This window comes from Ranitomeya imitator, chromosome 3, assembly GCF_032444005.1.
Source record: "Ranitomeya imitator isolate aRanImi1 chromosome 3, aRanImi1.pri, whole genome shotgun sequence".
Classification (NCBI taxonomy): domain Eukaryota; kingdom Metazoa; phylum Chordata; class Amphibia; order Anura; family Dendrobatidae; genus Ranitomeya; species Ranitomeya imitator.
In genome coordinates this window covers 42238226-42310314 of record NC_091284.1, presented here as the reverse complement: position 1 = coordinate 42310314, position 72089 = coordinate 42238226, and the positions used below count along the sequence as shown (strand labels likewise).

The following is a 72089-nucleotide window of genomic DNA, read 5'->3' as shown; positions in this document are numbered from 1 at the left end:
CGCCTCCAGCCCCTGGAGACTACGCTGACAGACAGAGCAAACCTTCTTACCACAGCTCGCATTGATGTGCCATCCTGGATGAGCTGCACTACCTGAGCCACTTGTGTGGGTTGTGGAGTCCGTCTCATGCTACCACAAGTGTGAAAGCACAACCAACATTCAAAAGTGACCAAAACATCAACCAGAAAGCATTGGGACTGAGATGTGGTCTGTGGTCCCCACCTGCAGAACCACTCCTTTATTGAGGGTGTCTTGATAATTGCCAATAATTCCCATCTGTTGTCTATTCCATTTGCACAACAGCATGTGAAATTGATTGTCAGTGTTGTTTCCTAATTGGACAGTTTGATTTCACATAAGTTTCATTTAATTGGAGTTAGATTCTGTTGCTTAAGTGTTCCCTTTATTTTTTGAAGCAGTGTATATTTTTTCCCATTGGTCACTTTTTTTTCTTCATTTTATTATATGCATATTTTATAAATATGTCTAAATCCTGACTTTTAAAACTGATGTGAATGTGGCAAACAATTTCTAAAATTTGGCTCAAATAATTAAAAACTAAGATGCTAATGTAGAGTAAATTGAACTCAAATCAGATTCATAAATATTAGTAGATGTGTACCTTAAGTTTATTCACTGGCTTTTTCTCAGGGGAAAACAGTAACTGATTTGTAGAAGGACATACGTCCTCCATTCCCCTTTTCTCTTCCATGGATGTGTATCTGGATGCCTGGGCATCCTGAGGTCATGGCAAAGTAAATTCTGTGGAAATGCTGCCTTGCCGGAAATTCGTGTGCTACTAAGGGGATCTGCTAACTCTTCTGGGAATTTTATAGGACTTTCCTTTTCCCAAAAGTCTTTATGACAGTCCAGGAGAGTCGTGAAGTTAGGTTTATATATGTATAATTTTGCTTTATAGATATCTAAACACTACCAGAACTTAGTCAAGGTCACACATTATTTATCTTAGGATGTTACCTCAACAGTGGGCTGAAACTAATATCTGCGCACCAACAGATAAACTGTATGAGCAAGACTGTTATACGGCTGCATAAACAGTTGGAGAAAAGTGAATCGGGCTTTCCTATGTCGATAATATCCTATTTTTAATACAGCTATAAAAGTTATTAGGGCTTTGAAGATTACCAATAACTTGCTGACTATGATTCTCGTGAACTAACTAGTCAACTCAACACGGTTTACAAGAACTAATTTTGCTACTGATGAGTATTGTTACTTATAGACTTGGAAAATTTATGGTGCACATCAAAATCCTCCTGAGAATATTTAATACAGCAAAGTGGAGAATTATGGGATGCATGTGACAGAAAGTACAAACAGGTTAGGCACAGATATCTGCTCACACATAACTCATCAAATATGAAGTTCAGAAAGCAAAGTTCCACCCTCTCCTGGTGAGAGCTGGTTCACCCTGCATACAGGAAACAGGTAAACATTCGAGAGGGTCTCATATACATACAGCCCCGATCCAGCAAATGGCATCACTATTCCGTAACCTGCTGCCACATTTTGTTTTTGGTATGTGTACCTACCTACCATTTCTTGTTATGTTCTTGTTTGACAGGGTTCAATAATTTGAGTTGAAAAGAATAGCAAAAGTTAATTAGTTTCATGCAAAATGAATGGTAAAATAAAAAGTAACAATGGCAATGTTTTGTAAAAAAAAAAAAAAAAAAATACCATGGCTAAGAATGTGAATGCCGCTAGAGGCAGAAGAAAAACCACCAATGATACCAGTTGTCCAGGAAGAAGTATTACCAAATAAAATCTACAATTCACCTTTTTCAGCACTAACAAACATATTAGTGGGGAGAAAACGGAGGACGATATTGAATATTTGGGACATAACGCGTCTCAGGTAGAGCAGGAAGATGTTACCTCTGACAGCAACACTGTCAGTTTGAGTCAGTGTTCTGCACAGAACAATCTGCCTGATCAAAAATGGCAAAGAGGGATTAAGTTTTAATGTACAAAAAAAAACCATGAAATATCTGCGCTTGCTCGTTAATAAAGTGGTTATCATTTTAGACCGGACAACCCTTTCAAATTAGCTGTTGGTTACTACCAGGTTACCCTCTGTTTCTATGGTGTGTCACATTTGTGTTTGTGTTAAAGAGCTTGAAAGGAGTTGGCTACAGTCCTAGAAGACTTCAGAGCGCTTCACACATCTTTTGCTGCAATATGATTTGGGGCAAATTAATTCACTGCAAATCAAATATGTAGGGAAAATTCATCGAACCTGGCAATTTGAACTTCACAGTATTTGGTCATCTCTATAACTAAATAATGCTACCATACAGTAATTAAATAACACCAACATACCATGACTGAATAAAACTATTATATAGTAAATGAGTAATTCTACTATGTAGTAATAAATAACATCGCAATGCCGTGACCGAATAACACCACTATAATGTCAGTAAACATTAGCACCATACCATTAATGGAAAATGTCATACAACTGCTCAATAATAATACCTGAAAGCAGCTAAATAGCATCAGCATACATATCTGAAGAACAGCACAAAACAGTAACTTAATAAAACTACCATATTATTGGACAATACCAACAAACAATAACTGAATAATACTACCTACAGTAACTAAATAACATCACCATACCATGACTAAATAATATCACTGTACAGGATATGAATAATATCACCATACTGTAACTTAATAATACTGCCATACAGTAATTAGACAATACCACCAAACAGAACATAAGTAAGCTAAGTAACACTACCATACAGTATGTAAATAATATCACCATACCCAGCCTGAATATTAGCACTGTACAGTATAAGAATTATACCTCCATGCCTTTATGGGACAATATTGCCATACAATAACTACAAGTATTACACCACAGAACCAAAAACACATGGGCTACTTGCACATTGAACAAGTCTGTAGCCCATGTGTTTTTGGTTCTATAATTGTTCTCTTGTTTCTACAAGACTGGGGAGTCCATCACTCCTCTGTGGGTCATTTGCATTGTAGCTGTTCCATCCTGCATGTCCACATGGATATTCCCTCTCTGAAACCTGCTTATACAGGTACTATACAGATGATCAGGTTTTAAATACATCAGATAGGGATTATATACATTAGATAGGACTGCTCTATAAGGGTATACCTTGACGATTGGTGGAGCAGCTTAGTATACATTTTTTTGCAAAAAAACGTATCAACTAAATACCCTGTTTTTTTCCATCTGTTGACAAGCACTTGCTTGTTACTGTGATTTTTTTTACAACAGAGTATTTTTGACCTCACTGTGCTCTTTTGTGTCTTCAAGTATTACACCACAGTAGCTAAATAACACCACCATACCGTCGGGTATAACACAACTACCGTGAATCAGCACAAGAACCTTTAAAAAATAAAATCACCAGGATTCTAAGAGCAAAAAACTAAAATTTTTATATCCTTCAAGGCCGAAAATGGTCCGGTTCTTAAGTAGTTACTATTTTTGTAGAATCTAAGCACACGTAAGAGTTTTTTTTAATTTATTATCGATCCAGCTCTGATATTTCCCACGGGAAGTGTTTTATGCATAGAGACGAAGCTTAATTGACTATAAAAACTGAAAAAAACAAGATTATTACCATATTTATACAATATTCCCGATGTATGGCACGTTAACGTAGCTATGAAGAGAACGCGCGGACTTTTTTGTTGTGTTTACTATGTATTTATTACCCATTTACTATAATTTCCATTTTACTCTGGGGCTCTATGTACACGGGGTCTGGATGCACTCCGAGCTGCCATTTAACCATTATGGGCAGGTTGTAAGGCGACTCCTCAGTTTTATATTCTGTTTTATTCCCTTAGACTGTAAAATAATAATACACACATTAAAGGTGGGCAGAGTCAGATTTTGATCTTGTGATCTTGTCTGTGTGATCTCAGGATGATTGACGGCGTTTAAAGCAAGACATTTACAGACAAATGGTGAAATGCTGAAAAAATGGGATTCTTTCATTGTAAAGCAAAAAAAAGGGAAGAAGCCAGCACTGATTATGGTCAGAACGCAATAACTGAAGTGCAATTGCACATAAATTCTAACTGTATTTCAAATATGAGACATTTAGCAAACAATTGATCAATTCTTTGAGCTACCCCGCCACTTCACGGCATTCTCATAATGGGGCAGTCCTAATCTACGTATTTTATTTACGTTGTGCCATTATGGCCTCCTGAATGTATATAAAAAAAAAAAATTAATTATGCACCTGTGTCTCAGCCTGTCTCACTCTTTATCTGTGGTTCTGGATGGGCAGTGTGGAGGTTGGATCTGAAATGTCTGTCTAGACCTGGTCAACCTTTATCCTCGCTTGCCTACTCTGGCGCAATGGGGGTGACTCAGTAATGCTCCAGGTACAGCTTGCATTTAATGTGGTCTTGCTTTTAGTTCATTTAGGAGGCCTTTATGGCACAGCGAATATAAAAAACGTAGTGTAGGACCGCCCCAATATGAGAATGTCGTGAAGAGGCGGGGTGGCTCAAAGAATTGATCAATTGTTTGCTAAATGTCTCATTTTGAAAATACAGTTAGAAATTAATATGTGCATTTGCACTTTATGTATTGCGTCTTAACCTTAGGCTGCGCTGGCTTCTCCCCTCTTTTATTTTTTCATTGTACTTTTTTCGGTTTTGTTTTTTACAGTGCCCTTTGTGTAGTAAAAAGGTCCTGGCAGTATGATTCATTACAGTTATAGTAAAATCAAACATGGATATAAATATATTTTTTTAAGTAGTGAAAACAAAATCCAAAATTTGTAAAAAAAAAAAAAAAAACCCCGAAAAAGTAATTTGAATTGTGTCGCCATTTTCTGATATCCGTAACTTTTTCTCTATTTTTCCAGCGATAAAGCTGTGTGAGAGTTTGATTTTTTTATTCAGTGATGAGCTGATGATTTATCACATCCGTGTTATCACATCCATGTCATCCCGGTGGGTTCAGATCCCTGGCACCAGTCTTATTGTGTCCATGTAATCCTAGTGCATTCAAACTCTTGGCTTTAGCTAAATTTAAGTCCATGTGGTCCTTGGCTCCAGCCATATTACATCCATATAGTTTTGCTGGATTCAAACCCTTGAGCTAAGCCATAATGTATCTATGTGGTTCTCATAGAATCATAGAATGTTAGAGTTGGAAGGGACCTTCAGGGTCATCGTGTCCAACCCGCTGCTCAATGCAGGATTCACTAAATCATCTCAGACAGATGTCTGTCCAGTGTCTGGTGGAATCAAACTCTTAGTGCCGGCCATATTACGTCTGTCTGGTCCTGGTGAATTCAACCCCTTGGCTCAATATTTCAGCCATGTCCTCCTAGTGTGACCAAATGCTTGGCTCCTGACATATTGCGTTAATATAGTCCTGCTGAATCCAAACCTTTGGCTCCAGCCATGTTGGATCCTTGCTGTTCTGGTGGATGGATGTAAGTCTTTGGCTACAGCCATATTTTGTTCATGTGGACTTGGTGTAAATGAAATCCTTGGCACCAGCTGGATTTCATCCATGTTGTCCTTGTTAGTTGGTGGGTTAAAACCCTTGGTTTAAGCTATTTTTCAAAGCTTGGGGAAACTAGCAAGGCACGTCTAAATAATAGGAGTTGTGCCAACAAACCAATTTATGCCGGCCAAGGTTGAATTTATAAACCAAGCTTTGGAACAGGTTACGTCCATAACAGTGTCAAACAGTATATATGATGTAATTTAATGATTTTCTTCATATTTTCATACTGCTTTCCAATGGTATTACCAAAATATCACAAGTGAGTAGCACCGAAGGAAGTACTCTTGTTAAAAAGTTGAGCACATTTGCAGGAAATCTGTGCAGTGTCACCAAGACGTTCTGCTAAAAGTTTTGGAGGGCCACCTAGGTTCGAATGACTTTCAATTACTTTACAGAATTTACACAGGAAAGTACTACTGAAGCAAGTAATTTTCCAATAGTTTATTATACCGCGTAATTTCTGGCTGTCATCTATTGTTCATAGAAGACTATTGTGAATCATCGATGAGTGATTGAAGGTGTAGTAAAAGTTTTACTCTACGGAAAGTTCAAATGATTCAATCTCGAATTTACCATGAAAAATCTATTATGTGCTTTTCAATAATGAGATTATAAATGAATCATGAGCCCGTAAAAATAATAAGAGGTTCTATAGCAACCCAAGCTGTTTACTCTGAGTAGTGGACGGTCCACTATCGGTGATTTGGGATATGAAGAGGGCCGTAGTTGGCGTTCGTGCTGCTCTAGGCACTTTAAGTGGTCATGCTCCCTACTAGTAATAACAATCTGAGAGAAGAGGACCAATTTGTTCTCAGGTGTCATCCTAGTAGCTTTTGCTTTTTTCTCTCCTGTTCTTTTTTACTGAAGAGGTGCTCGCTTTCAAGCCAATAAAAAACTCTTTGGATGGTCATGTTTTTATTCAAGTCTATCACTAAGTAACAGATAAGTTAGACACAAATGCAAAATGGAAGAAAATTAGAAGCCTTCCAACTTGCATCCATTTCTCACGGGTCCCCATAAAATGGCCAAGTCTGAGAATAGGATCTGCTCTGATTCACAGGGATCTCACTCTCAGATCTACTATTTTAAAAGATGCGTGAATACATTCATTCTACACTATGGGACAGAATGCTGCTGAAGGGAAAAAAAATTGGACAGCACTCACTCCGATGTGTGAATGAGGCCTAAGACTAAGTTTCCACAAGTAGTATTTGATGGTTTTTTGATCTTTTGGATTTTCTGCACCAATTAGCTAAATTATGTTATTTGCACTGTTTTTACCTGTGTTTTTATCATGTTTTTTGTGTACTCTGTCTCTTTTTGGTACATCATGTTTTAAATAATATTTTGTTTTGGATTAATCCTGTAACTTAGCTTTAGTATAACTCCATTAAAAAAGTATTTTGTGGATTACATACATCTTTGTTGTATTTCCACTGTGGAAATACACTAAAAACATATCTATGTTTTTTATCTGTTGATTTTTCTGATCTCTTTCAAGTCTATGGTTAAAATCTGCAGATAAAATACCAGATAAATTGACATGTTGCAGATTTCAAAGTAGTACCGTAGGTCAGTTTCTACAATGTAAAAAACACACTGGGCATGAGATTTCCATAAATCTCATAGACACCAAATACTCACCATGGGAATTGGGAACTTAGCCTAATATGTATGGGGCCCCATGACAAATGATTGCTGGGGGAGATAAGGATCTGGCATTTCCAATATCGGACAGCCAATTGGCTGAACTATTGTTCAGCGGACAGTTTTCTAAATTGTTGTATGGCTGACATACTGTATATGGCCTTGTTCATAAGGCTGTATTTTTAGTCTTTGTGTTGAATTATCAACACACTGACCAGATAATGATCTATTGTCAAGTCTGATTGCTACAGGATCAGAACCACCATCAGTACATGAATACAGCACCAGAACCACCATCAGTACATGAATACAGAGCCAGAACCACCATCAGTACATGAATGCAGCACCAGAACCACCATCAGTACATGAATACATAACAAAATTTAGTAGAGCGATCAATTGCAGTTTTGGGTCAGCCCCATATACATTTATACTGCATGAACCTACAACTCCCAGTATGTACTTAACAATGGAAGTTGATATTCCCAGCCATCATCACACTGGGGGCCTTAAAGGAACCACAGCACTGATTAGATGCAGGAAATTAGCACTCCGAAAAATTTATAAGGAACCTGCCAGTAGGATTTACCTTTATTAACTAATTACAGTGCTGCATTTGACATTAAAGGCTAATTTTTAGCAACCCCAATGTTAAGGGCGTCATATTGTCTGGCAGGGATGGACTACTCCATACTCAGTGCACGCCAACCCGACTAGTCAAGTTAATTAGGATATGCAGCAAAGCACAATTAAAATGCTGATTTTGCGATTGTGCTAACAACTTTCCCTTAACATTGGTGTTTGCTAGAAATCAGTTTTTACTGTAATTACTAATGCAGCAATGTAATTTAGTAATAAGGGTAAATCCTGCTGTCAGGCTCCCTTTAAAGAGTAACTTAACTTTTGATTATTTTTTTAGATGTTTTAGACTCTTTATTTTGAGTAGATCAGTGGAGATCCTGAGAACCTCCCACCAATTGCTCAAGAGACCTCTTAGGAGTGTGCAGCTCAGGAGACAGGAGACGATGACTGTCTACTGCATCCGCTCTTGGCTGTTTGTGCATTCCTGTCTACTGATCTGTGCACTTTTAATACGTCTCCAAACCTGGATCCGCACCATTCTGCTCAGAATTAAAGAGCCAAAAAACATACAAAAAAAATCTCCCAAAAGTGTAGTTACTCTGTAAAGTGCAAAAAAAATAGAAAAGAAAATGCTAGAACTGCTACCACACCCAAATCCAGGGAAGACATGATCAAACAAAAGGTTTTCGTCCCCGATTGTGAGCTATGTCGGTGCTCAGCTTCTGGATATCTTATTTCAAAATCGGTAAGTAGTAGATAAGCAGAAGAGAGAGCTGGAAAAAGCGTGAACTGACGTAAAACAGGTGTTGCTCTTTGTTCTGATGTCTCTGTCATCCCATGACCAAATAACGCTACCCTTTTACAGGAATGCCAGTGGTGAGTGCCGCTATCTACTACTTATCAATTACTCTGTAAAGTGCATTTACTTTGTAGCCGATAATCAGAAAATAAATATCTGCATTTCTTAACGGACTGTCAATCAATAACTTTTAAACTTGCTTAAATATCATTGTTCTCGGCAGCAAATCATTATGTGTAAACATGTGCTGCCGAGAACAATGCTATTCTATGCACACTGGATGATGATATTAAGGACTGTTCCGTGCACATGAAAGTGCGGTCAGCCGGTCTAAACAGGCTATTAAACAACTGTCGATCTGCTTCATTTATCCAGTGGGCAGTTATTTAGATGCTGCGATTAACCAGTGTAAATGCACCCAGATTCAGGTACCTTTATAGGTGACATCTTCTCTGATTGAAATTGCCCTCATCCTTCCCTAATTCATCTGGTCCTGATGCCAGGGTAAGTTTTCACATCCACAGCTCGTCTCCGCAGACTTAGGTTTTCTGTAGCACCTTCCGATACAGTGCCCTTAAAAGTAACAGTGTCAATATAATGCCGCCTGAATAAAAAATGACACCCATGCTGTTCTATAAATAAAGCCTATGCTGTGCCCCTGAAGAAATAATTGCCCTTCACTGTTCTCCCTGCCCAAAAGTGTCACTCTCATGATACATGGCTTTCTGGCCAATAAAATATTGCTTCCACACTGTCCCACTTTTATATACTTTAACTACCACAGCATCTCTCATTCATGAACTTTGGCCACCACAACAATCAAACCTTCCCACTTTATTATATACCTTCCCCAACACACTGTACTTGTGTTATGAACTATAGCCTCCAAACTTGTCCCCATCTTCCGTGCCCCTCCAAACAATGTCCCCTCTCCATACTGTGCCCACTAATCAAACTGTACTCCCTCCATATTGTTCTCTCACATTGTCCTTAAAGGGAACCTGAAATGTCTACATTTATTAAATAAGTTCTTGAATACACCTATATGAGTGCCAAGTATTTCTACATATAAAAACTGTTGGAGGAAAATAGCGCAATAGGGTTTTATCCGAGATTAAGCAGTCAATTAGTTAATCAGGAAATACAACATAAGATTGTTATGTGGTATTTCCTGAAGGAGTTATTTGAAACTCAGAAACGCGTTGATTAAAGATCACTTTTAATAATACCTTTGGACTACATGATTCAGCAGCGCAGAATTTGACCACGTTCTCCTACAAAGTACTTCTACATTGCAGTTGACGGATTTGGTTATCTTACTTGTGCACCACCAGAATTTCCAAGAAGTGCCGTGTTTTCCTACTTACTTCAGTCAAAATGCAGTCTGATCTGTACACTGGAAGCACTTTCAATTAGAGAGAAGCAAATTTTCCAAAATTCTAATTTGTCAGATTAATTCACAATCGGTTTGTAAATTATATTCCCATTAAATAAATTTGGTTCAAATTGAATCTGGCACAAATTGGTCTTCGGATTTGTCTCCTATCGAGCACACCTGCAACGTCATTGATCAGCAATCACGCAGAAGCTGCCAGCAGTGGATCTTGATGAGTTGCCCAAGTGCATTCAGCACCGCAGAACATTCTTCATAGGACTATTAATAAAATCAGTGATAACAGCTGAGGCTGTAAATGTAAGGATATCTGCATGTGGCTCTCACACTCAATACTGAATAAACTGAGATGTTTTGACCTATTTTTTCACCATTTGCAGACCAATAATATGTCTCCATCCTGTGATTTCCATAATTCCACAACTTTTACTTGTTGGTGTTACAATTCCAATTTTATGGAATATATTCCAGCTTATTTATAATTGAGCAATATGGCGTTGACTGGAGTGGCCAAGAACTTGGATTTAAAGACAATTGCAGGTGTGGTGAGAAGTTTGTGACTTTCTCTCTTAACCTTTGGTTAAAAAAAAAATGTTAGACTCACCTTTCCTCGGCCTTCCTCATATCCCTCCATCCACTGCTGGTCCTCCAAATGGCTCCGCTTTTGTCTTTCCTCGGTTTCTTTTTCCGGAGCTTCCATAAATGTCATTATTCACGAGGCCTCACAAAGTCATGTAGAGCGTGGAGGAAGTTACAATAATGATGTGCCTCAACATGTCACATCCCACCTGAGACCTGGTGAAGAACAGCAGCGTCGGAGGCACGTAAAGGAAAAGACTGGACATAGAAGACAGATGAGCTATCCGGAGGACCACTGGCAGCAAGAGAGGAATGGCGAGGGAAGAGGAAAGGCGAGAGAAACATTTTTAGAACCTCCTCCTGCCCTTCAGAATCAAGCAAAATGGCGTCTGGCTGGCATTTGTGCAAGATGGAGTAGTGAGAAAATGCTGCAAATCTAAAATGTTGGGGAAACCTATACCAAATTTGATTTGCTCATCTCAGTTGAATTGGAAATTGTTCACATGAATAGGCTGTTACCCAATGTTGTGCTTTGTAGACGTTGTTATAGCTAAGCTTTGTAATATCATTATTATTAATATTAATAATAAGAATAATAACAATATAATAGTAAGGTGTGGATATCAAAATGACAAAAACCTCGTTGGAATCGCCAGTGGTGCTTAGTATGATACAATAGAGGTCATCACTGTTTGGATCTGCTGTATGTTGGAAATACCAGCCGTGATGTCAGTGTGAACTTAGCCCGAACTCTTTGTTGGGTTATTACTGTGCTCTGATACATATGGTGGCACTGGTGCCATAGGATTTGAAAAATGGCAAAAAGGAAGAAACAAACCTTTGTATAAGGGCACATTAGAGATCAGAGTTGGCATTGTGTAATGTGGCATGGATGAAATCAAACAATACCCAGCAGAACAAATGATAATATGTAATCGTTACATAGAGGACAATGGCGGAGCGGTAAGTGGGTCATTCACACGCACTAATTATTAAGAAATGAATAGGCCGGACAGCCAGTGAAATCAGGTCATTCCGGCGGCATTGTGAATGATAGTTACCTATTGTCAGTATTATCTGACTTCTATTACAGTCACACAGGAACATGTTAGGTCTGTTGTCTATGGCACCTGGTGATGTTAATTACCCCCTGTCAGAAGGATTATATTATATGGCTCTGTGTTTTGCCTAGAAATAATGGAAATGCACAATTTAATACAGAGAGACTGGTTAATGCTTATTATAGGAGGCACCAAATTTATGTTTTGTTTTTAATTGTCAAATACGGAGAAATAATTATGGGTCTGAAGCTGTTCAGGTAGCGCAGACAAAACAATGGAAAATTCTCAACGATAGGCGGTGTAGCTGCAGCGGATACGCAAAACCTGATGCCTTAGGGAGCCCCAAAAGCCCTCAAAGTGCAGCTATGGAAATTCCCCCCATAGCCATGCTCCTGTTCTGAGGTCATGCCCAATGTATGACCCTTCCACGCCCCCTGCAAGCAAGAAACTTTCCCATTCAAGAGGATTTGGTGGTCCTCCGAGGTCTCACCTTTCCCGTGAGTCTTCATGACATTCCAGGAGCATTGATAAGAATGGACGTAGTGTATATCAGAAAGGGATCCTCTGACCAGCCAGTGCTATTTCATGCCACCATACAATGGGCAGAGGATAAAGATGAGGTTCAAAAAGGTTCTTCCATCTTGTCTGACGAGACAATTATAAATTGAACACAGCTCGTGACTTTACCCTTTACAAAACATTGCGAACTGTTCCCACTCATGAAGTAAAATGTCAATATTCTACGTACAAGCAGCTTCTTTCCAGATATTTTAAGGAGTCACTTTTCTTTTCAGTCCATCTTAAAGCAACATAGTTCTTAAAAATGTTTACCGGTAGTCTACACAAAATCTTACGTTTTTTATAGTTCCTGTGCCACTTTTGTAAAATTGAGACCAACTGTGATTGCTAAACAAGTTTTATCAGAAATGTAAAGAGGTACGGTAGTTCATTACTGTAGTTTACAGAACTTCTATAATATTGTGTCCTACACTTTCAGCTAGAAGTAGAATGAAAACTGATACACAGATTTTGTATATATGGAAAAATACTTGTAAAATCACTGTATTTGTATCACAATTTTACAAGGCCTACAAAGAGTTCTCTTAAGGGCTTTACAATAAAACATTTGCCTCAACGCGTTTCACCACCAGTTACGGTAGGACCCATTTTACCCCAACTTCTTCTTTTCACCATTTAAAAAAAAAACATAGGGCCCAATACATCACATTGTTCACTCCAGGCTTATTTAGGAGATGGGCTGGAATAAGATACCCCTGATTCCTATTGAGACGTACCCAATGAATCAGGAGTGCCGGACGAGTGTGGCGTAGCGAATGTCTCAGCTCCTAACTCTGTACGACCCAGCTCTGCCCACTTTATTGGAGATGGGTAAAAATGACATTCGAACACCAAAAGTTGCATCGTTTTAACGCAGCCGCGAGTTGCACAAATATGATGCAACTTTTCAAATCTTTTTACGCCAGAAATACTTGAATAAAAACTTTGGTGAATCAGGTCCATGATGTTTTTCTTTCATTTTTCGAGAGTGGAATATTTTGCAATAATTACAGTATGTGGTATTGTTTCTTGTGATTGCCAAAGTTTGCCAAAAAGGTAGCAAAAACTCTTTAAGGACTCATTCAGACATCTGCTTTTTTCACGTACGAGAAAACGGTCTTCTTTTCATCAAGGTTGTTGTTTAGTATTTCATCAGATTTTCATCAGTGCCATCCGAGTTTGGTTCGCATTTTATTAGTTTTTCTTGAATGAGAACAAAAAAAGTTTCTTTGTCATCCAAATGCTGTCCTGTTCTATATGGACCCATAGGCATTGCCATTTTCTATCTGACACTCGGAACAAAATCGGAAAAGTGTCCATGATTGCATGCAGACCACTTGGCCTGCCCCAAAAATTGGACATGTGGACATCTATGAAAACGTGGATAGCACTTATACGTGAAAGCTGGAGGTCTGAATGAGCACTTAGAGGGGAGATGCAGGTTTGAAAGAGGAAGTTTGCGATTTTACCCTTTTACATTTGTTCATTTTTTTTTTGTGTTGTATGGATGTGAAAGTTATGTCTGTTGTTTGCTGCTTTGTGATGTTTATTCAGTAAATGTATTTCAAATTTGCTGTTTTATTCTCTTTTTAGACACTGGTATTTTTAGAAATATTGGTTTTAACAACAAAATTATACTTTTTAGAGAATATTTACATTTGATGTTACTTTCAATCTGATATGTTTTTATGTCTGTACTTTTCTATTGGTAAATTCTGCATGTGAACGGTAAGGCCTCTCTCTCATCTGTGCAGAAATTGGATGAGTGCAATTGGATAAAAAATCGGATTGCACTTGCATCAATGTTATTCAATGAGTCAGTGCTGATCTGCGATTTCTTTCACAGGTGGAATCTGGATGAGAAAAAAATCGGACGAGACTCAACAATACAAGTCAATGGGTGCAAGAAAAAAAAGTTTCATTAGCTAAGTACAGTAAATCACAGCCAGAACCCTCAGAATAGATAGATAGGTAGATAGATATAGTAGATAGATAGTTGATGGATATATAAAATAAATTGATATAGTTTATATATGTAATTTCATAAGCCCCCTATAAATAATAAACTAGCACCCTTTAGTGTCTTTCATGTGGCACAAAACAGAGTTTAACCTTATTAAACCTATTAAATAAATAATTTTAAAAAAAATGACGTGGGGGCCCCCTATTTTTAATAACCAGCTAAGGGAAAGCAGACAGCTGTGAGCTCATATATTCAGGCTGGGAAGGCAAGATAACTATGGAGCTTCCCAGCCTATAAATATCAGCTCACAGCTGTCTGCTTTGCCTTTGCTGGTTATAAAAAATGAGGGGAGCCTAAAAAAATGACTTGGTGTCCCCCATTTTTGATAACCAGCAAAGGCAAAGCAGACAGCTGTGAGCTGATATTAATAGACTAGGAATGTTCATTGTTTTCTTGCCCTTCCCAACCCTAAAAATACCAGCCCGCAGCATACCCAGAATTGACGTATCCTTTTCAGTGTAATGGTTTATGGTGTTGATGTCAGTTTTGTAATGTCAGCTGGCATCAAGCCCAGGGGTTAGGAATGTTGAGGCTTCAATCAGACACCCCCATTATTAACCTAGTAATTTAAAAGAAAAAACACACGCAGAAAAAATAATTTATTTTAAAATACAATCCCCCACACCTTATTCACCAATTTAATAGAAAAACAAAAAAATAAAAACCAATGAAGATCAGAAGTAGTCCTGGGAATTTGAAGTAGTCCAGAAATGCGAACCAGAAAGACATAAAAAGAGAGAATTAAATAAATAAAAACAAGAAACATTCCGTCATTCACCGATTTATTATTAATAAAAAATTCCAGCAGCTCCGACGTAATCCATTGAGATCCCACAACATCTAGCGATTCCATACAGCAGCCTATGGAGCATTGTTCTGAGAATAACGCTTCATAGGTCACACCTGGTCATGTCTCACGTTTGATGACGTCAGTAACTCAGTAACGTCATCGTGCGTGAGAAATGACTGGAAGTAACCTATGCTTGCAGTACGGAATCAGAACTGCTGGCTCCCTCGGGACCCTGCAGCTCTGAACAGCGGTGACATCTGTAACCGCTCATCGGAGTTGCTGAGTCTCATCTGATAGAGGGCTCTCCTGGTAGCTCTGATTTAGTACTACAAAAACAACTCCCGGTCTTGTCTCATGCACGATGAAATTACTGAGTTACTGACATCATCGAGCATGAGACATGACTGGGGGTGACCCATGAAGTGTCATTCTCAGAACAGAGAATTGAGAAATAAAAAATATATATAAAAATACAGAAAACACCTATAGAGAGGTGCCTTAAGCGCCCCTAAAAATCTGAAACAATGAACCACCCCAACCAAAATTTTAATTGTGCATTTGTGGATTTAAAGAACAGTCAGGGGAATAAATTACAGTCAGTCCTCAACTTATGACCATCCAAATGATGTATACGACCCTTAGTTACGAACCTCGGATGTTTAAAAAAACTTCAAACCTAGGTTGGATCTTACTACGCATCATAAGGTCATGTTATCATCACACAGTGAAGCACAGTGAGCTCTGGCCTGGACATGGCCACAAGTCCTGGCCTATAGTAGTGGGAGCTACAGTGTGGCTGATGATGGAAAGAAGAGGACCAGACAACGAGCAGTACGGCAGCCGGTGAAGTAAATATTGGTTGGAAAAATAAATAAAAGTAATGCACACCTTTCCGACTGCCCTGCTGCTTGCCATCCTCTGCTCTTCGTACATAGTCATGCGCAAGATATTTAACACTTCTGGCCACAATCTGGTCTTGGAAGTCATAAGGTCATGATGTTGTGTCACTCCCTTATGACTCACGGTGACTTCCGACAGACTTAATGGCTCATATTTGGCTCCTGAGTGACAGTTCCTAAATTGCATACCTGGTCTAAGTTTTGAAAGGTTGTGTTTCCCAGAGATAGAAGTGTGCCGGTTGAATGCTGCCTGTTATGCTGTGCTATCAGGCAACACAGTGTGCAGTAATCAGCGCACATACAGTGATATGGCAATAACCCAAAAACAATAGAACAAGCTCTGAGACGTGGAATCTCTGCAGACTGCAATACCTGAACCTATCCTCACACAACTAAAAGCAGCAGTGGATTGCGCCTAACACTACCTATGCAACTCGGCACTGCCTGAGGAGCTGACTAGCCTGAAGATAGAAATACAAGCCTGACTTGCCTCAGAGAAATACCCCAAAGGAATAGGCAGCCCCCCACATATAATGACTGTTAGCAAGATGAAAAGACAAAACGTAGGAATGAAATAGATTCAGCAAAGTGAGGCCCGATATTCTAGACAGAGCGAGGATAGCAAAGAGAACTATGCAGTCTACAAAAAACCCTAAAGCAGAACCACGCAAAGGGGGGCAAAAAGACCCACCGTGCCGAACTAACGGCACGGCGGTGCACCCTTTGCGTCTCAGAGCTTCCAGCAAAAGAGAATAGCACAGCTGGACAGAAAAAACGGAAACAAAAACAAAGTAACACTTATCTAGCAGAGCAGCAGGCCACAGGAAAGATGCAGTAGCTCAGATCCAACACTGGAACATTGACAAGGAGCAAGGAAGACAGACTCAGGTGGAGTTAAATAGCAAGGCAGCCAACGAGCTCACCAAAACACCTGAGGGAGGAAGCCCAGAGGCTGCAATACCACTTGTGACCACAGGAGTGAATTCAGCCACAGAATTCACAACAGTACCCCCCCCTTGAGGAGGGGTCACTGAACCCTCACCAGAACCCCCAGGCCGACCAGGATGAGCCACATGAAAGGCACGAACAAGATCTGGGGCATGGACATCAGAGGCAAAAACCCAGGAATTATCCTCCTGAGCATAACCCTTCCATTTGACCAGATACTGGAGTTTCCGTCTAGAGACAAGAGAATCCAAAATTTTCTCCACAATATACTCCAATTCCCCCTCCACCAAAACAGGGGCAGGAGGCTCCACAGATGGAACCATAGGTGCTACGTATCTTCTCAACAACGACCTATGGAATACATTATGTATGGAAAAGGAGTCTGGGAGGGTCAGACGAAAAGACACCGGATTGAGAATCTCAGAAATCCTATACGGACCAATAAAACGAGGTTTAAATTTAGGAGAGGAAACCTTCATAGGAATATGACGAGAAGATAACCAAACCAGATCCCCAACACGAAGTCGGGGACCCACACGGCGTCTACGATTAGCGAAAAGCTGAGCCTTCTCCTGGGACAAGGTCAAATTGTCCACTACCTGAGTCCAGATCTGCTGCAACCTGTCCACCACAGAATCCACACCAGGACAGTCCGAAGACTCAACCTGTCCTGAAGAGAAACGAGGATGGAACCCAGAATTGCAGAAAAATGGAGAGACCAAGGTAGCCGAGCTGGCCCGATTATTAAGGGCGAACTCAGCCAACGGCAAAAATGACACCCAATCATCCTGGTCAGCAGAAACAAAACATCTCAGATATGTTTCCAAGGTCTGATTGGTTCGTTCGGTCTGGCCATTAGTCTGAGGATGGAAGGCCGAGGAAAAAGATAGGTCAATGCCCATCCTACCACAAAAGGCTCGCCAGAACCTCGAGACAAACTGGGAACCTCTGTCAGAAACAATATTCTCAGGAATGCCATGCAAACGAACCACATGCTGGAAGAACAAAGGCACCAAATCAGAGGAGGAAGGCAATTTAACCAAGGGCACCAGATGGACCATTTTAGAAAAGCGATCACAGACCACCCAAATGACCGACATCTTTTGAGAAACGGGAAGGTCAGAAATGAAATCCATCGAAATATGTGTCCAAGGCCTCTTCGGGACCGGCAAGGGCAAAAGCAACCCACTGGCACGTGAACAGCAGGGCTTAGCCCTAGCACAAATCCCACAGGACTGCACAAAAGCACGCACATCCCGTGACAGAGATGGCCACCAGAAGGATCTAGCCACTAACTCTCTGGTACCAAAGATTCCTGGATGACCAGCCAGCACCGAACAATGAAGTTCAGAGATAACTTTACTAGTCCACCTATCAGGGACGAACAGTTTCTCGGCCGGACAACGATCAGGTTTATTAGCCTGAAATTTCTGCAACACTCTCCGCAAATCAGGAGAGATGGCAGACACAATGACTCCTTCCTTGAGGATACTCGCCGGCTCAGATAACCCCGGAGAGTCTGGCACAAAACTCCTAGACAGAGCATCCGCCTTCACATTTTTAGAGCCCGGAAGGTACGAAATCACAAAATCAAAACGAGCAAAAAATAACGACCAACGGGCCTGTCTAGGATTCAAGCGCTTGGCAGACTCGAGATAAGTAAGATTCTTATGATCAGTCAATACCACCACGCGATGCTTAGCTCCCTCAAGCCAATGACGCCACTCCTCGAATGCCCACTTCATGGCCAGCAACTCTCGGTTGCCCACATCATAATTACGCTCAGCAGCAGAAAATTTCCTGGAAAAGAAAGCACATGGTTTCAACACTGAGCAACCAGAACCTCTCTGTGACAAAACCGCCCCTGCTCCAATCTCAGAAGCATCAACCTCGACCTGGAACGGAAGAGAAACATCTGGTTGACACAACACAGGGGCAGAACAAAAACGACGCTTCAACTCCTGAAAAGCTTCCACGGCAGCAGAAGACCAATTAACCAAATCAGCACCCTTCTTGGTCAAATCGGTCAATGGTCTGGCAATGCTAGAAAAATTACAGATGAAGCGACGATAAAAATTAGCAAAGCCCAGGAATTTCTGCAGACTTTTCAGAGATGTCGGCTGAGTCCAATCCTGGATGGCCTGGACCTTAACCGGATCCATCTCGATAGTAGAAGGGGAAAAGATGAACCCCAAAAATGAAACTTTCTGCACACCGAAGAGACACTTTGATCCCTTCACGAACAAGGAATTAGCACGCAGTACCTGGAAAACCATTCTGACTTGCTTCACATGAGACTCCCAATCATCAGAGAAGATCAAAATGTCATCCAAGTAAACAATCAGGAATTTATCCAGATACTCACGGAAAATGTCATGCATAAAAGACTGAAAAACAGATGGAGCATTGGCAAGTCCGAACGGCATCACCAGATACTCAAAATGACCCTCGGGCGTATTAAATGCCGTTTTCCATTCATCTCCCTGCCTGATTCTCACCAGATTATACGCACCACGAAGATCAATCTTAGTAAACCAACTAGCCCCCTTAATCCGAGCAAACAAGTCAGATATCAATGGCAAGGGATACTGAAACTTAACAGTGATCTTATTAAGAAGGCGGTAATCAATACACGGTCTTAGCGAACCATCCTTTTTGGCTACAAAAATGAACCCTGCTCCCAATGGTGATGACGATGGGCGAATATGTCCCTTCTCCAGGGATTCTTTCACATAACTGCGCATAGCGGTGTGTTCAGGCACGGACAAATTAAATAAACGACCCTTAGGGAATTTACTACCAGGAATCAAATTGATAGCACAATCACAATTCCTATGCGGAGGTAGGGCATCAGACTTGGGCTCTTCAAATACATCCTGAAAGTCAGACAAGAACTCTGGGATGTCAGAAGGAATGGATGACGAAATAGACAAAAATGGAACATCACCATGTACTCCCTGACAACCCCAGCTGGTTACCGACATAGAGTTCCAATCTAATACTGGATTATGGGTTTGTAGCCATGGCAACCCCAACACGACCACATCATGCAGATTATGCAGTACCAGAAAGTGAATAACTTCCTGATGTACAGGAGCCATGCACATGGTCAGCTGGGCCCAGTACTGAGGCTTATTCTTGGCCAAAGGTGTAGCATCAATTCCTCTCAACGGAATAGGACACCGCAAAGGCTCCAAGAAAAATCCACAACGTTTAGCATAATCCAAATCCATCAGATTCAGGGCAACGCCTGAATCCACAAACGCCATGACAGAATACGATGACAAAGAGCATATCAAGGTAATGGACAGAAGGAATTTGGACTGTACAGTACCAATGACGGCAGAGCTATCGAACCGCCTAGTGCGCTTAGGACAATTAGAAATAGCATGAGTGGAATCACCACAGTAGAAACACAGCCTGTTCAGACGTCTGTGTTCTTGCCGTTCAACTTTAGTCATAGTCCTGTCGCACTGCATAGGCTCAGGTTTACTCTCAGACAATACCGCCAGATGGTGCACAGATTTACGCTCGCGCAAGCGACGACCGATCTGAATGGCCAAGGACATAGACTCATTCAAACCAGCAGGCATAGGAAATCCCACCATGACATCCTTAAGAGCTTCAGAGAGACCCTTTCTGAACCAAGCCGCCAGTGCAGATTCATTCCACAGAGTGAGTACTGACCACTTCCTAAATTTCTGACAATATACTTCTACATCATCCTGACCCTGGCATAAAGCCAGCAAATTTTTCTCAGCCTGATCCACTGAATTAGGCTCATCGTAAAGCAATCCAAGCGCCTGGAAAAACGCATCAACATTACTCAATGCAGGGTCTCCTGGCGCAAGAGAAAACGCCCAGTCCTGTGGGTCGCCGCGCAAAAAAGAAATAATAATCAAAACCTGTTGAATAGGATTACCAGAAGAATGAGGTTTCAAGGCCAGAAATAGCTTACAATTATTTTTGAAGCTCAGGAACTTAGTTCTGTCACCAAAAAACAAATCAGGAATAGGAATTCTTGGTTCTAGCATAGATTTCTGATCAATTGTATCTTGAATCTTATGTACATTTATAATGAGATTATCCATTGAGGAGCACAGAGCCTGAATATCCATGTCCACAGCTGTGTCCTGAAGCACTCTAATGTCTAGGGGAAAAAAAAAAAGAAAAAACTGAAGACAGAGCTGAGGAAAAAAAAATGATGTCAGGACTTCTTTTTTCCCTCTATTGAGAATCATTGGTTTGGGCTCCTTGTACTGTTATGCTGTGCTATCAGGCAACACAGTGTGCAGTAATCAGCGCACATACAGTGATATGGCAATAACCCAAAAACAATAGAACAAGCTCTGAGACGTGGAATCTCTGCAGACTGCAATACCTGAACCTATCCTCACACAACTAAAAGCAGCAGTGGATTGCGCCTAACACTACCTATGCAACTCGGCACTGCCTGAGGAGCTGACTAGCCTGAAGATAGAAATACAAGCCTGACTTGCCTCAGAGAAATACCCCAAAGGAATAGGCAGCCCCCCACATATAATGACTGTTAGCAAGATGAAAAGACAAAACGTAGGAATGAAATAGATTCAGCAAAGTGAGGCCCGATATTCTAGACAGAGCGAGGATAGCAAAGAGAACTATGCAGTCTACAAAAAACCCTAAAGCAGAACCACGCAAAGGGGAGCAAAAAGACCCACCGTGCCGAACTAACGGCACGGCGGTGCACCCTTTGCGTCTCAGAGCTTCCAGCAAAAGAGAATAGCACAGCTGGACAGAAAAAACGGAAACAAAAACAAAGTAACACTTATCTAGCAGAGCAGCAGGCCACAGGAAAGATGCAGTAGCTCAGATCCAACACTGGAACATTGACAAGGAGCAAGGAAGACAGACTCAGGTGGAGTTAAATAGCAAGGCAGCCAACGAGCTCACCAAAACACCTGAGGGAGGAAGCCCAGAGGCTGCAATACCACTTGTGACCACAGGAGTGAATTCAGCCACAGAATTCACAACAGCTGCCATTTTGCTTTTAGGCACTGACCTCCAACCAAAAGAACCTCAGTTTTGTCAGGGTTAAGTTTCAGCGTTCATTCATTCTTGTAATTCAGATTGGCAGGAATTTATAGATAGGGATGGCTCACTGACTCCTGAATGTCAGATACAGTTGTGTATCATCGACATAGCAGTGGTAGCATGTAAATGGCAAACAGCATTTTAGATAAAAGCAAGCCCTGTGGCCTGGAGAATGTGAACCAATAGATACTCATTGTGGCCTTCCAGCTAGGAAAGAACTGAACCACTGGAGAACTGTACCATCATTTCCGTAAAAACACTTGAAGGGTGTATGGCTGTGTAGATGATTGTAGAGCATAGGAGGTGGGGAGGACCACACCAGCACACTTTTCACGCCCCAAAGGGCAGCCCTGAAGAAACATGGGAGTCTTGGGCCTTAGTTACAGATTTTGTTCTGAGATCTAATTTTATTCACATGTCGAAAAGGGGTGCATATAGCAATGCTTATTCTCTTCATCATACCTCATCAGGGCATTTGAAAAGTTGAACTGGAGTCTAGGGTGTCTCTCCATATCATATGAGAGGAGCCATACTATATACATATGAGACTATACAATTGGTTGTCAGTCACATTACAGATTTTAGTTTTGGGGCACAGGAACTTTAATTTACCCCCATGTATTTTGATAGGATAAGCAGAAACCTATTTGCCTCTTCCATTCCCATCCTTAGGATAAACAGGAACTTTGACCTTTTGGGCCAGTTAATACCCAAAATACTTATACGTAGGAGAATTATGTGTAGGAAGAAGAATGGCAAAATGTTATCCAGGGAGCCTATGTCTACAGGCTCACCTCATGTCTACAGGGTCACCCTATGTCTACAGCACCACCCTTTGACTACAGGGCAACCCTAGGTCTACTGGCTTACCTCATGTCTACAGGTCCAGCTTATGTCTACATGATCAGCTGATGTCTACAGGGCCACCCCATATCTACAGGGACACCCTATGTCTACAGGCTCACTTCATGTCAACAGGGCCACCACATGTGTACAGGAGTAAATAATGTCCAAAGGCCTCCCTATGTCTACAGGGCCTCTCCATATCTACAGGGACACCCCACGTCTACAAGGCTACCTCATGTCCACATGGCCAAACCATGTCCCCAGGGCCTCCCTATGACTAAAGGGCTACCCTATGTCTACAGGGCCTGCCTAAGTATGCAGGGATACCCTATGTCTACATAGCCACCCTATGTCTAAAGGGTCTCCCCATGTCTACAGAGACACCCCATGTGTACAGGGCTACCCCATGACTACAGGGCCAGACCACGTCCCCAGGGTCTCACGTCTACAGGGCTACCCTATGTTTACAGAGCCTCCCCATGTCTGCAGGGACACCATTTGTCAATGTCTACTAGAGGTCTACTTTAAAGTCATATGGATGTTAAATACAGAGTGACTTCTTTCTTTCCAGCCCCCTCTCAGCCTATTTGTTAAGATCTCAGCTTCAGTTTTTCATCTTTTTTTTATAAGAATGTATGCTACTGGGCCTTATAGATCTGGTCACCCAGTCTCACCCTTTAAAAAAAAAAAAGTTATCTCCAAGAAAATATAGAGCCTGATTCATCATTTGAACTTTTCTTTTTTGCTTTTTTGTCACTTTTCTTTTTTGTTTCGTGGTTCTCATTGCTGCTTTTTTGCTAAATTTTTAAAATGACACACATAATGATCATGAATTTTATGCAAAGTCAGAAATGCTTTTTTTTGCTTTATCTTTTATTTGTCTCTTTTTAGTGCTATAATTTGCAAAAGGAGTAAAAATTGCACAGAAATAACTGGCCTACATAAAGTGCCAGGACTGGAGTACATCTGCAACAAATTTTTTTTATCTTTTCGAAAAGTCACAAATGATGAAACAGGAAAAAGACATCTGGAAATCATAAACCCCACTCAAAATGATAAACATGAAAAGATAAGATGAGAAAAATATCGAAATTATATAAATACACTACAGTATAACCCCTTTCTGACAGTAAGTGTAATAGTACGCCGATGTTGGACTCCCTCCCTTTGATGTGGGCACTGGCGGTGATCCTACATCTTTCTTGGCACATGTTAGCGGTTTCAAATGCTGGCAGCATGCACTTCCAGCAATTGCGCCGGAAATCTGCCCCACCAGTGACCCTTGTCACGTGATCGCGGGTCACCGATGGGTTGGCATGAGAACCAGAGGTCTCCTGCAGACCTCTATGGTTGTCATTGCTAAATTGCTATGAGCGCCCCCCGGTGGTCGGCACTCATAGCAAGTGAGGTGTTCTGCTACATACAGGCAATCTGATCATTGCCTGAATGCAGCATAGCCGATCGGCTTATGGCAGCTTCTAGTGTCCCATGGAGACTACTGAAGCACGTAAAAAGTGAAAAAAAAAATGTTTAAAAAAAAAATTAAAAAAAATATAAAAGTTCAAATCACTCCCCATTTGCCCCATTCAAAATAAAACAACAACAAAAAAAAGGATTAACCTGATCGCTGAATGGCATAGCGAGAAAAAAAGTCAAAACGCCAGAATTACGTTTTTTTTGGTCACCATAACATTGCATTAAAATGCAATAACGGGCGATCAAAAGATCGTATCTGCACCAAAATGGTATAATTAAAAATATCAGCTTAGCATGCAAAAAATAAGCCCTCCCCCAACCTGAGATCACGAAAAATGGAGACGCTACGGGTATTGGAATATGGCGCAATTTTTTAATAAAGTTTGGATTTGTTTTTCACCACTTAGATAAAAACAACCTAGTTATGTTTGGTGTCTATGAACTCGTAATGACCTGGAGAATCATAATGGAAGGCCAGTTTTATCATTTAGTGAACATAGTAAAAAAAAAAAAAAACAACAACTGTTGGATTGCACATTTTTGCAATTTCACCGCACTTTGAATTTTTTTTACCATTTTCCGGTACACGATATGTTAAAACCAATGGTGTCATCCCGCAAAAAAACAAGCCCTCACATGGCCATAGTAACGGAAAAATAAAAAAGTTATGGCTCTGGGAAGAAGGTGAGCAAAAAACGAAAACACAAAAACGATAATAATTCCGGTCATGAAAGGGTTAAAAAAAGGTTGCAAAACAAGAATTAGGTACAAATGAAAAACAAGAGTAAGATGAAAATGTATTGGTGAATTGGACTCACAGCCTCCAAAGACAATTAGCAGCTATAGGTATATGACCTTCGTAATACATGTATGGTATGGAGTACTCAGCTTACATGTCTGTGTACCTAAGTATGTGGTTACCATCACATAATCCCAGTTCCTGTGCCATCCATGTTCCTGAATAATACAAATAGCATTTTAATTCCTGGTACTTACAACATGGCGGCTAAAGTGTTTGTTGTTAGGTTGTTGTTGTTGTAAAATGCGGCTTCTGCATTCTCTGGGACCCTACAGGAAAATCGTGTCCCAGTCCCAGTGTGCTGTAAGGTGTGGGGTGCATCACAGTCACTTGTGGGCCATATAGGCCTCCACAGACTCCAGGTTTCCATCTTCAGGAACCGCCGCACACAACCCAGAGGACGCCAAGTGCTTCTGAACAGTCAAACCTTTACTGAACAGTTCACAGTGATTACTGTGGAGCATGTGGGATATGGCACAACACGTTACATACTTTCCTTCAGATGCCAGACATAACTTCAGGCCTAGCACTCGTTCCCGATAGACCATTCCTTTTCCCGCTGTCTCCACTACTTCCTCTCCATCGACGGAAGTGCACCCAGATTCCATCATCCTCTGCCTTTGAGGATTTGTGTCTATCTTCTCCTGCAGGCCTGCCCGATTGCCCCAGCACTAATTTTGAGGTCCCAGGAACGATGAATGGATCCTCATGGAGGAGTTGTATGGCAATCCACTGCCCCAAGTGATAGGCCCATGTTGGCCCAAGCAGCCCACTGCACTTAAGTTCCACAAGAGACTTGCTTAAATCTTTCACTACTCCTACCCATCCATAACCAGGAAGTACCTCTCTTTTATTAAAAGGGCTGCTCACTACTACTAGGGAAACCCCTTCTTAAACTGCATGTTTAGCCCCAATAAAATAATAAAGCCTATACTCACCTCCTGTTTCAGCTCAGTTTCAGCGGTGTCGGCACTCGCTGTCCCGGGGCTGTGATGTGGTGTTGTGACACATGATGCCTGACACCCAATCAGTGCTGGCATCACTGTCTCCCCCCTTGGACAGACTGAACATGAAGAGAAAGTTTGGGCTGCAGCTGATCCCCGGCTTCCTCTTCCTGTTCAGTATGTTCAAAGGTGGAGCTAGTGACTCCAGCTCTGATTGGGCACTGGTGTCACATGCCACAACATCTTTGATAAAAAACATTTCAAAAACACACAAAATTGTTCATACCCATCTAAGGGAAATGACAAAACCAGACCTACTGACACCTACAAGGAAGATACTATGTATAGAACATACCACAATGATAAAGCCTAGTCCAAGGATTCCAAATGGGTAAATGGTTTGACACCCAGTATAGAGCCCTTCTAGTATGCCCCTTTTGGGGCACTCCTTTTGTTTTACATGAATGCATTTATTTTGGCTTAAAAAATATATTTATATTTTTGTAATTGGATTTTATTAAAACTTTTTCACTGTTTGTCTTTTACAGGATATTTGTTTCTCTGAACATTGCAGGCTGCAGAATGAGTTAACTGTAAATATGTGAGTAAGTTCATCCTAACAGGGAGCTTAAACTGAACCTGACAGCTGACACACGCTGTCTGATCCATGAGCTTGTATCAGACCCCGGCTGTATGGTTTCAGCCATGTATATAGGACTATAAAATACTGTGGCCGTTTCAGAGATAAAATATAAGATATAAAATATACTCTAAACACAGCCACGGACAGAAACTGTTCGAAAGATTATTCAGAAAGACAAGTTCTTGGCAACTTTCACCACCTGCTCCCCTGGAGTGACAGATCCCTTTTTGCATCTGTGTATAGGGGAAGACCTGTGAATCACTGTCTTCAGGAGGGGAGAAGCTGCCAAGGACTTGTCTGCCCAACCTGTCTTCTGTGAGGCTCCGTTCCCCCGCAGTTTTGAAAGTATGTTTTCACAGAAAGGTCACAGAGGCAAACATACATGTCTGATACATGGTTTCCATAGATGAGGCAGCATGTATCAGCTGTCAGGTTCCCTTTAAAAATCTTTTATCTGTAGTCACTTTTATCTGCACTGCTGCCCATCCCGCCACACTCACTGCCATAGAGGAGAGCAGAAAGCTTTCAGTTTCACACTGCAGTGAGCAAAGCAGACTGTCAATGCTATTGTGGGGGCGTGTTTTTCCTGCCTTCTTATAATTGGTCAGTGTAAGAAAGAGGAAGAAGTACACGCCCCCAGTGAAATCTCTCTGGTAACACCCACATGGACTTTAAAAAAAATAACTGTTTAGGTTTCAAATACTTTGCTGACATCTCAACAAAGGGGTAAAATAAAAAAGTAAAAAACATTTTATTATTCTCATAGTTTATTATATCGTGTGTCGAGTTCAAGGTGAAAAAATTGTTGAAAGGTCCTGTGTAAGAGTGAAGACAAAACATATAATAAGGTGATTTGCAAAGCTGAATAAAATGAAAGTTTAGTTACCGTACTCTTCTTTAATGAACTTATTGAGGCGACACAGAGTAGTATTTTAACATTTGCAAATGATATAAAGAGGTTTGGGGAAGCCGGAGGATTTGGCCAAGAATGGAAATTAAGGTTTAATATAGATAAATGTGTGACCATGAACTTGTGCCAAGGGAACAAAAAGTACAATTCTGTACTAAATAATAGAACACTGGGTCCTTAGTTGACTAAGCAGGGGTTGGCCAGTAGTGGACATCCTCTTTAAAACTATGTCAAACAAACACAGAAAAGTACAAATTTTTGTAAATCCCTTAAGAGGCCGTAAGAAGAAGAACTTAATAAATGTCACAGAAGCAACAGTAATAAACAGCAACAAAGGAAGGGACGTTAACAGCTCATTAGTCATTACCTGTCTAATAAACTGCGGGGTTACGGGCTTGTAATGTCCTGTTTGACGTTATGGTAGGGGCGTCATTTCTATACTGAATTGCCTTCTTCCATGATATAATATTTTTACACTAAATATAGACCATAGATGACGGCTCACAATACATATAACTTCATGACTAATTCACAGTGGAAGGAACCATCACATATGACAAACACAACCAGTGCCCAACAGTCCTCTATGACTATAATGGGGTCTATCAGGTTTCCAGTATGGTATTTCTCAGGTTACTATAAAAAATAGTGCAGTGGGGACCTTGAACATTCAGTTTCCTGATCCTTCAGATGAGCATATAAAAAATTGTCCGTTTACGGTCTAGAAAAAATAATTTTTAATATTCATATGGTAAGTTCGGCCCAGGAGAGCAGCAGGCGATCCAGAATTCATGGCACATACGCCGAGAAACTCAGATGTGTGAAGCCGGTCTTAAAAAATAAAATAAATAGATATAAAAAAGGCCTAATCCAGAAATCTTTATAATTTTTGCAACTGATCCATTAAAAATGGATGGTGTCATATTATGGCATTTGCTCTGATTGAGCCTCATACAAAAAAAAGGAAAATACTTTATTTTTTATGTGGACACTTAAGTCCCAATTCATCAAAGTTTTTTCGCCAGAAATCTCGTGAAAACCAGCTTTTTTAAAAAGTTATGAAAGGCTTGTTTTTGGTCTGATTTTTTTACAAGACAAATTTTCTTTTTTACGTCCATTGCAGATGTGTGATGTCTTGTTTTTTGCAGTTTGAGTTGTAGCTTTGAATTACCATGCGATGTACTAGAAAAAATTTCAAGTGTGCTGAAATTGCGAAAAAAAATTCTGCTGATTGTTTCTTGGGTTTTTGTTATTGCGGTGTATATTGTGTGCAACATTTTTGTCAGTTAACTGTGTCTAGTATTGCAGTTAAGTCCCGTTTAGGTGAAGAAGGTGCAACACCAGTCTCATCTCATGGTCAAGTATGGTGCTATTTTAGAAAAAAAGGAGAGTAACTGAATGAGCCAGGAGTGGTCAAAAAAAGAAGAGGCCCCTGTGCAAAAACAAAATCTGTGTATTTTGCAGTCCAATAGCTCATCATAATGCACAATTTCACCTGTTTTTGATGAATATGTGACACCATTACTGCCAGGGTCCCTGTGTGGCTGCAAAGGTTGCACCAATGATATGTCCATCCCTGGAATGAGCATTGCATATACAGTTTAGGAAGCAAAAACATCACTTTCTCCTCTCATCTTAGCAATCCTGTGATCGCCAAGTGTCAGGGATGGAGGAGGAGTTGCAAATCCCAGCAAACCAAGATTAGTTTTGCAATGCAGGCAGGAGGCTAAATTATCCCTGGAACTGGGCATAGTATATCAGCATCAATTGCAAGAGAAATCAGCAATGACAAAAAGAACATATTTAATTGTTGCAGTGGTCTTTTATGATCTGATGGGGATGCACAGTTTATGAAACAAATGAAAAAAATAAGAAGTAGGGAAAAAATAATGAAATTAAATAAAAATTGCCACTGCCAGTGTAACACCCCAGGTTCCTGGTTGTTACAGTGGCATTGCTTTCCTCACGGGGAGAGTGATGTCACGCTTGGAAGCGATAAAGGATCTCTTTATCAGGTATTCACATACATGCAACACAGTTCTGACTCCACCCCAGAAGGGGGAGCTCTGAACCCGGTTTCAGGGGAGCTTCCATATATATATATATATATATATATATATATATATATATATATATATATATATATATATATATTCTGGTCTGGGGAGGAGTCAGGCAGTCTGTCAGAGGAACAGAACGGAGGGGTAGCAGCCGTGAGAGTCTGAGAGAAAGGGAGGGGGCCGTACTGCCACGAGAGGTGCTGCAGCTCCTAGAAAGTACGAGAACACAACAGTTTGTAGAGACAGTGAAGGGAAAATGAAGCACAGGAGAGTGAAGAGCTGGAGAGAGAAGCTGCGACTGAGCGCAGATACCAGTAGCCGGAAGGCCGAGGTTGTGCAGTACTTTATGTCTCACAGCAGAAACCGGCAGACAGCAGACAGCTGGACTTCAAGTCACCTGTCCACCACAACATCCAAAGACACAGTGGCACAGAGAACCCGGGTCGTGATAGAGACCCCGTAAAAAGGCTCAAGTTACCTGTCATACGGGTGAGTGTCCTACCTGCAAGGGGGATAGAGAGAAAACATGAGAACCTTCTGTGAGGCTAAAGGCAGCAAGGGACTACACCACAGCGCTAGAAGGAAGGCTTCCAACCCCACCTGGTAAGGGGGACTCCCAACTCGCTTCCAAGCCGGCCGGACCAAACATGCGTCCGTGATCAGGTACCCTGGACTGTGGCTGCCTGAATTCGGCAGTAAAAAAAGGTAAACTGCAACTCGGTGTCCTCCATTTCTTTCTACACCATCCACCACCTTTATCTATACACTGGGAGCCCTGGGGACCCATCTTCACCTGTGGGAAGCCATACTATCCGTGCTGCCACAACATCACCCCAGAGGACCCCTTTAAGCAGCGTCGGTCATCCCTGACCGAATACCACAGGTGGCTTCGCGAACAAACTTTATTCAAACAACCCCTTAAAGTCCTTGCTCTTTTACAGGGGCTCCCAGGGGCACGGACCGGGTCGCCGCCGCCGTGATACATCCCTTTAAGTACCGGAGCCGGTACCGAGTACCCCACGACCCTGGTGGGCGTTCCACCAGTCTGAATCTCTTTTAATAGCCTAACTAACACTGAAAAAAAGCAACACAACATGTGTAATATATTAAAGTTATTATAACAGAAAGGGGAATATATTTTCCAATGCAGTTTTGTGGTCTTAAAAAATAAACTAAAAATAATTTTGGGTTTAATTTTTATCTTTTTCATATTCCTCCCATATTTAAAAAATTTGAAAAAAAATAAGAATATAAAAATGATATACAGATGTTGGCCAGCGTAACACGAAAAAGGTGGCAAAAAAATAACTGAATGAGATGAAATTTTAGAGCTCTAATACCGCGTTCTGACCATGAACAGGTCGATAATATTTTACTCCGTCACACATTCCTCTTTAGATATTTCCAGTGCACATTATATATCGGTTCCATGTTTCTGCATCCTCAGAAATATCCAGCCAGGGTAGCACTCATCCTTCCTGGTATCTTAATGACTACCTTTCCCACATACTTTATATAGCAAGCTGCCGACTCAACAAATTGAGCAGTAATTTAGATTGAAGTTAATTATAGTCCTTGGCAGCGGTAAACCTGTCTTTGGTTTTCCATCCTCGTTTACGTGTAGTAGGGTCACCAATATAACAAAAAATATATATAAATGCTGATTACACGCATTGATTGCACCTTTCAACAGGTTTTATCACTGTCGTTATTTAGACAGCGCATTTTATGTTGTACATTGGTTTGTGTGTTGCTTTTATTATGTCGTTATCGTCTTCTAATTATCATTTTAATTTTCTTCAATGATGTACAGTCAGTAATTTGCAAGGATTTTAATATAGGAAATTCTTGTTTCAATGTATTGACAATATTAAAAAAAAATCCTACCGTTTTAGATATTCAGCTCCCATGCAAAATAGTTTGTTGTCTGTAAACAGTAAACATGGAGACTATTGAATCTCCATGGTTACAGACTACAAACAAACACTGTAGTCTGATCTTGCAGTCACGTGATCCACTATTCATTTTGCCCCCTATTTTTGCTAACCTGAAGACTGTAGAAGAAGGTGAAGCAACATATGGTTGTGGGATCAGACTGCACAAGGTTTGTTTGTAGTCTGTAATCATGCAGACACATAGTTCTCCTTAGAAACCGTATACAACCCCTGGCAATAATTATGGAATCACCGGCCTTGGAGGATGTTCATTCAGTTGTTTAATTTTGTAGAAAAAAAGCAAATCACAGACATGGCACAAAACTAAAGTCATTTCAAATGGCAACTTTCTGGATTTAAGAAACACTAAAAGAAATCAAGAACAAAAAACGTGGGTTAGGCTACTTTCACACTAGCATCGGACTCGGCCCGTCGCAGTGCGTCGGGCCGAGGTTCCAACGCTAGCAGTGAAACGGAGGCACAACGGAGGCAGCGGATGCATTTTTCCTGCGCATCCGCTGCCCCATTGTGAGGTGCGGGGAGGTGGGGGCGGAAAAAGCGGTCCGACGGCAGCAAAAAAGTTACATGTAACGTTTTTTGCTCCCGGCGGTCCACCACAACACGGCGTAACCGTCGCACGACGGTTGCAACGTGTGTCAATGCGTCGCAATGCGTCGCTAATGTTAATCTATGGGTCAAAAACGCATCCTGCAAAAAACTTTGCAGGATGCGTTTTTTCCCCTAAACGACGCATTGCGACGTATTGCAAAAAAGCCAGTGTGAAAGTAGCCTTACACACAAAGCAGTAGGAGACTCTTAAAAAAGTATATTTTCAATGTTGCTATATATATTTTTAGACATGTTAAAGTAATGCCAAAATGGTTGCAAAGTGTGCACACTCTTTGAAACCTTATAGCAGCATTTGCATGAGCAAATTCAAATAACTATTAAAGGGGATGTACGATAATGTTATAAAATATCAAACAGATCTATACCGATTCTCAGTGGCTCCAGCATAGACCATGAAAGCAGGTTGCGGGATGCAGTGACAGACAGAAGGCAGAGCAAGGGTTAACAAATTTAACAGTTTTAATTTAACAGGGGGTTAACTCCTCGCAGGGAGATGAAAGGTTAAACGGGGGAATAGTAGTCCAATTGTGAAGGATATGCAGGGTTAATAAACAAAGTGACAGTAGTTCTGTTGCGCACTTATCGTGTCAGGAGTTCTTCAGAATGCAGGTACCACTTGGGGTTGGTAGCGCCATCAACAGTCGGCACTGTGTTTGTCCAAGGACATTCGGTTGGTAACGGCGGTCCATCTTCTGGGGGCAGCGGTCGGTGTCCAGTACCTTCCGCCGAGCCCCTAGTCCATGAATATATGCGGCCGGAGCAAACAAGGCCGCAGCACGATCAGGGCCCTCCATGGGCGGGAAGATGTATGCTGGTAAGGTGGGTTGCAAACGGTCACGAAGCTCACGGCATCTTGCTCTCTGCCAGTTACCGGGCACGCTGCACTTCGCTCTCTGCAATCCCCGCTGGTCACGGCGGGAGTACCCTGATGCAGGGCGGCGCAGCCTAGACTGCTTCCACACGCTCTGTGGCTATTGCCGCTTAGCCACACCCCCTGTTTCCAAGTGCAAAGGTCTGTCCGGTCTCTTACTCCTTCCCCCGGATAACAGAGGAGACAGCCCCGACAGTTCTGGACCCGGCATAGGACAGGTACCCACGGCCCGGTTCTCCTCCTTACAACCACACGTGGTCTCCCCCAGGACCATAAATGTTGACATCCCGTTCTGCAATCATCTGACACCATTTATCATTTATCTACCTTCAGAAATTTTGTTTTTTGAATTCAGATAACCCATTAAAGGTGGCCATACGCATCAACGAGCTGTGGTTTATCACCAGGGAGGACGAAAGGATCGAGAGGTTAAGTGCCCTATCCTCCCCTTCTTGATATCCTCCTCTTTCCTAATACACATTAGATGGTTGGTGGGACATGAGATTTTTGGACAATTTTACTCCAACTGTGGAGGCTTTAAGGCAATGACACATAGAGTGTTTTCATTTATTTATGTGGTCTTTATAGTGACAGTTTTTTCAGACTTTAGCAAGTGAGGACAACACAACTCAAGGTAGATGGAATTGTGGTGACAAGGGCATAACGATCGTGGTCACAGAGGGTACGACCACCACCTGGCTTGTGCAGGACGCGGGCCCACCAACGGCAATGCCTATTTCAGCTGCATGTGTATCTAAGGATGTACATTCAGCTGAAATTTATTTATCCCTACACTGCAATATATGCTGCCAGTAAATTAGAAGCTGGGAGCTGATGCTGGCATGCCAGTCACCGGTGGCGTATAGTGGTAACTTCATGCATCGCCCATTAAAGACATGCCAAAGTCAGCTGTCGGTCTGTGTGCCAGCTATAGAAGAGGACAACGCACGTTGTGGGAGCCTGGAAAGGTGAGAAAATGTTTTATTTTTTTTAAAGTGTTAGAGAATTATCACCAGAACAGAATGCAATTTTACAGAATGGGCCCAAAAGTTTGGACATTATACCAGGAAGGGGCCCATGACGGTGAACATCCACGATCTGAGTTGGTCCAACATCTGGAACCCCACTGTACAGCCTACATGTAGCACTACTTATTTTATCAATTCACATGGCAACCAGTCCGTTGGACAGGTCAGTAGTCTCTGGCCGTTGGACGGGAGCTCTGTGAATCTATTCCCTTCCAGGCGTGTCGTGACATCATCAGCTAATCAATCACTGGGGATCGCAGAAGGTAAGAAAGTCATAGTGGCCAGACAGACTCCCGACCTGGCCCATGAATCAATCCGCGCATTCCTACTATTCATCCTTCAATATTTTTTCTCTGCATCCTCTTCATTTTAAGGATTAGTAGAAATTCACAGATATCCACCCCCACTAATTATCACTGAAATCACTTTATGATGAGGGAAAAATCCCTTTTACTCCCATTTTTTTAACATCTACCGTAAAGCACACCTATGCTGCTGCATTGTACATACAGATAACACAGAGAAGAAGTGTGAGCATCCAATATGGCTGCCCCCAGGAAAGTTCTAAAAGTAAAAAATGAAAAGTAACAATATATAAAATTATAGATCGAATGCATTATTTCTGTTCTACAGACTTAAATCTAATCCCTGACAAAATTAAATAGATCAGATTTTCCCTTTGAGGCCGGGATCACACTACAGCGAGATATGACCAAGTCTCGCAGGTTAAAACCAAGCTCTGGCACCGGCACTCCAGAGCGGAGCGTGCGGCCGCATAGCAATACATGGAGCCGCACGCTCCACTCCGGAGTGCCGGTGTCAGAGCTTGTTTTTAACCTGCGAGACTCGGCCGTAGTGTGACTTCGGCCTAAGGCCACCAGTGGGCATCCACAAACACTGATGGATTGCTATGTACTGGGTCTGGAATTCGCATCTATATAGACCATTGCAGTATATTGACACAACACATTTTCCAGTTATCCCAGCGCTGACTTTCCTGCCTACGATGATTGATGAGGAATTTAATTTTCTCTGAGTCACATCAAGTGAATGTGGGAGTCATCACTAAAAGCAGATGTAAACATTAATATTTATTTTCTGACTTTACCTACATGATAATGAGCTGATAAGAATTCCTTATGGGTATGACTCCGAGACAGATGACTTTCATGCGCCCGCTAACAGTTCTCCTGAAATTCCGACTAGTGGATGAATGTGAAGAGGATGTTTTGATATGAGCGCTGACGAATAGTGATCAACTGGTTTCCAAAAGAGACAACAACTCGAAGGCCTGTGGTGGTATACAAAGACCCAAGAGTTCCATACTATGGAGCCTTAGGCACTATGATGACAATATTTTAAGGGGTTAATCTCATTTTCATAAATAGGTATGTCCAGTTCTTATAAATACAAGCAAATTTGCAATTTACTGCTTATTAAAATTTTCAGCCGTTCTTGAGATATTTCTTTTGTTTACAGCTCGTTGTTAGGTGACCGACCACCTCTTCTAGACTGCAGAACATGCGCATTGCTTACAAGCTTTTTTCAAGTGAGCTTGTAAGAATTGTTTTGAGGCTGTTTAGGATCACTGGATCACACCATTATCTCCTAATCCTGGCTAGCTTCAGGGCATCGCTTACAAGCTAGATAGCAATGGTGGTCGGTTTCTGAGACAACAAGCTGTAAACAGTATAAAATAAAAATGGGTTAATATCTAAAAAAAGGCTGCAAATGTTAACAGGCAGCAAATGTACTTGTATTTACAAGCACAATTCCCATTTATGGTGATGGGATTAATGAGAAGGTTCATCATGACCCAACTCAAATATTTAATTCAACGTTTTGTTATTTGCTGTGAAACAAGATCCAAAAATAGAAGATCTTGAACATGCCGGCCATAACCGTCAATTTCCTTCTTTTTCTGATCGCAAACTGATGTTCATAGACGTCATCAGTGGGGGTATTTCTTTCATTCAGAAGCATCGTCCATGTGATCACAGCTGTCCTACTGCATTATGTGCTTCAATCATACAAATCTGTGATAACATGATTTTCAAACCTAATTGTTTGGCAATTTTATAGAAGAAGCTCAGGGATAACAAATTCCCCCATAGATTTTCTGTATGACTGCTTGGTAGGCTATTCCTTAGACGTGCACTAAAGGTGGTCATACACATTAGATGTATTTTGGCAGGACTGGACTTCTTTGTACGGGGGTGGTCCAACTATCTCAAAATGACCGATCACGGGAAAAGTCTGAAATTTCTTTTAGAAGTTTTTCCCTTACTGTGCCATCAATCTACAGTGTGGAAACCAATGTCCACATTATCTGCGGTAACGGTCACATTCGGATTCCAGAACTGTAATTCCTACCATATCACGGTCAATAGCAAACACACACTTAGGCTGCCGTCACACTAGCAGTATTTGGTCAGTATTTTACATCAGTATTTGTAGCCAAAACCAGGAGTGGGTGATAAATACAGAAGTGGTGCATATGTTTCTATTATACTTTTCCTCTAATTGTTCCACTTCTGGTTTTGGCTTACAAATACTGAGGTAAAATACTGACCAAAGACTACTAGTGTGACGGCAGCCTTATGGTTTTAGATAAAGGAAGGAGTCTATCTTTGTTTCTCTGTCAGCCGTCGTCTGTGAAGTTCAGCACACTGCAATACTGCAATATATTATGAAGATGCAACAATTGCAAGGTGAAAGCCAATGGTGGCAGAAAACTGAGTTCAACAAAGTTTATTCCAGTAAAGTAAGAAAAATTAGAAACCCTTATTTTTGATTGACAGCACATCTGTGAAGAGCAATCTGTCAGTCAAGTGCCAGGTCATGCTTACAGACGCAGCTCACAAGGCAGAAAATGGTGACTGAGGCCACTCCAAGAACAATTACAGGGGCCACTCTGAGAATGGTGACAGAGTCCACTCCGAGAATGGTGACAGGGGCCACTCTGAGAACGGTGACTGAGGCCACTCCGAGAACGGTGACTGAGGCCACTCCGAGAACGGTGACAGGGTTCACTCCGAAAAGGGTGAAAGGGACTACTCCGAGAAGGGTGACAGGGACCAATCTGAGAACGGTGACTGAGGCCACTCCGAGAATGGTGACTGAGGCCACTCCGAGAACGGTGACTGAGGCCACTCCAAGAACGGTGATTGAGGACACTCTTAGAATGGTGATTGAGGACACTCCGAGAACGGTGACTGAGGACATTTCGAGAACAGTGATTTGGGACACTCCGAGAATGGTGACTGAGGCCACTCCGAGAACGGTGATTGGGGACACTCCGAGAACGGTGACTAGGACCACTCCGAGAACGGTGACTGAGGCCACTTCGAGAAAGGTGACCGAGTCCACTTCAAGCACGCCCATATGACTAAAAGCTGATTACTCCCGGGATAAAAAAAAGGTTAATTTTCTCCCAGTAGCCGGACTTCCAATAAGTTGGTCAGACAACCTAGTATTACTATTAATCTGCGTATTAATTCTATACCATAAGGGTAATAGTGTTTGGGGCCATGAGAGATTCCCTTCAAAAATGATAACACTAAAGAATTTGTAAATGCCCACCAGCACCAAGTATCCAAATAAATCCATTATGTAGTGCTCTAACCTCAGAACACAAGTCACTACATTCTCACATACAATTTCCACAACTCACAAACCTATACACAATCTCCCAACATATAAGTGCACAGATATGACTGTTAGGCACCTGTTCATGCCTTGGCCCAGAATACAGAATGTCTCTTGGTGCATCTTAATGATTGGCAGCAGTCAGTGTTAAATGTACTGTATATGCTTGTTGGCACTAATGGAGAAGGAACAAGACCTTATTTTGTTTCAATCAATTTACAAGGTACGGGACTGGTCAGCAGGTCGGTAAATTAACTATATTTTATTTTTTGGCAAAGAGTGCATTTGGCATTGTGCAAAGGGGAGAACAATCTAAAAGGTTTTCCAGTGAAGAGTAGACACATTATCACCTATCCACAGGACATAACTTCTAGATCGGCGGAAGTCCAGCCGCTGTGACCCACACTAGTTGGCAGAAAGGGGCACATTTATCCCCACTAGAGTGGACCAGCATTGCTAATGTGTCATTGGGACTTCATTCATTCCCTATGATGTTGCCAAGCACTGTGTTTGGGTTTTTCTGGCAGTCACATAGAGAATTAATGGAGTGATGATCGGGCATGAGCACTGCCAATCCATTCTAATGGGCATAAAAGGGCAGGTCCCAGAAATTTTCTATCTATCTATCTAATTTTCTATCTATCTATCTATCTATCTATCTATCTATCTATCTATCTATCTATCTATCTATCTATCTATCTATCTATCTTAAGTTCATTGGTTGACCCTTTTAGGCTCTTAGAGACTCCCATAAGTGGTGGGTTATACTGGGAGTGTGAGCAACATTAGGTCTTATGTGAATGAGCCTAAAAACCACTGGGCCAGAAAGCGAAGGGAAAGGCACATTACTGTTGAAGGACCCTGTAACATATTTTAGCAAAGGCTTAGGAGTTTATGGGGGCAACTACTATACAGTCAGTCCGGGTCATTGGCCCTAGCTTTTGGCTACTGGGTGGCAAGTACCTACAAGAGATCTCCATTGTTGGTAAAGAAGTGGTTTGGGAACCAGGATCTTCTGTCCTCCATGATAAAATCTAGACTCATACTACTCTCTGAGTCCTGTTCACCTAGAAAGGAGCAAATTATCTGTGCCCATTGCTTGCTCTCAGACAGTTACTTCTAGCCACAGAGACAAAAGAAGAAGATTCTGAGGATTGAGCGAGCACACATAAAATCCTGGACCTATGTTTTTGTTTAAGCGGTTCCTATATCAAGTGGCGTGTAGTTAAAGACCCACTGTTAGCGTCAAAGTCATCAATACAAAGTGGCCTCACATCATTGGAAACGTGTCAGATAAATTGACCAGTATACTGTTAATGAACATGAAACCTAAATGCTCAAGAGGTGACTTTTTCAGATTAAAAATATCCGATAATGTCTTTTAAGAATTTAATCTTGAATATAGCATGGCCAGCTGGATAGGCAAGGCCGTTACCAAGATGATGGGAAGTGAAGCCACATCTTATATAGATTACATTGACCAGAACTGATTGGCAGAATAGGGCACTGTTATCCTCGATGGCTCATTGTTATGCCCTCTAGAATGGATCGGCAGTACACATACCAAACCACTGTTCCATTCCTTTCCCATGGTACTACTGAGTGCTGTGCTTTTTTTTCTGGCATTCTCTGACCGTAGAGAATGACCCACAACTGATGGAGTGCTGTGAAGCTTAGGTGCTTCCATGGGGTGTAAACTCCCACCAGAAAAACATCGAGAAGACCTGCTAAGAGTATAAAAAAAAATGTCAGTCTGTTTCCATGGGCATGCACAATCATCTATTGTCAAGCTATGGCTAAAGTCTATAATAGCAGTGGTGCATGCTGGTGGTGCAGCAGATTTCTAACTTGATGCTCCCATGCCCAGGGCAAAATTGGTAACAAGACCTTCTCGAACATGGGCCATTTCCAAAACTGCACCCCTGATAGCTATGCCCAGTCATGCCACCACTCAAGGCAGGAGGGGTACCAATCTAATCCATGCACCACTTTAGGCCACCAGGGACACCACCATTAGTCTCTTCAATGCTCTCGACCACCAGAAACATTTTTACCCTTTACTACTTGTTCTTATGAATAAAAATTAAACTATGTACATGTTAAATGGGTTGACTGCGTAATGGGGGTTCCCAGCTCAGGATCCTACTTTCCCTCCAACGACCAGTCCTTAATCTGAAGAAGTAAATTACAAGTATGTTTTGATGGGGTCTCATATGTTGTTTTAAACAGGGGTCCTAATTTTTGTGTGCCTACATTTGACTAATAATTCATATTTAAAACCACTGTGTAGAGATGAACTTTAAAACATTTTTTTCATATCTTATAGTCTATGTTTGGCAGGGTTGATAAGTGATGGATTGTCTACCCACTACCGGTTTCATCAATCAACACTATTAAACGATCAAACACATTTTACTCATTTTTTATTCATCATTTAGCTCATGTAATGCATAAATCTACCAAAAATGAAACCTGTAGTGCTTAATCTTAATTCCAGATCTTTCATCCACACATTATGTTTGGTTGTATGTAATGTATAGACTATAACTGAATAAACAAATGAAATACCAAACAAATTAGAGATCCGAACATTCAACATCTGCTTTCCATTTGTTCCGAGCAGCAGATTAGTGTAGCCTGAGGTGTCGATGTGCTGAGTCGTCGCTTTGGTACCTGTGTAGACATCCAGGATATGTAACACCCTATTAGGTAACACAATGGAAAACAGAAGGTGATACACGTGCCCAGACAAAGATAAATTGACCTGTATCGACTGCTGATGAGCATTTCTAAATTGGATCCTGAAGGCTAAACAAGCGAACCAAGAGCCACTAAATAGAAGAGGTGCCATTGCCTGGTCCAGATATAATACGTCTGATATTTTCCTCGTAGAACTACATTTAGAAGACAACATGGTCAGCTGCATAGTCCAGACCATAGCTGTGATATTGGGAAATGTGGCCACCGTACTGACATTTGCCATCTATGGAATGCCCCAATGGAGAGTGGCCATCATAGCAGAAAGCAACTCTTACGGCATGCGTATCGATGGTCACTGGTTAGGCCGTTGGGATGGACTTTGGATGACCTGCTCAAGACAAAACAACCTCCCAAAGTCTTGTCAACCCTATTCCCAAACAGTAGGTTCGATGACTCCAGATATGAAGGTTTCAAGGATTTTGATGTCCTTTGCTGTGATTGTGGCATTTATGGGCTGTGTAACCTCCCTCATCGGCATGCTGTTCAGTAAATTTTGCACTATAGGCGAAAGGAGCCGCAGTTGCTGCCTTCTTCTGGCTGGCTTCAACTTCATCATGGCTGGAATTCTTGTTCTCGCACCCTCAACATTAATTGCTTTTAACATCATGAAAAACGTTTGCTTCTCCGACTGCCAAATTGTCCAACGCGAAGAAATCGGTGAGGCCATCATGCTGGCATGGCCAACGGTGATGCTCTTCTTCATAGGAGGATCTATATTTTGTTGGTATCACCCATGTAGATGTTCAAAGGAGAGATGCATCCATCCCAGCGAAGACATTCAACCTACTATCTGTCAAAAGAAGAAAGATTTAACAGAAGAACTTCGTGTGCTCAAAACCAATCAAGAGCAAAACCAGGATATTATCATATAGATAAACATTCGGCAACTCTAAGTTTGAGCACAATGTCTGAATCTACTTAAAAGGTGGTGACTTTGCAAAGGCAATCCCTTACTCATTAGTTGCTTTGAGTTGTTTCCTTCTCCATTCATGTGCAATGCAAATTACAGAAATCTCAGAGTTGTGTAATACTGGACTGCAGATCATTGAAGGAGCTCAGGTGAGAATGAAACTTTAAAGGAGCTGTCCATTTTATGTTTATTTTTACTAATGTGTTATAAGACCTTATATTACTAAAATATAAGTATTACAGGCTCTCAGCCTTCTTCACAGACGCCTGTTCCCAAAATGACTAATGATGGAGGAACATGTGGCCAGACGCGAGATGAGCACATATATTTTTGACGGAATTGTACTCTACTCGAATATTACAAAGATTCATATACTCCACATTTTTTGTATTTTGCTTCATCGCAGACTCATTTTGCTGAACCATACAAGGCCAGAAAAAGATTCAAAATTAAAAAATGTATATTCTTACCTTACAGATCACCTCTCCAGCCTCCCCACTCCTCACCATCAATCATCTGCTTCTTGTTGCATTTTCTTTGCAAATCCCCTCTTTACACTAGGCCAGGTCTTCCCGCTCTAATGAGGCCTAGGACATTTGTGCGCATGCGCAGGTAATGTCACAGTTCACATCATGACGTCGTGACCTCGCGCAGAACCATCCCGGGTCTCAGTCCTAGCATGAAGTGACCCACGGATTCAGCAATCCTGACAGGAATAAGATGCAAGAAGACCGGATGGGCGATGGTGAGGAGCAGAGTGGTTTGAGAGGAGGAGCGGTAAGGAGAGTATAAGGATTTTTTTTTCATTTTTTCACATCTTATATTTATTATTCTCTGGAGTATGGAGAGAGAGTCCAGAGCATAAAAAGGGACATTCAATTCATGGAGAATAATTTCTCTGCAAATCGAATTTCCTGGGAAAGTCTGCACAAATTGTCGAATTCTAATTTTGCCTGGTCAGCTCATCTCTAGACCTGACTCTTCCAATTGAAAGACAATTTTTTTCACAGCAGTATTTTTTTTTACTTGGAGGAGGCTGATGGACAAGTCTGTTCACATGCTGCTCCGTCAATTTCCATTTTGGGAACAGCAGAGCTGTTAAGTCTGCGAGGAGGATGGTACTAATAAGAGTAGAAATAGAACCTGTAGAACTCAAATATTAATAAGTGCCACAAAATGTTGTTCCTTATTAGTGATGAGCGAATATACTCGTTACTCGAGATTTCTCGAGCACGCTCGGGGGTCCTCCGGGTATTTTCTAGAGCTTGGAGATTTCGTTTTCATCTCGCCGCAGCTGAATAATTTACATCTGTTAGCCAGCATAAGTACATGTGGGGGTTTCCTGGTTGCTAGGGAATCCCCACATGTACTTATGCTGGCTAACAGATGTAAATCATTCAGCTGCGGCAATAAAAACTAAATCTCCGAGCACTAAAAAATACTCGGAGGACCCCCGAGCGTGCTCGAGAAATCTCGAGTAACGAGTATATTCGCTCATCACTATTCCTTATACGTCTGTTAACATAAAATGGACTCCCCCTTTAAGGAGCATATGTAAGAATAATCTCTGCCTGTTTCAAAGGGCAATCGGCAGGGTTCTGAATTAAACTTTAGGTGTGAATAAAGATAAAAAAAGTGATGTAGATCAGATATGAAATGATTCTCTGAAACTGAGTGGTTTATATACCCTTAGACTATACTTATTATAATAGAATAGAAATAGAAATCATAGAAGGGGGTCTTCTGTTTAGACCCTCCCTCTAGGAGCTGTAGCATAGAGATTGTTTTATAAGGTGTGATATCAGAGCTGTGCTTTGTACTTTAACCCTTAACCAGTAAGGCTGCATCTGCATCCCCCTCCTCCCCACCTAATATTTAAAGATTCGCTCATGACAGGTGCTCTAAAAGGCTGATAAGGGGATTTCTGAACATTTCCAGACAACCCGCAGATACAAAAGGTGAATATAAATTTAGATAGAACCACATTTAAATTAGATAATGAGTTGGGATTATTGCCGATGTAAGTAAAATCTTCCTGAGGCTGCAGGTTGCTAATGAGCAATTACTGGTCCATTACCAGCTTGTATGTGACCTAAACACTCAGTGTGACGATGGTATCTAGCGTAATGACCATTGCTCCTATTTATTTATTTATGACCTGAGATTTTGAGAAGTTTTATATGGAGAAGGAGCGTACAAAACTTTGCTGGACGAGATATTGCACAAAAATATGATCCCTCAATGTGAAAGCCGAAAATGCACAATATTCATGTGACTTCATAAAAAATACATTGTATTTATAAGAATGTTGTGTTGACTGTCTACTTCTGTATATACCTGTGTTCTTATTAGTATTAATGGACACGTAGATTCTGGGTGTTAAGTGGGGAAACAGCAGTCCACTATGTTGTGGCCATGATGTTTAGAGATGTTTAAAGTGTTGGAATGGTCCAGCTGAGGGTATGGCATTGGGTCTTAAAGGAGTTGTTCATAATATTAAAGGGATAGATAAAGTGTTGGAATGGTCCAGCTGAGGGTTTGGCATTGGGTCTTAAAGGAGTTGTTCATAATATTAAAGGGATAGATAAAGTGTTGGAATGGTCCAGCTGAGGGTATGGCATTGGGCCTTAAAGGAGTTGTTCATAATATTAAAGGGATAGATAGATGATAACTTGGCAATCGGTTGGGGCCCGACCAGTTGGATTCATGCCGATTGGTAGAACAAGAAAATTTTACCCAAACAGGGATTCTTTACCCCCTTTGCACAAAGAAGCATCGGATTGGACGCCCTAACACCACTCGATTCATTCTCTATGGGGGCTGCCGGAAAAAGCCACTCGGCAGCTCCATAGGGAATGAATAGAGCGACAGGTGGCCCTTGTGCACTTCTGCTCCATTATAATAAGTAGAAAAGTTTCCTGTTCTGCCAAATACTGCAAGATCCCAGAGATCGGGTCCCCAATGATCAGCAAACGATCACCTATCTTCTGGACAGCTTATATCTTGTTTCCTCTTTAAGAAAAAAAATGGACTCAGCATGGCGTTAAAGGAGCAGTCCCATGAAATTCTCTTGCAGTCTACTGTCGCTTATGCAGTGCATGTTTAGTTTTTTGGACAATGGCCGCCTTCTCCTTTGCGGAACGTTTCGGCATCACGTGATTGCCAATAAGAGAGCCTCGCTGTGAGTCTCATGGGATTGCATTGGGAAAGTGACTTGTGCTCCACACAGAAGACGCTGTGTGATCCGGATCGTCACTTGGTGCAGGGGAGACGTGAAGGCGGCGGTGATTGGTATCATAAAAAATGCACTGCGTACACAACAAAAATTGCTAAAAGAGACATATTTTCATGGAACCGCTACTTTAAGATAAAAACTGTTAGATCTCGAAGGGAAGATAATCCGCCTCCAGACAAGTCCGCTTTCTAACCTCTACCCAATGAGGACACATGCCATCAGCATATGGGGGTCGGGTGGAAGATAACCCCATTTTTTGGAGCCGTTGGAGCCAATCACTTTACCCTACATGAGTTACAAATGATTTCATTGCAATTTTTTGATGATATTTCAATGATACGATGATAAGTGTTAGGAAGTTTACTTTGGAGAAAATTTGACTTTTTGCTTTAAATTTAAACTACCGTATTAAAATATATTTTTATACTACCACTGTTTTTTGTTGTTTTTGTTTCTATATATCGGTGCACGTGTCACCTAGTGAGCAAACTGTATATACAGGATGTTATAATGTGAGATGATGAGCAAATATAATGGCTTTCAGATGGATGTTATTGGTACACCAAACATGTCATTAGCGGGGAGTGACTCTTTAGGGTGACACCAAGTCATACAGGATCGTTCTATCTGATGTTATATATAAAAATGTGATCGTGCAAGTCAAAATGGTGAGATGATCAGAAGAGAAACTGACCTGATCGAGGAGGGAGCAGCACACAAGAAATGGGACAGCGCCGTGCCTCATGTAGTGTCCATGAATGGTACTGCAGCTATATCCCATCATAACAATAATAATCTTTATATAGCGCTAACATATTCTGCAGCGCTTTACAGGTTGCACACATTATCATCGCTGTCCCCGATGGGGCTCACAATCTAAATTCCCTATCAGTATGTCTCTGGCGTGTGGGGGGAAACCGGAGAACCCGGAGGAAACCCAAGCAAACACGGGGAGAACATACAAACTCCTTGCAGATGTTGTCTTTGATGGGATTTGAACCAAGGACTCCAGTGTTGCAAAGCCACCGTGCTGCCCTAATAATAATAATTTTTATTCTCTAGCACCAACATATTCCGACGCACTTTAAAATTCAGAGGGAACTTGTACAAACAAGACGAGACTTAACAAAGTAACACTAGGTCAACACATACCAAGAGGAGTAACGGCCCTGCTCACATACTTACAATCTATGAGGAAATAGGGGAATAATAAATAAGGTACTCAAATAAGCCGGGTACCAGCCAGGATCTGTACAAGTGCAGGTACAAAGTGCTACTGAGAGCAAGGAAGGGAGAACAGGGAATAAATAGTTAGATTAGTGAGGTCAAGCCAGCCTAAAGAAAAAAGTTTTTAGGACTGCTTAAAATTGTGGATACTGGGAACTAACAGGATTGTCTGGGGTAGTGCATTCCAAAATACTGGTGTAGCACGAGAGAAGTACTGGAGTGGGTGGGAGGCTCGGATTATAGAGGATGTTAGTCTAAGGTCACTAGTGGAATGAAGAGGATGGGTAATGCAGTATACCAATCAGGGAAGAGATGGAGGACGGTGCAGAACTGTGGAGAGCTTCATGGATGAAAGTGATAAGTTTTTATTGGACTCTGTAGCAGATGGGTAACCAGTGCAATGACTGGCAATAAAGTGAACAGTTTTGTACTACAGGAAGTGTTAATATTTGTATACGGAAAATGTTATATTAGTCAATCTCTGATACTGTTACCGTGACATAATGATAACCGTCTGACTCCCACAGGGAGTAATTTCATGGTCTTTATTTGGCTGGATAGGTCCATCACGTTCTCTTCATTTACTCTGCAGAAGATAGCCATACTAGTGGCTAATCACGTTAGTAAGGGCAGTCAATGAGCGGACACGCGGTGACTCACAGCCGCCATGTGACGTTACTCTACTCAGATATTGGCTGTAGATTATTTGGCTGATGCAACGGTCAATGCCAGTGATATCAGTGGGCAAAGAATGAAAATTAATTGTTTCAGCTATTAAAAATGTAATCAAATATTTTACTCTCATTAAGGCCGGTTTCACAAATCAGCTTTTTTTCTCATATGTGATAAACGGTTCTTTTTTCAATGTGCTGGACCCACTTTTTCTCCATGTGTCGGTCTTTACAATCCTGATTACACAAGTTTTCTCTCATGAAAAAAAAAATCTTAGGTTCTGTAGAAGGACGTAGATCTGGGGATTTATTATGATGGAATATAGGCTGAACTGGATGGACAAATGTCTTTTTTCGGCCTTACTAACTATGTTACTATGTTCTGCGACCCATTAAACAGTAAAACACGGACAGTGCGCCGATAACGCTCGTTTGCTATCCACTTTTTTTTTCCATATTTTTTTTCATGGCATCATTTATTTGAGTTAGCAAGTTTGATCTGGAACATGGGTACGAGTAGGACATATATTTCCATGTTCCTTTTTTTGCAGAGAGTCAGTCTCCAAAAAAGAAGGCAATGTGTAAGGGCAACTTAATTGTAATGAGTCCATGATCTACCTGCAAGAATAACATGAAGACACAAAAGAGCACAGTGAGGTCAAAAATACTCTGTTGTAAAAAAAATCACAGTAATAAGCAAGTGCTAGTCAAAAGATGGAAAAAACCAGGGTATTTAGTTGTTAGTTTTTTTGCCAAAAAATGTATACTAAGCTGCTCCACCAATCGTCAAGGTATATCCATATAGAGCAGTCCTAACTAATGTATATAATCCCTATCTGATGTATTTAAAAACCTGATCATCTGTATAGTACCTGTATAAGCAGGGTTCAGAGAGGGAATATTCATGTGGACATGCTGGATGGAACAGCTTTGATGCAAATGACCCATAAGGAGTGGTGGACTCCCTAGTCTTGTAGAAACAAGAGAACAATTATAGAACCAGAAGCACATGGGCTACTTGCACATTGAACAAGTCTGTAGGAACCTGTTCACACACCACCAAAAAACTTGAAGACACAAAAGAGCACAGTGAGGTCAAAAATACTCTGTTGTAAAAAAATCACAGTAATAAGCTAGTGCTAGTCAAAAGATGGAAAAAACAGGGTATTTAGTTGATTTTTTTTTTGAAAAAAAATGTATACTAAGCTGCTCCACCAATCGTCAAGGTATACCCATATAGAGCAGTCCTAACTAATGTATATAATCCCTATCTGATGTATTTAAAAGCCTGATCATCTGTATAGTACCTGTATAAGCAGGGTTCAGAGAGGGAATATCCTTGGAATATCCTTAGTTTTAGAACTAAACGATGTGCATAACTTGTATGATTTCTGTCTGACACTTCTAGAATCAAGAGTGCCTGTCATTTTAAATTTTATTTCATAGATTGATAGTACACATGAAAAAAATAACAACTTTGTAATATATTTTATTAGAAAATTCTGCTTCTTTCTCCTCCTGGACGGATCAATCATTTTCAAAATTCTCAAGACAGATTTTCCTTTTACTGAGAAAGGAGATGACAGTTGGTGCTTTTTAAATTCTATGGAGGAGGAGGAGCTAGAGGAAGACACACCCACTGTAAAAATCCGCAACATAAAAAGTGACCGATTTTAAAATCTACTCCACAGGTTAATCCAGAAAAATTTGGCAGCATGAGGATGAGGCTTTTTTTTCCAAATCTCATCCCGATGGATGGTCCTGTAATGCGCTGTTCACAAATCTATGGGAAAATCAGTAGCATTAGAGTATGTTTACATGTGGCGTTTGCAGCATCTTTGCTGCATTTTTCTAGCGTGTTTGGTGGGGAATGGGGTTAAAGAGCTACACAGTCCAAGTTAGTTCACAGGTTCCCTTTAAGAGTTTCATTCTATTTCCATGTACTATAGCTTTGCATAGTTTAGAATTATTTATGACGACTTGATCCAAATGGGGTAAAAGTCACAAACTCCGAAGACCTTGTGGATTCTGAATTTGTGAGTTTTACCCCTTTCATTAGAGCAGTCATAATTTAATTCTAGACCTTTTATGTACTGGAGAACTTTAATTGGGCGTTTATTGCTCCGATGCGTGACCTGCTCCATGGAAATGATAAGAAAATGCACGACACTTCTGGTCAGTCGGTGCCAAAGTAAGATCCTATTCCGTGACGCTTTAGATATAAAACTTGGCACTCAGATGTGATGAAAAACTGAAATTTATTGAATAACAGCAATAAAATATTGTTGACGTTTCGACTTATACAATAGACCTTCATCAGTACCCGGATGTTTGATCCAAGAGGCAGCACAAAGGTAAAAGCCGGTTTCCTCCTTGGATTTAACTTCTCCACGGATAGCCTGTTGACGACTTTTTAATTTTTGTATTTATTTTCCTATTATGTTCTAAAAGCACTTTCTATCTGTACTTGTTCACTTCATTGTGTTCCACCTTTAAATTCTCTATTCCGTGCTGACGGACAAACGTTCTGAATTAAGATGTTATAATCTCAGCGTCATGAAATGTCTGAAAAAAATTTTCCTGTCACTTCAGGTGGAAAACATTCGAAACTGATTGTTTGTAGTGGATTTAATAAGAGCTATAGCCGTTCTCCCAGACAAAGAGCTATTTCTCCACATGACGCATTTCACAGTAGAGTAGAATCCCATCCATTGTGATCCAAGCAGTTTATTAGTCGTCTAAACATTGAGCTGACAGTTCCTATCCGTCTTCTGCTGGAACAGCGCTAAATGAAAGCCCAGAGTCAGCACTTCAGCTGACAACCTGGAGAACACAGGGATGACATCTTGAGAGGTTTTTTGCACCTTTTCCAAAAAGCTTCCACTGATACCGAAGATGACAAATGAAAGCTCCATGGAAATCTATCATTTCCTGAACTCAGACTGTTACACTTTTCAGGTGCTTCACGTTTCTTAACATTGTAGTGTAAATTTCTGTGCTCACAAGACTTCTAAGCGAGTCAGAGCTTGTCGTTGGCACATTGACCCTGGGAACGGCTTGAAAATGGCGCAAACATAGACAATGATAGACACAGACACAAGGGTTGACTAACGAACGATGGACACAGAATGAGACAACAAACGTTCACAGCTGTACTTGTTGGTTGCACTTCAAAACTGAGGCACTGAGCTTGGTGGTTGCTGGTACTAAACACAAAGCTTGGTGGTTGTAGCGTACCGGAAAGGATGTTTTTGACAACCACAAAAACAGCCCAGCGTTTACGGAGTTCTGTGTAAGTATCATAGCACCGCAGTCTTGAAGTATATCAAACTCAGATTCGTCAGCTCAGCAGTAGCTCCCATAATGCATACTCACAGTGGCATAGGTAGAGTATGCTGGGCACCATTGCAAAATTAGGATCTGGGCCCCGACCTGCATGTTGGTCAATGTCCACAGTCCTAGCCCCTTCTTGTAAGAATATCCACAGTTCTGGTCCCTTCCTGTAATAATATCCCCCATCTTGGCCACTATCCTGTAACAATGTCCCCCATCCTGGCACCTTCCTGGTATAATGACTCACAATTTGGTATAATATCCCCCGACCTGGTCCCTTCTTGTAATAATATCCCCAATCCTGGTATAATGATCCACATCATGGGCTCATCTTGGTATAATGACCTCCATTCTGGTATAATGATCCCCATCCTGTTATAATGACCCTTCTCCTGGCCCCCATCCTGGTATAATGGGCTCCATCCTCTTTTAAAGACCCCCATCATGGTTTAATGACCACCATTCTGGTATAATGACTCCCATCATGGTATAATGACTCCCATCATGGTATAATGACCGCCATTCTGGTATAATGACTCCCATCCGGGTACAATGGGCCCCAGCCTCATATAATGACCCCCATCCTGGTATGATGACCCCATCTTGGCATAATGACCCCCATTCTGGCCCCCTTCCTCATATAATGTCCGTTCAGATATTCTTTCCTAACACATAAGAACACATAAGAAAAACAGATTCTTCTTAACTTTCTACACTCCCACGATGTACGGTGTCCTCTTCTATAGCCTGAAGCTGACTTTGTTGTGCCAGCATAGGCAACGCATGACATTACTGCCATGCGTTACCTATGATGGGCTCAACGATATCAACTGCTGGCTTCTGATTGGCCGATGGTGTGTATTGCAGTGCAGGGAGCAGGCGGATCTCTTTGCTGCAATACATTTCAACAGAATGTGCTTCCTCAAACGCACATCCAGCTGAAATAGGCAATGGTGTCTGGCTTCTCCATACCTAATTAGGGCCGTAGGCCCCCGACGTCTAGGGAAGATCCGCTGAAGTTTGTCGCGGCCGTTCTCATGCTGCCTGACAGTCTGTAGCCATTTGTGCCCTTCAAGCTGGTCCCAAACATTTAATTGTAGCCTAAACCTGCGAATTTCTACCGTACTTCCTGAATCTATTGTGCGTCATCTGCACTTTTCCTTGCTTATACCTGATACTAACGCTATATCCTATATCCCGTGCTATCCCTTATGCTACCCTAAGCTTATCCCTAAACTTTCCCTAAATGTTTTACATAAACTGCATTATACATTACAATACATTTACTACACATATTAGCACCTATAAGATTCATAGGAGATTCATATTTTACATTACTCATACAATGCAAAACCGTACAATAAAACCGTATTCTAACATGTATTCACATTCAGTTCCCGCAGATGTTGTCTTTAGGGGAGAGGCGCAGGACCGCTCCTGTCACACCCTTATACCGTCACACAAAGTCATGCTATGGCTTTCAACTGCAGCAGTTAAAAAATAATCTGGTGTAGCTAAAGCTCTGTTCACACCCGTGTTTGTTAATTTGTTGCTTTTCACCGTAATTGGAACAGAACGCAGAAATTAACGACAATGCTGGATCCATTAGATGATGGAAAGAGCAGGCCGGAGCGAGCCGTCCCCTTCCCCCAGACGGCGTACGTGCAGGCCGTCATGACAAGGGTTTGGAGAAGAAGGATAGAGGGGGTGGGGTCATGTTTTAGGGGAGGGGGTAGTATGCATTAGGGGGGGTTTATAGGGCAATGAGGGGGTGGGGTTGGCCAGTTCCCGCTCTGGAGGCCAAGCGTGAGATCCCGCCCACCCTGTTTTGTCCGTTTTCTCGTTTGGAGGGTTTTTCTGGGGCTACGTTGCTCTGGGTCATGGTGGCTGGTGGGAGAGGTCCTTGGAGTTGGTACTAAATTGGCCTGGGAGATCCGTCGGGATACGGATTCTTCAGTTGGTGTAAAGTTTGGTTTCGGGTCTGGTGGTTTTGGGGGGAATCTTGGCAACGGTGGGCCGGATTCCCAGGTGTAAAGTGGACAATGGTAACCCTTCGGGGTATATTGGCGCTCCTGAGCCAGGTGGTAGCGGCTGGGAGTAAATTATGGTCTGGTTTCTGTCCACTCTATATGTTATGGTTTACCACCAGTTTGGAGCTTCAAGGACCTCCCCACGTTACTTTACCTTTATATTTTGTATGTTTATAATAAAGGCCACTGTGGCCAATTATTATCCAAGTTTTGAATCCTGTCTTTATTGGGGATGGGGTCTATTCGGGAATTTGGGGAGGGGGACTAAAGATAGGAGAATCCTACTGAGCTATCGAACAATACCAATGTCATGGAATCAAGTAGTCCTCTCCTATCCCTATTGACTGTAACAGGCTCCATTGGAATTCTTTCATACTATCTGTTATGCAATATTTTTTGTTAGATCTGGAACAGAGGCTGCGAATAGCTCCTATAATGTAGATGTGAATCCTCATGGCACATAGGTTCAGCTTGCGACCCTTAGGCTTCAGGCTTGGCCACAACTTCTTCCACGGTGACCCCTATATCTTCACCACTAGACTGAAAAAAAACTCCACAGTAGAGCCAGGTTGCCTGTTTTCTGTCTGTCGGGAATCTGCCAGCAGGGGGCATTGTGGTAATACAGCATCTAATGGTAGTGCTCTGCGGGCATTTATCTTGGCACCATTTCAAAGGTAAATAGTAATTCATGATCCGACCTGCTAAGACCCAGACACAATCCGGAAACATCAGCGTATGGCAGCAATGTGAGCAGATTCCTTTTATCACTAGTCATTGCTGCACGTACTATAATAAGTTATCTATCCATCCTCTAATACCTGCAAGTAAGAAGAGCACAACCTTAAAGGTTACCTAAACCTTTAAAGGGTTTGGACACCTCTGGAGACATTTTTTTCCATTTATATGCATGTTTTTTTTATTACAAATTTACTAAATGATATATTTTGCTCTTGGGTTTCATTACAAATTTGCTAAATTGTATAATTTTTATATATTTTGCTCTTGGGCACCATCACAAATTTTGCACCGTTTTGCTTTTAAGGACCGCATTTTTGGTCCAAATGTGATACAACAAAACATCAGATCGCACACGGACCAATGTTATTCTATGAGGCCGCGCACATGTCCGATTTTTACTTGGACCGATTTGCATGCATAATTTGCAGCCGTAAATCGGCTCATACCTGGCCAAGCAAGTCAATGGGATCGTCAAAAAAATAGGATGTCATCTGAGTTCGGTGCAGTTTTAACAGACTGATAGAATGGAGAAGATGAACAATTTTTTTTCCATCTCATCCACATCTGAGAACATCCGAGCACATTCTGATCACAGTGTGATTGACATAATTGGATCAATTTTCTTGGATGAGAGAAAGTACGGTTCTGTGACTCTGGACTAAGGTTATTTGTCTCCCTGCACATTGCTGGCTACGGAATGAGTTAACTGTGAATAAATCAGTGAGTTTCTAAGTTTGTGACTCTTTTACTGGATCTTCTCAGGTGATATATGACGACAGGTATTTTAAGGTGAAAGAAGTTGAGAAAAAAAGACGAATAAAATAGTTACAAACTCCCTATCAAAATATTCTCCCTGAGAGATTCTTAGATAACCCATTCTGCAGCTCACAAAAGAGAGTACGACAATATATTGTACATGGAACCCCATTGCAAAAATGATTGCAAAGTGTTCACATCCTTAAAATAATTGTAAATATGTCATGGTTCCTGGGCAGTGACCCCAATGAATAGTTTAGACTAAAGAGCTCGTGCACATGGCTGTATTTTCAATCCGAGTGCAAGCTGACAAAACATCGGATTGCACTCGGACCAATTATTATTATTATTATTATTATTATAGCTCCATTTGTTCCATAGCGCTTCACATGTGACCAATGTGATTCTATAAGTTTATTGTTCATGCAATGTGGTATTGTCTCCAGTAATCCGTGAGCAGGGCCGCACTGGCCATCTGGGAATTCTGGCAAATGCCAGAAGGGCCTGTTTGGTCATGGGCCGCCTTGTCTGCAACGTTTATAAAGGCACGGATGATTGACCTCGTGGAGACCAAAACATCCAACACCGCGGAGACACCATCACGTGTTTCTCAACGCAGTGATCCAGAACACTGCCCCCCACTATGCAAATGCATGTAGAGGAGCTGCGGAGACTCCATCACGTGTTTCTCAACGCAGGCAGTGAATAGCCAGGCCTTTCCCCGGGAAGGAACAACCAAGGGAAGGGCAGCGTCCAATAAAGGAAAACATCCAATAAAGGAAAACCACCTATGCCAAGCATGGTATCCATCCACAGACAGCTGTTTCGAGTTTTTGCCCCTCATCAGTGTGGAGTAGGAAACTGGCTATCAGGAGCAGTGCCTAGTAGAAAGTCTATAAAGGCACGGATGCAACGTCTGCAAAGTTAACAGAATCGGTGTTCTCAAGACACCCATACTGCAAGAGTTGTGGCGGAGCACCAAGTCGCTAACTCCGTCACTTACCCCAGTAGGCCACGGGTATCATCAGAAATATTGGTCTTGTAGTAAATCTTCCTTTCCTCCATGTTACGTGTTACGGAACCACTCAGCACTCAGAATATGTTGTGTAGTTATGTGCATGTATTATAGGTTCCATGTGAGATGCATCAGCCCACAAGCTTCGCCCCTGGGCAGAGGGGACAAGATATCCCCCTTCTGTCCTCCCCCCACCTTTGTAATTCCCACAGTAAATATCGGCAGGCTCCGGCCCCCTGCGGCTATTGTAATGTAAAATAAAGATTATTATTATTATTATTATGTCTGGCCTGCCTCTTTTCTATTGGCCTGCCCTCTGTATCTGTGTGATATATTCTGTGTCCGGTGAATAAAGTGTTGTCAGACTGGAAATACGTGGAGAAGCAGTGATATTTTATATGTTCCCAGGTAATCAAGGAATTCCAGCCAGCGTCCTTCATTCAGACTCCAGCCAAAGCAGAGTGGACCTCCTGAAACACGGGCTGGTACTGAAAGAGGTACCCCAGCTTGGTAGACCCCCTTACACTCCATCCAAGGTAATATTAGTAATATATCCCCATCTGGTTCATGGGGACGCGGACAACATGGGCCTGTGTGATTTCAAATGCCAGAGCTGAATTTCAGTCCCAGTCCGTACCTGTCCGTGAGTAACCAGTCATCTCCGATCTTGGCACTATCCCAAGTCAGTCTTGCCAATATCCGAGCACCAGTTATCTCTACTTTTTGGCGCTATGACCGGATATTCTCATCATTGTGCCAATGACTACGGGTGGCCGGTAACTTAACCAACAAGTATCGAGCCAACAATTACAAGCATTTTGCAATGTTAACTATTGATGATGATGAGGAAAATAACTCTTTAATTGTCGTAGACTGAAGTGGAGCCTGGATAACGAGGAGCGCCTGACATGGAGTTCCAAAAGGTTGCGCCAAGAAGATGCAGCTTGGAGGATGACTGACGTCTGAATATAGGAAAAGTACCAATATTTCAAAGTTTTCTTATCCTTTAAACATTCAAGAAATGATTGAGCCCCGGGCATCCTGTATTTGATGATCCGCTCGTGCTCGGAAAACCGGAGTGTCCATACGGAGATGTGATTAGAGGCAATGTATGCACATAGTTTACTGTTTACATGATCACATATGTATTCGCCACGACATCCATCACATCTGATAAGGGTGATAAGATTGCAGCATGGTGACTGACATACATTATAGGCGTTGTGTAGAAATAATTCATTCCCCAACCATCAGGCTTACACGGGCAGCTGCACGCTGCAAACTTCATTCCATATATTTACAGCCGGAAATGCGAATAATAGACATTTTAAAAGCGTTTCTTTGTTTTTCGTTTCCACCTTCATAGCAGAAAAAAGTCATCACTTTTTTTTCTTTTTTTTTTTACTACAACCTCTTTTCTTAGCTGCCATTATGACCAGTAGATCTAGATTAACTATTTTGTTTTAAATGCAAAAAAAAAGCCCAAACAACTTACAACATTTCTTAACTACATCACCATAAATAACGAGTGTACTTTATTGTTCAGATTATTACAGTAACAGGGACACCAAGTATGTATTTATTACTGTGTTGTTTATTTTATAAAGTGTTATGAAAATGTGTTTATTCACTTTACTGTATTTTTATGCGTTTCTAATTAATCTTTAATAATTTAAAGGGAGAAAAAAGTTATTTCTACTTGCCATTATTTTTATTACTTACAATGTTTGGGCATTTAGATATAAATATTAATATTCTCGTGTCTTATGCCCATAGATAATATTACTGTTACAGCTTTTAGGCAGAGAAAATACTTTCGCAGACAACAGAGTAGCTTCCGGCTCACTGTTAGAGTTTCTGCCCTCCATATCAGCAGGTTCTGAGTTTGAGTACAGGCAGAAATCCAGTTCCGATGAGAAATTAAATGCATGGAAACACCCACTTCTTATGTAAATTGGCCCATAGATCATATTACTGTTACAGCTTTTAGGCAGAGAAAATACTTTCGCAGACAATCGAGTAGCTTCGGGCTCACTGTTAGAGTTTCTGCCCTCGATATCAGCAGGAGTACAGGCGGAAATCCAGTTCTGAGGATAAATTAAATGCATGGAAACACCCACTTCTTATGTAAATTGGCATCCTTAAAGTGTCAGGGGTGCTGTGCAAGAGGGCACAGTAAATTTAGGGCAGCAGTGGGTCCTGGCATTTGCTGGACCTTTTTGTATGTTGATGCCAGCCCTACTTTGCTATGCAGGGGATTTGGAACCCTGTTTCAGAAAGACGGTGCTCCGACTGATGTACAAAGATTAAGCAGATCCGAAGTGTTAACTACTAAGAACAACCTGATTTCTTCAGAACTTAAAGGGAACCTGTTACGTAAAATAACGCGATAAACCTGCAGTTACGGGGTTAATTTGCAGGTTTATAGCATTCTGACACCATGCGGCATTGGCACTGAGAGCCCCTCTGCCAGGAGGAAATAAACATTATTTCCTCCAGCAGCATTCGGGTGCCAGTCATGGAGGTTTCTTCTGGGTTCTCCAGTTTCCTTCCACTCTCCACGGGCAAACTAGAGAAGATAGATTTTCTCTAGGTGCTATATAAAAAAAATAGTAAAATTATGAGTTACTTACCCCTTGGGTGGTCTCTGGGGTGAAGGTGGCCTATCTGTCAGTAACTTGACCACTGCAGCCAGTCATGTTTCATGTATGATATTTGGTCATGTAGGCTAGTGTTCGGCTTCAGCAGACTAAACAATGGGATTTAATGACCCCTGAATCGGTAAAAACTATGAGAGCGGCATGGATCCTAATGTAAGCAATTGTTATCTGTTATATAACATTCCCTACACTTGGGAGAGAGGGACGGGCTCAGGTTTATTCACCTCTTTCTATTAAGAAGACATGCATGCTCGGCTGAACTGAGCACGCACATGTAGCGAATGCTCAGAGGTATGGCATTTTGACCCCCAAGGACAATTTATTATGATAGGTCTGGATGCAGGAACATATACATTTAGACTAAGATCTATCATTATTAAGTCCATTTGCCATCTACAACAAAAAAGGAAAAGAAATGGTTTGGTTGAGGCACATCCAGTTCTCTCGGTGTTAGAGATATTTTCCGGCACGAGGCTTGGTTACAAATTACCCTGCTTGCCCAGTTAAGATTTTTGTCTGCTGACATCACCCTCCTTAATGATACGGCTGTTAACCATATTTTTTGGAGAAGTAACAACATATAAATCTCCAGGTTTTCCTGCATGGCTCCAAGTGTCACGTGTGCTGAATCATCCGGACTCACGTATTCCTCTTACCAACCATGGATATGTGGAAAACATAGATAATAATAGAGGCTCAAGAGCTACAAAACATACATGCGGACCCCCAACTGTTACATGCCATTATTGGTGCTCATTTATATGGCCTAGCGGTGCTTGTTCTCCCACCGTGGCCCGGATGACACAGCAACATGTCTATCCTTGATCATTGTCTATCATAAGGAGGGACGACCATCAATTCTAAAGAACCAGAGAACCCCCAAAGTGAGGGATGTTCCTTACCTAATATTATATGATGGTCCCAATTTTATAAGCAGAAAAATGTGTTTATACCCAAACAATCATTTTAAAAAGGCATTTTTACTGACACATTGTTTTTTGGAAAGTGTCTGGATACATTCGAGATCAGAGCGGTCATCAACCATTCCGCAATAAGCTTGGTAATACACTATATGGCCAAATATATTGGGATATACGTCTCAATCCTTATACCCAAATCTGTCCCACTAGTGTATAACCACCGGCTCCTCGCCCATGTTATATAACCTCTGGCCTCTTGCACATAGTTTATAACCTCCAGCCCCTCACCCATGGTACATAACCTCTGACCCCTTGCCCATGGTATATAACCTCTGGCCCCTCGCCCATGGTGTATAACCGCCGGCTCCTCACCCATGGTATATAACCACCGGCCCCTCACCCATGTTACATAACCTCCAGCTCCTCGCCCATGGTATATAACCTCCAGCTCCTCGCCCGTGGTATATAACCTCCGGCCCCTCACCCATGTTACATAACCTCCAGCTCCTCTCCCGTGGTATATAACCTCCGGCTCCTCACCCATGGTATATAACCACCGGCCCCTCACCCATGTTACATAACCTCCAGCTCCTCTCCCATGGTATATAACTTCCAGCTCCTCGCCCGTGGTACATAACCTCCGGCCCCTCATCCATGGTACATAACCTCCGGCCCCTGACCCATGGTATATAACCTCCGGCCCCTCGCCCATGGTTGATAACCTCTGGCCCCTCACCCATGGTATATAACCTCCAGCCCCTCACCCATGGCATATAACCTCCGGCCCCTCACCCATCGTATATAACCTCTGGATATTCACCCATTGTATATAACCTCCAGCCCCTCGCCATGGTATATAACCTCCTGCCCTCGTCCATGGTATATAACCTCTGGCCCCTCACCCATCATATATAACCTCTGGATCCTCACCAATTGTATCTAACCTCCGGTCCTCGCCCATGGTATATAACCTTCGGCCCCTCGCCCATGGTATATAACCTCCGGCCCCTCACCCATCATATATAACCTCTGGATCCTCACCAATTGTATATAACCTCCGGCCCCTCGCCCATGGTATCTAACTTCCGGTACTTGCCCATGGTATATAACCTTCGGCCCCTCGTCCATGGCATATAATCTTCGGCCCCTCGCCCATGGTATATAACCTTCGGCCCCTCGCCCTTGGTGTATAACCTCCAGCCCCTCACCCATGGTGTATAACCTACGGCTCCTCACCCATCATATATAACCTCTGGAAATTCACCCATTGTATATAACCTCCAGCCCCTCACCCATAGTATATAACCTTCAGCCCCTCGCCCTTGGTATATAACCTCCGGCCTCTCACCCATTGTGTATAACCTCTGACCCCTTTGCCCCCCAGTGCATAACATCCGGTGGTCCGATATTGACATGACCGATCGACAGCTCTCCCGACCATCAGTCGGACGGCGCCCCTATACACATCAGACCAGTGGCTGAACCCATTGATATTGGCGGGTGTAACGGGGTCTACCAAGCTGGGGTACCTCTTTCAGTACCACCCCGTGTTTCAGGAGGTCCAGTCTGCTTTGGCTGGAGTCTGAATGAAGGACGCTGGCTGGAATTCCTTGGTTACATGGGCGCATATAAAAGATCACTGCTTCTCCATGTATTTCCAGTCTGACAACACTTTACTCACAGGACACAGAATATATCACACAGATACAGAGGGCAGGCCAATAGAAAAGCGTCAGGCCAGACATACATTACAATAGGCCATAGCCTGCCGATATCTACTGTGGGAATTACAAAGGTGGGGGCGGACAAAAGGGGAATATCGTGTCCCCTCTGCCCAGGGGCGCAGCCTGTGGCCTGATGCATTAGGGACATGCATCTCACATGGAACCTATTATACATACATATAACTGCACAACATATTCTGGGTGCTGAGTGGTTCCGTAACACGTGACACGCGGGTTCAGCTGACATTAGTCTAATGTGCTGGTGGTCTTTAGAATGGATTGTCAAAAAAGCTCTTGTAGGTGTAATGTGGAGGGGGGCACATAATTCTGTCCACATAGGATTAGCAAGATTACAAACTCCATTACATTAGTGCATTATTGTCTACTGCTCTGCTGTAGTAAGATTAGCAGACTATTTGGTTGCGTCACCAATAGACATATTGAGCCTCCCCTCACCCCTTCAGCATGGATTTCCAGGAAAATTCTTTCTTAAAGGGGTTCTCTTTGTACAGTACAAACACAGACCTACTCTTGTCCATGGATTGTGTCCAGTTTTGCAGCTGGGCCCCATTCACTTACATGCTGTGATACCAGACATGGCCCACGGACACAATATCGCTGACTCTTATTTCTCATCCTACATGACAACTTCCAATATGGCAGCCATTGGCTAAAATTCAAATTTCCCAGAAATAGATTTCACAAAGGCCAAGGAATGGCTGAGTAAAGTGCTAAATAACTTGGTAAGAGCGACAGAGTTATATTTACTGGAGATTGTTTTTTTCAGTTAAGGAATATGATAAGATATGAAGGACGAGGTGTTTTCTTGCTTGAGTTGGCTGATTCTAAGTTGATGTTTCTGTTACACTGTTAGGTCTGTACATCACGAGTAGCGCCGTCTGCTCATCTCTCTGTACCCGGGGGTCACTGATTTTGCAGGATGCTGTGCCCTTGTGGTCAATCTAGCTCTTAAATCAAATATGAGCCAAGGTATCTATCTATCTATCTATCTAGAAAAAGAAAACACGGCAGCACTCTATAGGAACCAAAATATATGCAGACACTGAAAACATTGAATCTAAACTGTATTATTATTCAGTAAGATGAACTTACAAAAATGAAGGTTCTCAGCCCATAAATTGGCCACTTAGGAGGTGCTGGTCAGGTTTTATCTCGAGGCTAGAAGCTAAGTTTTCTGGGCTAATTCCCAGTTATGCTTTTTCTTTTTATTATTGACAATGACCACCAACTTTGTATCTAACTGTCTCTATTTGACCCATCGTGGGTAATTGTCTCTGCATGAACCATGCTGTCTAACCATTTTGTGCAGTTCCTTTGATTGTGTCTGCAAGTCCTGTTTGAAATTGGGTGAGAACGATTGTGTTTTTTGTTCAACTTTTGGGTCCTCATTTTTTCTGGTTATTTATCTGGCTATGTATATTGGTCTATTGGGGCTATTTGATTTAAAAGGTACCATTAACGTACATAGCCCTGTCAGGATATACTTCTTAAATCTGAGTGCTGTCTAGAAGTCCTGGAGACTGTTAGGGGATGATTATATGGGCTCATTTTTGGGGGGTCCTCACAGATTAGGGCAATTTACATTGATTTATTGGGGTTACCTAACCTAAATAGTATCTTTATTGTACATGGTCTCAACAGGACATATTTATTCATCTAAACTTGACTTTTTGCAGAGTAACCACATAAGGGTGCACAAGATTTGTAGTAACCTCTTCTCTATATATTGATAAGTTCTGTCCCTTCATTTGTTTTATTGCTTTTTGTTTTCCAACCTATAGCATAATAGTATGTATTAGGGCTAGTCATGGACAGCCGTCGTGGAGTGGGGGCGCCAAACAATCGTGCCTATTAGGGTGCCAACCCCCACTGTTAGGAAGGGATAGTAGGCGAGTGTAGGGAATTGATAGGTTATTGCTAAGACCTATATTTTTGTTAATTGTTATTGTTTGCACTGGGAAGGTATTTTTAACCAATTTGTCATTAATGTTTATACTTTTTAAGGGATTACATGTTACACACTGTCTAACAGCAGCAAATCATGCAGCTGCGGCAATTCAAACATAATCTATGAGCACACCCAAATACTCGGAGAACACCCGAACATGCTAGGAAAACTTGGGTAATGAGTATACTCGCTCATCACTAGTCTTCATACTCATCTTCATCAGTGCTGTAGACTTGAATGGAGCAGCAAGGCTCATGGGTGATCTTCTACTCAAGTTGGTGCTCACGATCTTTTGGCCAGAGGACAGCCAGGACAGACAAAGGACAAAAGCCCCCATTTTAGTGATTTGTAGGAGACCCATTAGCGCTGGCTATCTTTGACAATGTCATAGACTTGATTGTAGCAGAAAGGCGAAAGCATGATCTGTTGCTACCTGAAACTCCTATTGCTCATGTCCTTGGCTCCTTGCAGCTAGAGGGCAGCAAGGCAATAACCCCTCATTTTTGTGATTTGTGGGGCTTGCAACAGAGCTCCTAGCTTAGTCAGTAACATAGACTTGAATGGAGCTGCAACGCACATGCGTGATGTTTTACATTTTGCAGCTTCTACCTCCTATGGTCTTGGGGCCAGAATGGCAAGCAATCGTCCTCCTTTTTTACAATTTTTGGGGGTCCCAGCAGTGCTCCGCTATGTTCATTAGTGCCATTAACTTGTATGTAGCGGCACATTGCGTGCTCCATCTATGAGGCTCCAATTAACTTTAACTATCTGTGGTCTTGTGACCCGGGAAGATCCATAAGAGAATTGGATAACAGTCCCTTGCTTTGGCAACCCATGGGAGTCCCAACAACAGTTACCATCTATCGTAAAATATCTCCTCATTTTTCAACACCTGACCTCAACTACATTAATAATGATAATGATACTAATAACTCCTATAATTACAGCCTCCATATATTCATACATAGCAGCGCACCATTACTACCATTCGGTCCCACTGAGCTCAGGTTAATTAAAAAAAAAATGTTTATTTCTTTCTCTATGGTCATCGTTGTGGCTGATGTTTATGGTTTTTCGTGATAACACAAGCGAATGAACAATGCGGCTGTAGATGTAGATGCATTTGTTAGATGACATAGTTTCCAATAAATATTTTACAGGACTCTTATCCTTTTAAACATCTCAACAACTGGAGCAATGCAGATAATTGTATAATTTTAATGTTGTCGCTCCGGATGATGCACTGTAATTTGCCGGTGTGACTCCTCGGTGCAGATGCGTGCATATATCTGTTTTTATAGCATTATTCAAGTAGGCATTGAAGATGAGGAATGGTGAGTAGCGTTATAAAGGCTAAAAGAGAAATATATGCTGCGTCATTGTGGTGTAACTCCACCCAAGAAGTGGTTTTTCCTATACACTTATCTATCACGAGTTTACACTGAATATGTATAGGATTACCGTTTTTCTGCTACCTATAACTTGCAGAGATTGACATGAGAGACAACTTGCATAATTAGCATATTTCCCAGAGGAGCATTGCGTCTTTAAGTCTCCTCATCTTGGCATGCTTAGCATGTCCATCTCCGCAAGGAGAAACGATACTTCTTGGATATCGTTTGGACGCCTCTCAATCAGCCAAACCAAATCTCCGCTATGCATTGACGAGGGGCAGTACCCCGAAACACAGTGTCTGCAAATTGGGATTCTGGTTTGGCTATTATCCAAAGTCATGTGACAAGGCTCATTAAAGGGTCGACATTGACTTGTAGGATTGCTACCTTCTAATAGGTGGCACTAAAGTTCTAGTCCTCTTCCTCTCTGAAGAGACAATTTGCATAAATAGCATATTTCCCAGAGGAGCATTGCAGCTTTAAGTCTCCTCATCTTGGCATGCTTAGCATGTCAATCTCTGCAAGGAGAAACGATACGCTTTACATGTGACAAAGTTTGGCCCCCCATGGACATTAGATAAAATTCACTTAAATTCTCAAATTTCGGTAGGCGTAATAAATAGTGTTGAGCGATGCCGTCCGATACTTGAAAGTATTGGTATCGGATAGTATCGGCCGATACCCGAAAAATATCGGATATCGCCGATACCGATATCCGATACCAATACAAGTCAATGGGACATCAAGTATCGGAAGGTATTCTCATGGTTCCCAGGGTCTAAAGGAGAGGAAACTCTCCTTCAGGCCCTGGGATCCATAGGGATGTGTAAAATAAAGAATTAATCACGCTGGTAACCGGCCGGCTTCTTTGTTTAAAATGAGCGCCTTCAGGACCTGCGAATGACGTCGCGGCTTCTGATTGGTCGCGTGCCGCCCATGTGATCGGCACACGACCAATCAGAAGCCGCGACGTCATTCGCAGGTCCTTAATTCCTAGAATTAGGAGTTTTGTGAATGAGAATGACGTCGCGGCTTCTGATTGGTCGCGTGCCGGTCACGTGGGCGGCACGCGACCAATCAGAAGCCGCGACGTCATTCGCAGGTCCTGAAGGCGCTCATTTTAAACAAAGAAGCCGGCCGGTTACCAGCGTGATGTCCAGGGGCCGCCGGAGAGGTGAGCATATCAATATTTTTTATTTTAATTCTTTATTTTACACATCCCTATTGATCCGATACCGATACCCGATACCACAAAAGTATCGGATCTCGGTATCGGAATTCCGATACCGCAAGTATCGGCCGATACCCGATACTTGCGGTATCGGAATGCTCAACACTAGTAATAAACCATCTAATGTGTACTTGAACTTCTTGAATCTCTCCCAAGAAGACGATGACGGGAAGAGAAAAATTTGACCAATGGAAGATCCTTTTATGCGGTAGGGAGAAGAAGCTCTTTCATGGAGATTGAAGCTTTATAGAGCAGTCCTGTGTATGACGTAATCGTGAGAGCACTGAATGATCACTTGACCTATAGCTATCTAATGTCTATGGGGACCTTAAGGGTATGTGCACACGTCCGGATTTTTAGCGTTTTTTTTTGCGGAATTTCGCTATAAAAACGCTATAATTCCGCATCAAAAACGCTAAAAATATGCATCCTATCATTTAGAATGCATTCCGGATTTTTTTGTTCAGATGGATGCGTTTTTTACCGCCAAAAAACGCATTCCGCAAAAAAAATGGACATGCTCATTCTTTTTGCGGATTTTTTGCGGATTTATAAGCCAAAATGACTTTCAAAAAAAAAAAAACGCAAAAATTCCGCAAAAAATCCGCAAAAAATCCGCGCAAAAAACGCGCAAAAACCGCAAAAAATCCGCGCAGAAAAAAAATGCGAATTTCTGCCAGAATTCTCCGGATTTTGTCAGGAAAAAAACCTGACGTGTGCACATACCCTAACACTGTTTCTAAACACACAGCCCAAAGATTGAATGGTTTGTTGATAGAGTTGGACTACACATTTGGCAAATCTGGAAAATGCCATTAGGCTACGTTCACATTAGCGTCGCGTCGCCGTTGCGTCGGCGACGCAGCGGCGACGCACGGAAAAACGCGCGCAAACGCGCGCAAAAACGCGCGCGTTTTGCGACGCGTGCGTCGTTTTTTGCCGAAATCGGACGCAAGAAAAATGCAACTTGTAGCGTTTTCTTGCGTCCGACGCTAGCGTCTAAAACGACGCACGTGTCGGAAAACGCGTGCAAAAAGACGCACGCGTCCCCTATGTTAAACATAGGGGCGCGTCGCCGCTGCGTCGCCGACGCAACAGCGACGCACATTAGCGTAACGCTAATGTGAACGTAGCCTTACTGAGATTCCTAGCTTGGTGCCCCAGATGACTACCACTTTCAAATAATAATGGAACGAATCCAATTAAAATCTATAGTGAGAGCCATTAACTCCCTGCCCATAGATCAAAATCTTTAGGTTATGGGTTGAATTCGATGGACGTAAGTTTACCTTCAACCTTAAAAACTATGACACCTATTCTCAAAAATCAGTGGCTGCTTAATGCCAAAAGACGAGAGTAACCCTAGAGATGGTCAAAAACAGTCAACATTTCCTTGGATGGAAACTTAAATTCCATATTGGTGGCAAGTCAACGAGCCTATTTCATATATGCCATACAGAAAGAGGGACAGTGCTTGTAGAAAGGACAGTCTCCTTTGAAATAAACAGCCACCCATCAATCAGCTAATCGAGAGGTCTGAATAATGAAATCTCTAGCAATCAAAGAATGTTTTGTTCAACCATAGATTTTGACTACTGTGTCCTGAGCTCAGGCAGAACAGGAGCCAATGCTTAAGGCCCCCAAAACATTAGATAATAGTCATCTAGAACCTCCGATTTCTGCGTTATTGGCCGACCATCTAGTGTGTATGTGTCCCGACTGTCTGTAACAATCTGGACACAAGGATCAGGCAGTTGGGACACAATGGCCCAATCCTTTTGTTCAGTGAGGAGACGAGCTGCCACCGCTGACTCCTGGGTACGGGAGAATCGGGAGAGATGTCTACCAGCTGATCATTCAGCCTGGAGTTGTCTAATGTCTATGGCCAGCTTTAATCAACATTTCCCTTCTGACGCATAGAATGAAACCCCACGTGTGCTCAATGCCTCCTAAAAGGTATAGTACATGGCTGGAGGTGTCCTGATGAGATAAACCCTCAGAACTCCTTCTATTGAATATATGAAGTATACTTTAACCCCTTCAAGTCGCGGCCCTTTTTCATTTTTGCGTGTTCGTTTTTCACTTCCCTCGTTCCCAGAGCCATAACTTTTTTATTTTTCCGTCAATATGGTCATGTGAGGGCTTATTTTTTGCGGGACAAGTTGTACTTTTGAACGACACCATTGGTTTTACCATGTCTTTTACTAGAAAATGGGAAAAAAATTCCAAGTGCGGTGAAATTGCAAAAAAAGTGCAATCCCACACTTGTTTTTTCTTTGGCTTTTTTGCTAGGTTCACTAAATGCTAAAACTGACCTGCCATTATGATTCTCCACGTCAGTACGAGTTCATAGACACCTAACATGACTAGGTTATTTTTTATCTAAGTGGTGAAAAAAAATTCCAAACTTTGCTAAAAAAAAAAAAAAAAGGGCCATTTTCCGATACCCGTAGCGTCTCCATTTTTCGTGATCTGGGGTCGGGTGAGGGCTTATTTTTTGCGTGCTGAGCTGATGTTTTTAATGATACCATTTTTGCGCAGATACGTTCTTTTGATCGCCCGTTATTGCATTTTAATGCAATGTCGCGGCGACCAAAAAAACGTAATTCTGGCGTTTTGGATTTTTTTCTCGCTACGCCGTTTAGCGATCAGGTTAATGCTTTTTTTTAATTGATAGATCGGGCGATTCTGAACACGGCGATACCAAATACGTGTAGGTTTGGGTTTTTTTTAATTGTTTTATTTAGGATGGGGCGAAAGGGGGGTGATTTAAACTTTTATATTTTTTATATTTTTTTCATATTTTTAAAAACATGTTCTGCTATGTAGCAGAAATGCAGGTGTGCTGTGAGCGCCGACCACAGGAGGGCGCTCACAGCAGACCTGCATCAGTAACCATAGAGGTCTCAATGACCTCTATGGTTACCTTCCTGATGCATCGCCGACCCCCGATCATGTGACGGGGGTCGGCGATGACGTCATATCCGGCCGCCCGGCCGGATGCGGTAGTTAAATGCCGCTGTCTGTGTTTGACAGCGGCATTTAACAGGTTAATGGCGGCGGGTGAATAGCGATTTCACCTGCCGCTATTGCGCGCACATGTCAGCTGTACAAAACAGCTGACATGTCGCGACTTTGATGTGGGCTCACCGCCGGAGCCCACATCAAAGGGGGATTCACGGCATGCGCAGTAGATGTACGGCGCATGTCGTGAAGGGGTTAAAACAAATTAAAAAAAAACTGAAGCAAAATTGCCGTACTGGAAAAAAACTGCAGCATGCAGAGCTATTTTTTCTATGAAGATGAAATACACCCTTATCAGAAACCCATCGGACTCCATTAGAGGCAATGAGGTCCATAAGACATCAATTGCCCAAATACCTAACGCTAGTGTGAACCTAACCACGAAGAATTATTTTCACTTTACATTAACATGATTTTTTTTTTACTTCGTATAAATGGCGTCATTCTCCTGAATCCGGTGTTGTTTTTCTTTTGTTCCTGCTCCTCTCCATTCCTGAGATATGGCCTCCTCTTCCTTGCATACAAATATTAGCCTTCTGACCCAAGTGGGTCTAGTTCTCAACTTTTCTCTGTGGGAGTCATATTGATGACCCCACCTACCTGGCTAACAAGGCTAGATTTATGTTCTAGAAAAAACAGGTCATATCTCAGGAACGGAGATGGAAATCTATGTCAGATTTAGGAGAACAGCGCCATTTCCTACAAAGATTTTTGGCAAGTGACAGGTCCTCCTTAAAGTTTGTATGGAGCTCAAGGACAGCCATGTACATTGGTCCTGACTTTTTCGACTCCAGAAGAAACGTTTCTATTTTTCGCTTTTGCCTCTAATGCTTTGGTTTGAATATCTTATTGGCTATAAACAAAGAGAGTGACAACCAATAATCTCTGGGTTAGGAAAATAAATACTATATGTGAATTTGGTTGATTCATTCAAACATTCCAGGTATGACACATTAGTCAGGACACCACACCTAGTAAGGAAGAAGAAGTCATCTCCTAATGACTATTTATATTCCATATGTTTCGGTCACGAAAACATACAGCTGCTGTGATTTAGTAAAACTAATGGTGATTCTACGGTTTTCATCAGGAGCGAGGCATCGAGATTATCTGATCTTAAAGTCAAACATCAATTCTGTAACTCACATCTGGGCTACCGCAATATTCCTTGGTTCACACTGCATTACAATAATGCTTGTATGGCAGTATTATTATTCAGCTGCGATATGGCAGTAATATTTATTCCTGAGATGGTATTGTTGCAGTACATACTTATCACATAGGTGCTTTATTCATTTACTGTAAGGCAGGATAATTCAAACAGTTTATAGTGGAATTATTTGCCCACTGTATGGTAGTATTATTATTCAGTTGCAATATGGCAGTAATATTTATTTAAGTTGTAATATAGTAATATAGTAAGTATATCCCTGAGATGGTATTCTTATAAACTCAACACATAAGTGCGTTATTCATTTACTGTATGGCTGGCTAATTTAAACACTCTATAGTGGAATTATTTGGTCACTGTATGGCAGTATTATTATTCAGTTGCAATATGGCAGTAATATTTATTTACTGCATGATAGAAGTATATATCCCTGAGATGGTATTGTTATAAACTCATCACATAAGTGCGTTATTCATTTACTGTACGGCTGGATAATTTAAACACTCTATAGTGGAATTAATTGGCCACTGTATGGCAGTATTATTATTCATTCGCTACATCGCAGTAATATTTATTTACTGCATGATAGTAATATTTATCCCTGAGATGGTATTTTTACAGTATATACTCATCACATAGGTGCTTTATTCATTTACTGTACGGCAGGATAATTCAAACACTTTATAGTGGAATTATTTGGCCACTGCATGGCGGTATTATTAATCATGTGCTATACAGCAATAATATTTATTTACTGCATTTATCCGTGAGATGGTATTGCTGCAGTATATACTCATAACATAGGTGCTTTATTAATTTACTGTGTGGCAGGATAATTCAAGCACTCTATAGTGGAATTATTTGGCCACTGTATGTCAGTATTATTATGCATTCGCTATATGGCAGTGATATTTATTTACTGCATGATAGTAATATTTATCCTTGAGATGGTATTGTTACAGTATATACTCATTACATAGGTGCTTTGTTAATTTACTGTGTGGCAGGATAACTCAAACACTCTATAGTGGAATTATTTGGTCACTGTATGGCAGTATTATTATTCATTCGCTATATGGCAGCAATATTTATTTACTGCATGATAGTAACATTTATCCCTGAGATGGTATTGTTATATACTCAGCACATAGGTGCTTCATTCATTTACTGTTTGGCAGGATAATTCAAACACTCTATAGTGGAATTATTTGGTCACTGTATGGCGGTATTACTCAAGTGCCGCAAGATGGTATTACGCAATCAACGTAGAGCAATGTTATTAATCAATTGCAAAGTAAAGCCATTATTCATTTACTGTTTGGAATTCTTTAGTCATTGGTGGTATTTTTCAACTGTTATATGGTGTTATTATTCCGTAAACCGTATGATAATATTTGATTTCTGTATTATTATATGATGATATTACATAATCACTATATGGTGGTATTTATTCAGGTACAGTTTGGTAGTAAAGGCTGCTTTATCCATTTATTGTATGGCTGTATAATTCAGTTACTATATAGCAGTATTATTAAAGCGGTATTATTAAAGTACTTTAAAATGTAAAATGATCCTCTGTTCTTACCTAAGATAAGCTTTGATACAGCTGGATCCTCGTTGTCCCTGTTTGGATATTTGGATATGCACATTTTTTGACTCATCGCTTATATACATTCAATTATACCATATATAGAATGAGAAATAAAGATTTTTATATGGAGTTTTCATGGTTCATTATTAATAAATAATTGAAGAGTTGATACATTCTACAAAATAGCATCTTGTACTATAGAGGTATGAATCAATATTTGGTTGTGTCGTTAAGTCATGATATTGTGACTGTTGACATGTCTGACGGACCACATGGAGAAAACGTGCAATCTCTCTTTGAGGTTTTTCGAAATAGCATCACAACACATTGAATTCCTGACTCTTACTTGTAACTATTATAAGAAGGATTTCCTAAATGGGTCACACCCGTATTTAGCATGTTATGACGCAGGTTTACTACTACACGTGACCTGATTTATAAAATTGGCCTACAGAGCGTGCTTTGAATCATTTAAGTCTCCAGAAGCAGCTAACGCAGAAGTTGAAATCGATTGCAGAGTAGCCATCATTCTGAAGAACGTAAAGTCTACTTTGAATCTGCAAGCACCTGGCTGAACTTTGAAGAATCTTGGAAGCTTTCCTAAGGATCTGAAGAACAATGGCATACTACGTTGTCCAGCTGATTGCTATTGTTCTAGGCGCTATTGGCATGGTGCTCACTGTTGCTGTCACCTCAATGATCCAGTGGAGGGCATCATACATGGTTGAAGGAAACGCTGCCAATTGTGACAAACGCATAGATGGACAGTGGCTAAGCCGATGGGATGGCTTATGGCTAACCTGCGTGACGAAAAATGAGAACTCCATGCACTGCAACCCTTATGACTCTTTAGTGATTATCACCACCGACCTAAAAGTTGGAAGAGTCCTGATGTCCTTTGCAGTGGTGATTTCCATTATTTCCTTCATTATTGCTGTGGTTTCCTTGATATGCATTGGATGTTGTAGACTGGCACGAGGAGGTAGATATTGCCTGTTATTAACGGCTGGAATTGGCTTCATCATAGCTGGAATCCTCGTCTTAATCCCAATTGTCTGGACCACAGCAAGCATCATCCGAGACATCAACAATCCAGTTTGCAAAACAATGCAAAGAATCGAAATAGGTGAGGCTGTATTTTTAGGTTGGCCTACCATGTTCTTCCTCCTGGTTGCAGGAGCTATCTTCTGCTGGTACCAACCTTGCGAGGACGAAGAAGAATGTGAAGAGGACAGATGCAAGACTGTCTATTCTTCACAAACATCTCTACCAAGGCCTGTCTACGTACCCTGCAAAACCCAGGAGAAGTCAAAAAACCCAACAATGTACTCCAGAAGCCAGTACATCTGACCTTCTCCAGCTGAACCTTGAGAAAGAATAAGTGCACTTTATCATCAAGACCGTGATTGTCAAATCCAATGGAAGCCAAGAAAAAGCCCAACCTCGAGGTCTTCCGATGGAAAATGAGACTTTACCAAGAGGCTTCCTACTGAGACTTCTGAGAATCTGTCAGTGGTTGTGTCTAAGCTCTTAACTATTGACTTTAAGATCAGGTAATCTGGCGTTTATGTACATTATGTATTGATAGGTAGGTAGACAATTCACAATTCATAGAAGACACATGTCACTTTGTGTGTTAACCTATCCTATGTAACCGTGAATTACAATGGACACTTGACTTCAGGTTAGCCTGCATCTTCGAAACCCTGAGAAGCCTGTTATCAACGATCTAAGGTTCTAGGGTTTTTTAACTATTTTTGAAATTTTCTACTAAAAAGCACAGCAGATTTATGGTTTGTTTCCCTTTTTTTAAAAATATGCATATCATTACTTTACACTAATCTCTTTTCAGCGAGTCGGGATTTAAGATGCTAGATAAGATGTTCCAAGAGCAAGCACAGCATATTTTGTATTAGGCCAGCAGAAAAGGTCAGGTGCTATACGAGGCGTGCAATTATCTGGTATCAGCAACAGAGCGTGCAGCGGGACTTGTGCCAGGTATGTGCTAATTACCTGGGAACAGGAATCATGCATTGCT

The 72089-nt window shown here is 41.6% G+C and overlaps 2 protein-coding genes across 2 annotated transcripts; both read left to right on the top strand.

Moving 5' to 3' along the window:
• The first annotated feature begins 40604 nt into the window (after nucleotides 1–40604).
• On the top strand, nucleotides 40605–41324 carry LOC138671548 (claudin-8-like). Its single transcript, XM_069759727.1, has one exon. The coding sequence runs from the start codon at nucleotides 40605–40607 to the stop codon at nucleotides 41322–41324; it is 720 nt and encodes a 239-aa protein (XP_069615828.1).
• A 29345-nt stretch (nucleotides 41325–70669) lies between these two features.
• On the top strand, nucleotides 70670–71401 carry LOC138671547 (claudin-8-like). The gene has a single exon (XM_069759726.1). It carries the CDS (start codon nucleotides 70670–70672, stop codon nucleotides 71399–71401), a length of 732 nt encoding a protein of 243 aa, XP_069615827.1.
• The last annotated feature ends 688 nt before the right edge of the window (nucleotides 71402–72089 follow it).

Bases quoted from the DNA above. Each gene is read 5' to 3' on its own strand.
- LOC138671547 (XM_069759726.1), top strand. From the start codon at position 70,670: ATGGCATACTACGTTGTCCAGCTGATTGCTATTGTTCTAGGCGCTATT.
- LOC138671548 (XM_069759727.1), top strand. From the start codon at position 40,605: ATGGTCAGCTGCATAGTCCAGACCATAGCTGTGATATTGGGAAATGTG.